This window comes from Eublepharis macularius, chromosome 12 (genome assembly GCF_028583425.1).
Source record: "Eublepharis macularius isolate TG4126 chromosome 12, MPM_Emac_v1.0, whole genome shotgun sequence".
Lineage (NCBI taxonomy): Eukaryota > Metazoa > Chordata > Lepidosauria > Squamata > Eublepharidae > Eublepharis > Eublepharis macularius.
In genome coordinates this window covers 46,260,279-46,321,226 of record NC_072801.1, presented here as the reverse complement: position 1 = coordinate 46,321,226, position 60,948 = coordinate 46,260,279, and the positions used below count along the sequence as shown (strand labels likewise).

At 45.0% G+C, this 60,948-nt stretch overlaps 2 protein-coding genes across 3 annotated transcripts; both read left to right on the top strand.

Moving 5' to 3' along the window:
- The first annotated feature begins 361 nt into the window (after window positions 1–361).
- DUSP3 (dual specificity phosphatase 3) lies at window positions 362–28,642 on the top strand. Of its 2 annotated transcripts, none has more exons than XM_054993048.1 (4): window positions 362–525; window positions 16,994–17,220; window positions 18,647–18,840; window positions 28,498–28,642. In XM_054993048.1, exons 1-4 carry the CDS (start codon window positions 404–406, stop codon window positions 28,561–28,563), a joined length of 609 nt encoding a protein of 202 aa, XP_054849023.1. In that variant the 5' UTR covers window positions 362–403; the 3' UTR covers window positions 28,564–28,642. The 2 variants fall into 2 exon arrangements, with proteins under 2 accessions (XP_054849023.1, XP_054849022.1); XM_054993047.1 differs by lacking the exon at window positions 28,498–28,642 and adding an exon at window positions 24,225–24,401.
- A 7,862-nt stretch (window positions 28,643–36,504) lies between these two features.
- Window positions 36,505–44,633, top strand: SOST (sclerostin). The gene is made up of 2 exons (XM_054993049.1): window positions 36,505–36,730; window positions 44,026–44,633. Exons 1-2 carry the CDS (start codon window positions 36,505–36,507, stop codon window positions 44,445–44,447), a joined length of 648 nt encoding a protein of 215 aa, XP_054849024.1. The 3' UTR covers window positions 44,448–44,633.
- The last annotated feature ends 16,315 nt before the right edge of the window (window positions 44,634–60,948 follow it).

The following is a 60,948-nucleotide window of genomic DNA, read 5'->3' as shown; positions in this document are numbered from 1 at the left end:
ACTCGCGCGCTCCTAGCGGTCGAGAGGAGGACTTCCCAGTCGAATCAAGTCCTCGCACCTGTAGCTGCCGCCGGACGCGCACAGGACACTGACCGAATCCGGCCCAAACATGTGGCCCGGGGAGGGGGGATCGAATGAGAGCGACGCCCTCCCGCTCTCCCGGCGCCCAATGAAAGGAAGGAGGGGGTGGCATGCCGTAGCTCAAGGGCGGCGGGGGGCGCAGGGCTCTCCCGGTTCCCCCTGTCTGCACGCCCCGGGCGCACCAGCCGCTCAGCTTCCTCCCGGCCTGGCTGGGAGTTGCCGGCCGCGCACCAGCTGATCGCAGCCCCTCCTATCAGGCAGGCAGGGCCCGGGGAAAGGAGCGGGGAGGCAGCCCTGCCCAGATCGGCGGGGCGAGCGAGCCATGTCCGAGTTCCAGATTTCCGTGGAGGCGCTCAACGACCTGCTGGCGAACGGGAGCGGCTGCTACAGCCTCCCCAGCGCGCACAGCAACGAGGTGGTGCCCCGCATCCACGTGGGCAACGCGTGAGTCTCCCGCGCCGGGGGCGGCGGGGAAGCCTCCCCGCCCTTAGGCTAGTGGTAGGCCCGGGAAGGAGCCGCGGAGCGACTGGGGAGGAGGCAGGGAGACGAGCTTGTTTACTGGGACGGGGTGGGGCTGGGGAGTGGAGAGGGCGCTTCTAGGAAGGGAGTGGGGAGCCGAGATGCGTCGCTGGCCCAGCCGAAGAGCGAGGGAGCCCCCCGCCGAGATCCCGCCCCTCCCTCCCTCCCCGGGGTGTTTGCTTGACTTCGGTGGACCATTCCCCTGAAAATCAGGTTTATTCCTAAGGCGTTCAGGGAAAGGCTCCTCTTCTTTTTCTTAGGAGACTCTGCTGTCTGTCCGTTGCTCCTATTTCACAGATTAGAAAATTGAGGCCGAGAAAGAGGAACTTGGCCAAAGGCCACCTGGTTAGTCTGGAGCGGCGGGGGAGCGGAACGCAGGGCCCTAAGAAGGGTGTTCGATCAGGTTTGGGTTACAAACTCTCCCTGAAGATAGCCGGGTTGGTCTGCAGTAGAAGAGCAGGTCCAGTAGCACCCTAGACCCCAACTCTTCCTGGAAAATCATCTTCTGTAGCCTCAGCAGGGAGACTTTGGTCACCGCATAGGGAGGGCCATGGTTTCTGTAGGCAACTCTCTACTCTGCATTGCTGGGCCTCAGCCAGATATTGGAAATAGGGTCTGATTCATACCTTGTGTTTTGCCCTGGCCTGTGGTGGGGTGGGCTTGCTCAGTGGGCTGAGAGGCTAGGCTCTCACTGTGGGAGAGAGAAAATCTTTTCAAACACAGGGAAGGGAGTGTTTGTAAGTTAACTAAGATTTGACAACACCTGCCACCGGCGAGTTGTTTGACACCTTGAACATGTTTGCTAGAAGTTTGGCCTGTTCCACAAGGTTGCATAAATGGAATTTTGCATTCCTTGTAACAGTAAACTTTTTTCTTCTGTTTTCTGTAATGCTACAGCTTGCGGCTTCCAATGGATGGGCAATAGATTCCATGTGGACAAAAGGAAATAATTCTTCACTGCATGAGTAATTAAATTGTAAGGGTCACTGCTGGTGGATGTAGTGATGGCTACGAGAGAGTAGATTACTTTAAAAGGTTAGGCAGATTCATAGAGGATTGATCTATCAATGGCTAGTAACCATAGTGACTAAAGAGAACCGCCTTATTGCATCTGACGAAGAGAACTGTGATTCTCGAAAGCTTATGCTACAATAAAGTTGGTTAGTCTTAAAGGTGCTACTGGACTCTTTTCTATTTTGCCTTATCCAAAGGCAGTAATATCAGGAGGCAACTCCAAGGGAATGCCTTAGGCTCTATGCCCCGTTTGTTGGCTCTCCAGGCATCTGGTTGCCTGGTCTTTGGAACAGGATGCTGGATTAGATGGGCTATTGTGTTGATCATGTGGGGCATTTCTTATGTTCAACTTCACATCAAGCTTTTGAGCCAAAATTAAATATTTTCTTTTGTTCTGGCTTTTCACCAGACATCAGAAGACTCTTTAAGAGTTCTGGGTACCACTTGCAAAAACATTTTAAAATATACCTAAAGGAAATGAGCTGGAAATAACTTGGGGGGGGGGGGATTTTTGGCACTGACTTTGGCTTGCCAAGCTGCCAATGCTGCTGCTCCTTTCTCCAACCAATGTGCTGTGGGATGCTTTTAGGGCCTCCTTGCCCTAAAATGAGACCTACCCCACCCACTCTCATCATCTCCTCTTTTCTTGTGGCTTGGTCTTTTTTGCTAGGAAAAAGTTTAGCATTGTCTTATCCCCTCCCCCGCTTTTTTGGAAGAGCAACCTGTAATGGCTGTTGTAGCTTTTTCCAGGCCAGCTGGCTTGCTGTGGCAGGAAGCTTTGTAGGCAACAGCCCAAAGAATGGTCTGAAAGCACCTGATGTGGTTCCAGGTCTGAAGCTAAGTATAGGGCTGAGTAGTATCCGTGGGAGGACTCCCATTTATGATGCTCTGAGCTTTGGAGAAGAGAGCTGCATAGGCCTATCCCATGGCTAAGCAGCTGGTTCCAAAAAGGGGTTGACATGGATTATGGAATACATAGTTTGAGTCCAGGGGCCTCACCCTATGGCCCGTGTAACATCATTTGCACTCTCTCCTCAATTGATGCTCAATTTAAGTCACAACTGGGGCAGTGTCTTCTGCCTTTCCTCCCCCATGATTTTCTGACCTGAGGGGATGGGTACTGTTTGATCTATTGGGAAAATTTTACAAATTAACAAAGACCATTGCACATTGGGGAAAATGGTGCAGCAGGGAAGGATGGAGCTCTTCTCCACCCTTGACATAGTTGCAATCCCAGTTGGGTGCTATGTGCACAGGTATTGAGGTGAACCTGCAGGTAATGTGTAACTGTTACACAAAACACAGTCTGGGGACTCTGGATCCAGCCTGTGTACTCTGTGACATGGACATTTTTCTTCCAAACTGGAGCACCTTTTTCCCATATAGGGTTGAGCTTAAATAGTTTCTTTCCCTGTCCTCGGTATGTTCTTTCCCAGACTTGTTGCTCCCAGCTTGTTTCCACTGGAGGATTTTTCAATGATTCAAAAAAAAATTGGTAACTGTTATAACTCTACGGCAATTACTGATTTTTTTCTTTAAAAAGAGGCCTAAAAACCTATCTGTTGGCTTGGTGGGGATAAAATGCTGGGGAAAAAGTAGCCTCAAGGGGTTGATGGAGGAAAGTGTGCAGAAAATCCCTGCATGGAAGCTGTGGTGCCAGTCTGCATGTGTCTGCATTTGCAGCAGAAGCAACATGGAAAATGTTGCTGGAAAACCAGCATGGTGAAGTGGTTAGAGTATCGGACTAGGATTTGGGAGACCCAGGTTTGACTCTCCTCTCTTGCATAGACGCTTTCTGGATGACCTCTCGAATCAGTCATAAACTATCAGCCTAACCTGCTTCACAGGGTTGTTGTGAGGAAAAAATGCAGGAGACAACAATGACGTAAGCCACTTTGGGTCCCTATTGAGTAGAAAGGAGGGGTATAATTGAAGTTAAATAAATTGAATCTCCACCCTATGGAAGCAGTCCAAGTAATGATTCTGAAGGAAATAAAGGAGAGTAAACAAAATTATCCAATCTCTGTGATGCTCTAGTGGAAACGAGTAGCAGCATGGATAAGGTCCAGTTTGATTCAGTGTCATCAGTGGCAGGAAGCAGGTTGAGTCATAATTTGATCTCTGCCTTTGCTGGACAGCCACCGACTTGCTAGATCGCCGAACATAAACGCTGAACCAGAAGTGACAAAAGCTATGGAGATGTTGCAGAAGATAGAAATAAATATAGAGGGAGGGGGCGAGAGATCCAGTCCACTGACCCCATCCCAGATGTGATTGGCACTTGAGCAAAGGGGTCTCTGCAGCTCATCAGCTCTGACTATGTATACTTTTGCAGGATAAAGATCGTTGTGTTTGGAGTCTGTGTGCATGTTGGAATCTGTGCACGCATTCTGATTACTTTGGGGATGTGTTCAGTAGGTATGATTCTGTCCCCCCCCCACCCGCTGCTCCAGGCATTGGGGTGGATCCTACCACCTATCACTCCACTGAATTAAGTTTATTTATTAATTAAAATATTTATACCAGCTTTTCCTTTGGGTACTAGCTTGAAGACTTCCTCCAAAGTAAGTAGCACTTCCTCTAAGAGCCACTGAAGTTGAAGAAGGCTGCTTGGAGGACAGTTGGATCCCCCACCACTGATTTCTACCCTGTTTGGACAGATGGGAATACAGCAACCACTGGACTCCTGGCTCAAGTCCCAGAGAAAGTCAGGAAAGCTCAACTCAAGTTTCTGAAGATAACGTCTTGACGCTTGTTAACCCCCAGGGGCTTACCACTTCTTTCTTTTGCTGCCTTGTGTCTCTTCTGGGATGGTTTGTGGGTTTCCATATTCAAGAATACCCAGTTCCACCAAATCTTGATTGTTCCAGCTTTGATTGTTGCAGGGTTTCCACCAGTTATGAGAATGAATGGATGCAAATCAAATCCATAAATGGGATTAAACTTGACACCATTAAGGAAGCATTTGCTCTCCTTGGCTAGTCCATTTCTGCCCTTGGCATTGCAGCACTTAAACAGAACTGTGACAAAGAACTGTCATAGTATAAGGCAGCAAAATTGCCACGCATTGACAAAATTTGATGGACTCTCTCCAGCTGGAAACAAGTATAAGCATTAGTTCTTACAAACAAATAAGATAATTATCATCCATTTTCTTGGGTATTATATCTGGGAGATATGTAGGATGCCACCAGTCCTGGTGAGTTTTAGTTCATGTTGCCAACTTGGATTCTTTTGTACCATATCTCCCTGGAGATGCATCTGTACCCACTGCCATTGCTATCTGATTCATGCATTTGCTGATAGCTCCAGTGGCAACAGCAGCTAAGCCATTTACAGTGCAGTCCTAAGCTGAGTTTAGGGTTGCCAAATGGGGTCTGAAGTAATACCGGACCCCGAGGGAGAGAGGTGTGTGAAGTAACCTTCCCCCCCTCAACAATTGTACCCACACATAGCACGCGTGCAATCCTGTCTGTCGCACTGACATCACTACCGGACATGATGTCATGACAACCCACCTCTAGGCGCCCAGGCTGGCTGGCCACTCCTTGGCAGTGTCGTGCAGTTGCAAGAGGCTGCCCAGGCTTTGTGGCTGGCTGGCCGCTTCCCCGGGCTGATGATGGCACTGCTCTGCAGCAAGAGGCTGGGTAGCTGGGACTGGGTGATGGGGGAGGGAGAAGGGGAAGAGGAAGAGTCAAGTGTCTAGTATTTGGGGAACATTTTCCCCATACAGTCTTCTAAAATACCAGACTGTCCGGGTGAAAACTGGACACCTGACAACCCTAGCTGAGTTACATCATTGTACACCCACTAACTTCAGTGGAGTTAGAAGGGAGTAACTCTGCTTAGGATTGCACTGTCTTTTAATACTGCAGTCTTCAGCAAAATTACTCATGTTAATTCATAACTCTTTATAGGATTATGCAGTAAGGTGCTTTTTTGCAGTGGCAATTGAAAACTCTCTTGGGAACTCAGAGCTGTGGTCTTCAGCCTATGGATCACAGAGTTTCACCTGCTTGGTGGGGAAGTATCCATTTTTGTCTGCCTTCTGGAAGGACCTGCTGTGTAGAGAGCAAAGGTGCCATTCTTCCTGTCTGTCTTTGCATGCATGCTAAGAAGAGCAGCAGGCAGCATGGTGAGGTTACTCAGTGGTGAAGATTCCTCTATGGCTCTCAACCTTTGCTTTTTTCTCACCATTGTCCATCTCCTGATCTTGCGTTCGTTGGTCCGCTGTTCATGATCCTTCCCTAGATGCCAGTGAGGTCATAAAGTTGAGTGCCCGCTCTTCCTGTCATGACCTCTCTGATGTAACTTCCTGTCATGTGCTTGCCACTTAGTGTGTCCCATGCTCATCAGACCTCAGTGTGTAATGACTGAAGAGGCATATCCTAAAAAGATATACAAAGTCAGGTATTATCTTCAAAATACAAATGCCCTCTTTGAAATTTGTAGATGGCAGATTCAATCACAAACCTCATTTTAACCCAGCGTTGTGTCTATAGAAACATTAAACGATGCACACAGGTTATCACATAAGGTATAGTGCATATTTCATTTATTAGCAGTTCTGAGCAGTGTTACACTTTTCCAAACACACAGACTTCAATCGACTTAGAAGGCTGTAACTGTGCTTAGGATAGCACTCTTAATTATAAAGTGTACAATATCCATGGCCTCACTATTCAGTTAGCCCATCTGAAGTTGAAACAGTATGAATGGTCAGTCAAGGGGTGTTTTCCTGAGTTCTTAAACACATGTCCACATTCTTAAGACACCTGCGAGAATGAGAATGATGAAAGCTATGAATATGCTGGGCTTCCTTCCTTTCTTCAACCCCCCCCCCTTTAACCGCCTGATGTTTGCAAATAAAGCAGGGAAGCTTTCCTTAGCATGGAAATGAGAGGTGGGAAAAGTTCTACTTTGCTGGGTGTTAAGCTGTTGTTAAGCAGAGAAGAAAGGCCAGTAAAAAAAAGCTGAAGATCCTCACATGATTTGAAAAGAAGGTAATGTAAATGTATTCATCTAGCTTGTTACAAAACCCATTTTTTTTCTTGATAATAGAGGCATCTATTTTGTGACAAACAAGGAAGTATATATAATAATTAACCTGAGCAATTCATGGCCACAGGATAGGGAACCCTATTATATTAGTGGCATTAGGTTTGATAGGCCAGAAGAAAGCCCTGGCCCTGTTTTCAGACACCCCATGCCTTTGGAATATCTCTGCCACCCAGTTCTAACCAGAGTTAGATATGCCTAAATCCAGTGAATCAATGGGCTTAGGCAAGCCTGACTTTACATAAGATCTGAATAGTTCCCTCTAGCATCTATGGGGTGCTTTGAGGGCATGCAGGCCAGGGGATCAGTTTATTCCACAGCCCCTGTAATTTCTCTGTTCTATTTGAATGGTAGTCAAAGAAGGAAACTTTTTCAGTGCACTGCGTTCATACATGTGAAATAGGAAATCTCGTGCACATCTCTGATCGTGACTATGTAAGTATGATTGGTAACTGATCTCTTGTGTTTGTGGTGTTGGAAGAGATGGGTAAGTTGTTGCTTGGTGAGGCCAAAAAAGTTTCTGTGCTCCTAAATTTGGGTCTATCAGGACACCATCACTATTACAAATAAAAAGCATGATGTAAATGGAAGTGCTTTACAATTTGGAGGAGGCACTAAAAGGAAGGGGCCAATGTGAGGAAGAGGAGTGGCTAGAAGAGAAAGTGGTGCCAAAGGGAAGGGGCTTTTAGTCTCTGTTTAGTCTCTGTTGCCCAAAGCCTGCAAAAACCTGGCCCTGTTCCTGTATCTTTGCATTTCCTCTCAGCTCCCCCGTCCAGTCTCTAGACAGAGGCTTTCTGAAGCAGAACAACACCCTTCACTATCCATTCAGGCAATGCAACTAACTGTGGTTCACAAACACACGGTTTCTGATTTTGGTTGAGATGATGGCAAACCATGGCTTGCTGATTCAGACATTGCACCAATTCTTGTTAAGATTCCTTTCACCATGGTTTGCCGTTATGTCTGAACTTGTGAAGCAGATCAATGTTTCCTCTTTATGGCATGGGCAGCTGGGCCTGCCATCGTGATTTGCCCATGGTCATGTGGCAGTGCCTTTGTGGAGGAGGGTCCAGTTTTTGAGCATTGCAGTGATATCACTTAGTTATTTCAAGTAACTAAGTGGACATTGGATTTTAAAAAACTAGGAGATGGGCTGTAGCTTGTTGCATGCTGAGGGTCCCAGGTTCAGTCCCTGGCATTTCCAAATAAAAAGCAGTAAGTGGTATGAAAGATCTCCCCCTGAGACCCAGGAGAGCTGCTGCCTGTCAGAACAGACAATACTGACCTTGATGGACCAAGGATCTGACTCCATATAAGGGAGCTGTTTATGTGTTCATGATGTGAAAACTAGTGAATGTTCGCATCCTCAGGCCCCCTGTCTTGCTTCTTTTAAAAAAACCTTCCAGATTTTTAAAAAAGTTGTTGAGGGTAATGTTTGAAGAAGACATTGATTGGTACAAATGCTGACAAGGTCACTGATATAGGACTGCTAGCTAAGCAGGGCATCAATGAACTCTATGCATTTTAATGCGCTTGCATTGAAAGGTCAAATGGGAAACCCAGGATAGAGAACTGCAACATCTGCAAAAGTGATATAGGGGACAAGTCTGAAGAGCATTCTAACAGTATTTTAAACAAGTTAAATTAAGGTATCATCTGAGAGGCAGAGGTGGTTTTACTTCTACAGGAGTACCAGCTGCCTGCCTTGTGTAAGTCACAGACACAACGAATCTTTCCAGACATATCTGTATGTAAAGTCAATGTATTGACAACTGTTACTGATGGGCTAGATTGTGATGCTCTTCTTTTCATGGTATGGCATTTTCCCTACATGTTAGAATTCTCTACTTGCCTGTAATTGCTGTCCAGAATTCAGTTGCGAGAGTGTTGTCATTCCTTTTAGAATTGAACTTGTGATTTCACTTGTGGTACACAGCAGCCCCCCACATTCCAGTCCTGTACGTAACATTTGATGAGCTTCTAGAAAAGTTATCTCGAGTTTAGGGAGCAATCTGTAAGCAAGTTTACCCCCAAGCTATGGCTCACTATTTGGTGGTGCTGGAAAGTGCCATCAAGTTGCAGCTGACTCATGGCAACCCTGTAGAGTTTTTAAAGCAAGTGACAATCAGAGGCGGTTTGCCATTGCCTTTCTCTGCATAGATGTCCTGGACTTCCTTGGTGGTCTCCCATCTAAGTACTAACCAGGGCTGACCTTGCTTAACTTCCAAGGCCTGATGCGATCGGGCTAGCCTGGGCTGTGCAAGTTAGAGGGCTGCTTTGTGTGTGTGTGTGTGTGTGTGTCTTTCTTTTGAATTAAAGTCCCATTCTTTAAAGGCCACGTGCACCATTTCTTTAACACTAGAGTGTACTACTTTTCAAATGGGGGCGGGGGAGGGATTGTCAGTTGTGACCAGAGGCACCCCAAACTCAGGGCTGCGCTCTTCTTTTATGTGAGGAAGGACATCATGCTGTTGATGCTAGATCTGCATTTACCTGTACATTGCACTAAGGAAAGTGTGCATTTGTTTAATAATTGGGAAGAAAGCAAATGGGCTCTTACACGTTGAGAAACTGATCCTCAACATGGGAGTCCCACATTGCCATAGATTTAAGAGGACTTTTCCAGTCATCCAAACACCAGTCTCTTCTTTGTTTGGTTTCTTTAACACAGTGTGCTCCATCATGTATAGAAATACATGTCCCAAGTATGCATTCCTAGCTGTTTCTGCCACACCACACCACACACTCTCTTGTGTTCAAATCAGGTTTGTGGTATTGTGAAGTGGCTAAAGTGATGGATTAGGATTTGGGCAACACACGTTTTTGCCGCATCACATGTTCTCTTGTGTTCCGATCAGGTTTGTGCTATGGTGTAGCGGCTAGAGTGATGGAGTAGGATCTGGGCAACCCAGGTTCTGTTCCCTGCTCGGCCGTGGAAGCTTGCAGGGTGATCTTGGGCCCATTCCACACTCTCAGCCTAATGTATCCCAAAAGATTGCAGTGAGGGAATAATGGAGGAGAGAAGACTGATAGAAGCCACTTTAGGCCCCCACTGGGGAGACTGGTTATAAGTGAAGTAAAATAAATAGTTTTGTAAATTTGGCCATCGTACCACTCTAGATAGCAAGAGTAGAAAAATGTCTGCATTATTAAACTATTACATTTATATCCTGCCTTCCAAATTCAGATTCTAAACATGTTTTCAAAGAAGCTATAGGGTTGAAGTCTCTGACAATTACCTACCGTTGGAGTGTGCATAGGGAAGGACAATGAGAAAGCCTGTGAATCAAAGCATGGTTTGCAAGGATTTGAACTTATGGCTCTAGCAGTTGCCCTTGTATTGTAGCTTTCCAGGCTTTTTTGTGATGTGCTCATAAGCTCACTTCTGCTCCTTGGGTAGTGACCTGTAGGTGGAATGCTTCTTTTTTCCCCTTACTGAATTGGAGGAGGTTTCTTGCTTGACAGTAAAGAAGCTGCAGAGGTTGCGGCCGGGTATTTTCTGGGTCTGTTGCTATGACAACCAGTTACGTTACGATCACAAGTGGCACTTCCTTCTTATAGGCAGTGGAAATCTACCTTGATTCCAAACAGTAGGAGATATGTTATGGTGCTTATTTATATAGGTGTATTTATTTAGGTGTAAGATTATCCATGCATTTGGTTTATCCCATTGAGGGAGCACAGCAGGGTAATACTTGGCAACTACTCTGTTTATGGGAGGTTTTCTTGCCTTCTAGCTCCCAAAGGTATATTCTCATGATGTAAGAACTCAGGGCCAAGCTACAAGTGACGAATGACACTTGAATGGCAAGTGGATTGAGTGAAGGGCAAGTGGACAGGGAGAAATACATTTGCTGTTCAAGTGTCATTCGTCACTTGTAGCTTGGCCCTCAGTCCACTCCTCTTCAGAGTCTAAATCTGGGAATGTGAACTAACTGATAACCAGCCTGTCTTTATTCTAAGACAAATGGGGAAAGCTCAAATTGGGTATTGCTCCAAACCATGGTTTGCACTAAACATGGCTTACTACCGAGAAACCATGGTTTTGATAATCTCGTGTTCTTTCAATTTTCAATTTGTTCTATGCTCCTTTTTTAAAAAAATTGGGCAGGTACCTCCTAAGGCAGAACAATAACTGCAACTATGGCTGTCAATTCAGATGTCACAACAAATCATAATTAGTACAAACCATGGTTTGCAAACCCTATTTGCCAGCTGATTGCAGGCTGTGACCTGTCACTTCAGATATTATTCCAAGCTAGAGTTACAATTCACAAGCAAAGGTAAGGTGCCATGTCTGAATTAAGTCTGAGTTATCTCTGACCATTCTGGAAGTCTGAGGTAAGCGTAAGCTGTGGGAAGAGCTTCACTGCCCACTGAGGCCCTCTGTCTGTCCAAACCTTGGCTCCCCTTGGCTGACTGAGCATAAACATCTTTCTGGGCAAGTGAAAAGCCAAGCAGTCTTTTACGAAGTGTAGCTACAGTCTTAATATTCACACAGACAGTCTCATATTTAATAAACTACAGTTCAATGATAAGCAATTCTTTGCTGTCTCCTCCCCTCGATGTTCTGACTTTATTTTCTTTTAAGCTTTCCCCCCACCGTTCTAACAAACTGCTAAACTAGGCTAGTGAGTGGAAGGCTTTCCTTTGCTCCTGCCAAGCTATTGGCACAGTAAATATGACACTAACTTTCCCTTTGACTTTGCTCTGGGTATGCTTAAGCAAACTATTGAAGGGAGCAGGGGTAGGGGGATGCTCATTTACTTATTTACTTCATTTATACCCCACCTTTCTTCTCAATGGGGACTCAACGCAGCTTACATAATTTTCCTCTTCATCACTTTATCCTTACAACAACCCTGTGAGATAGGTTATGAAAGTGTATGGCTGGCAAGCTTCCATGGCAGAGTGGGGATTCAAAACTGGGTCTTCCAGATCCTAATCCAGCACTTTACGACTATACCATATCGACATACTATATTTTGCAGCCTCAATGGCTGCAGGGTGGGTGGAAGAGAAGGTCAGGAACAAACTCCATGCCACTCGGTGTTGTGTGAAGCTTGCCCCTTTATAATAATAATAACAATAACAACAACAACATTCAATTTATATACTGCCCTTCAGGGCAACTTAACATCTACTCAGAGTGGTTTACAAAGTGTGTTGTTGTTATCCTCATGACAATCACCCTGTGAGGTGGGTTGGCCCAAGAGAGTTCCCAGAAACTGTGACTGATCCAAAGTCACTCAGCTGGCTTCAAGCAGAGGAGTGGAGAGTCAAACCTGGTTCTCCGGATTAGAGTCCTGCCGCTCTTAACCACTGCATCAGATTGGCTCACTTAATAAAGTGGTATGTGTGTTTTGTCTCTTTCCATCTCCTAAACTTGAGGTGGTTGATGCAGGAATTAATTCCACTTCTTCCAAAGGAATGAATTTGTTATTTCTGCCGCCTCCAGAGAGGTTGCTGAGATTCCTCTAACTGGTGGCTGTCAGTCAGTCTCTTGCTGATGTAATCAGTCTGTAGAGGGTAAAATTGATCCAGGGACTGGCATAGGGTTACAGGCCTCACTGGGGTGAGTGCCATATTTAGATCAGGCAAGATTCCAGGACCTTCTTCAGGGACGAAGGCAGAGAGAAAGTTTCTCTCATTTCCCTTCTCCAGAGCTTAGTTGTCTTTGGTTATGTATTGTGAGCCTCCGTTGCTTTTAAGGGTTTCTCTGGCGACCGTTTTAGGTCATGGTAAAGAAAAGGAGCTTTTGCAGATCCCATCAAAGCTGTCCCATTGCTTTAGATACTGTTATTGGATCATAAGCTTATGCTACAGTGGTTAGTCTTAAAAGTGCTACTGGACTCTTTACTATTTTGCTACTACAGACTAACATGGCTAACTCCTCTGGATCTATGACTGATTTAATAGTGAATAAGATACGAATGTAGCCAGTAACCTTTGAACTTTTCCAAGGGCATGCTTGTGGAAATTCAAGACCTGTACCTTTTGTTACTCATTGCTAGTTGCTACTGCCACCATTTTATAAAATACAAATGGAAGCTTTGGAGCAGGGAGAAAACACCAACTGTAAAATATGTCCAGGCAGTGGGGGTGGTAGCGATGGTGGGGGCTATGGGATCTAGCAGTAAATGTTCTTAGCTGCATCTTGCAGAGTTAAGAGTATATGAGCGCCTCTTGGGTGGCAAGTCTCCCATTATTACAGTAATTTTAGGGATGTTAACATGGTTGCCAAGCACATGCTTGCCACCCCTGGGAGACTTTGCGGGTGGGGTATAGGGAAGTCACAGCACTAGAACTCTAGAACTGTATGTGTCGAAGCCACCTCCTGGTTTCTACCAGAAGTGACATCAACAATCAACACGTATACAGCATCTTATTCCTCTTCAAGCCGAGAGTCAGCGAGGAGATTGCCTGCCATAGCAGGTGAGATAGCATGTCTGTGTTGTCATAAAGATACACAAGCTGGGAAAATCCTAAACTGAAGTGTTTGAAGTTGACCCAAATGGAGGTAGGATGTCCATAATGAGCTGCAGTTCAAGGTGCTTTTCTGCTGTCATAACAGCACTTATGCTAGGAGGAAGGCATTTCCATTGTCAAGACGGGGGAGATTTTTGCTAATTTTTCGTTCCACCCCCCCCCCCCAACACACACACAGTTGGTTTGGTTTGCCTGATCCCCTTCAGGAGCCAGAACTTCAGGACTCCTCAGCAAGACACAGGAAATTCCACAACCAGAGCAAAGCTAGTTGTGCCTTGGATCCAGATGATTGTCACTGGTGTGTGGATTTGCACTGTGCAGTAGCTGAGACCAGGGTCCCATATCTTGTCTCTGGGCACTTTGGTGGTTTTGAGATCAGGGAGTAGGGGTATTTGCAAAACTGTGAGAGGTTACAAGCCAAGTATCCTCCTATGATGGAAGTAACCATTTCCAAATGAGTGCTTCCTGCAGACGCAAAAGTGATGTCTTCTAGGTACTTCTGAAGCAGCTCCTGCTCTGTTGCAGTGGAGGAAAGCCAGGGCTGGTTGTTGAAAGACCCATACGGGCACCAGGAAAACCCATTTGTGGCCACCATAATGCCTACAAGTACCATGCTGGCAACCTCTGGCATAGATCATATCTCTGTTTTGCATTAAGACTTCATTTTTCTGGAGTGTGTGTGTGCATGCAAGAGATGTAAAACTGCAACACCTGTGTCCTGGGCTTCACCTTGTTTTGTTTCGCCTCCTCCCTGTCCTTGGATATGCAAGTTGTTCTTGGCCAGAAATCTGCCTCATCACTTTGACAGTAAGTGGCTCCTGTCAATACTGCCATCTCAGGTGGAAGAAGACATAGCATTTGATCATTAGAGGCAACTTTGTTTTTAATGGTGATCCACGCTTGCATTCCAGGTTTTGCTTGCTTAGCACTAACTGTTGTAGAAAGCTAGGAGAAAGGAGTTTGACAGCAGAATGGCAAAAATATGGCCAAAGCATGGGGAAGGAAAAGAGCAGAGATCCATGTGGGTATATGGGGTGGGTGGGTGGCACTTGGGGAACAGTTGTTGCCGTGTCACCCTTTGGTGTTGGTGTTCCGCAAGGGGTGATACTCTCTCCGATGTTGTTTAACATCTATATGTGCCCCCTTGCCCAGTTGATGTGGAGTTTTGGGCTGGGTTGCCATCAGTACGCTGATGACACCCAGCTTTACCTGTTGATGGATGACTGGCTGAGCTCTGCCCCGGCTGATTTGTCCAGGGCTCTGGAGGCCGTGACTGGGTGGTTAAAGCACAGTTGACTGAAGTTGAACCCTGGGAAGACGGAGATCCTGCATCTGGGTTGCAGGTTATCAGGTTTGGGGATTTGGCACCCAGTCCTTGGCGGGGCATCTCTTGAGCTGACACCAACGGTAAGGAGTCTGGGTGTAATTCTGGATGCCTCCTCGTCAATGGAGGCCCAGGTTACGACAGTTGCCAAGTCTGTGTTCTTTTATCTTCGTCAGGCCAGGCAACTTGCCCCCTACCTGTTGACCTGCGATCTAGCGACAGTGATCCGTGCAATGGTCACCTCCAGGCCGGATTACTGAAACTCGCTCTGCGCTGGGCTGCTCTTGCATCTGCTCTGGAAATTACAACTGTTCCAGAATGCAGCGGCGTGTATTTTGACCGGAACTCCATTCCAGTCACTTATTACAGCTGCACTGGCTCCCGGTGGAGTTCCGGGTCAGATTCAAGTTTCTAGTTTTAATTTTTAAGACCCTTAGTGGACAGGGACTGACATACCTATGGGACCTCCTCTCACCCTATATTCCCTGGAGGCTGCTTTGATCAGCAGACAAACAACTACTGGAGATTCCTGGCCCCAAGGAGGTTCACCTTGCCTCAACCAGGGCCAGGGCTATTTCGGTTCTGGCACCTACCTGGTAGAACTCTGTCTGTGGAGGCCCAGTCTCAACAAGATCTACTATCATTTCACCGAGCCTGCAAGATGGAGATGTTCCACCGGGTGTATGGAGGTTGAGACAGACGAGCCACCCAACCGGCCCCTCCCAGTCGGGGGGGGGGGATATGTGCCAATACCACACTGGCGGAGTTTTAACTGCCCTGCCCTATGGACCCAAGGTGCTATGTAGGGGCAAAATGAACTGCCTTGTTTATGTTTAAATGCTGTATCTTATGGTTGCTACCAATCTTTTAAATTGTTTTTAAATTTTTGATGTAAATCCACTCTGAGCCTGTTGTGGGGAGAGTGGACTATAGATTAAATAAATAGATAAATAAATATGTGTGTCGGTAGAGGAGTGTGGTGAGAGATCAGAGCTGGCTACATAGCAGGAAAAAACAGCTTTTCCTTCTGGGCCCTAAGTGTGGCAGTTGACACAGGAAAATTTTAAAAAAGAGAAAAGCTCACAGAAAGGTGTGCTTCCAAAGTATTGCATTGGGGCCTTTGATGGGTCTCTGGAATGATGTCGAGAATTTCTAAAAGTGGAGCAGCTGCCCAAAATGCTTCTCCCCTGTGCTCTTGGTGTTCAGCCTTGTAGGCTTGGTTATTCATGATTATAGTTTATAATGCTAAATATGAATTGCTTTTAAATTACCTAGCCTGAGGGCAGCCTAAAAATATAAGTGATGCATAATTACAAAGTGAACTCTGTTGAGCTGGGGAGGCAATAAACTGCCTTTATTGATACTATTCAAGTTCAGAACGCTAGAAAAGTATGAGCTTTGCTGTCACCCAGAGAACTTTTACTTGGTAACAGGCTGTTGTTTTTTTTGGCAGCTTGTTGGGTTTTCTCACTAGTGAAAGAGAACTTGCTTGTGACTTGCACTAATTGTCCAGTAACATCACATGAATTGAGTGTATATCTTAGCCTAGAATGTATGAAACTGCTTTATACTGAGTCAGATCACTGATCCATGTACATCAAGATGGCTTATTCTGGCTATTAAGTAGAGCACCTGCTCCTGGGATGTCATTGAGTGATTCCGCCCACGTTGGATAATGCACTTCCAATCCTCTTTATAGATCATTTGGAACAGATTTTTTTGTGTGCGGAACAAAAAAGTCCACCTCAGACGATTGATAAAGTGCATTATCCAATATGTGCGGAATCACCCACAGTTTGAACCTTCAACCATCTGTATGCAAAGCATAACCACTGAGTTATGTCTCCTCCCATTATGTGGAAAGGGGGGAACCACTAATATTCAGTCTCCAAACAAATGCACTTTTTAGAACATCACTAGCCTCCATTTTTCTCAGACCTGGCAAAATCAAAGCAAATGTGGCTTGTCTTACAGTATTGCTGTTTTAAAACATGCACAGGCAAAGCAGCTAAGTTTGAGTGCTCAGTGCCAGAAGTGTGAGCTTCTGAATTATATCTAGCATGGGTGTAGTGTGGTTAGAGCATTGTACTAGGATCTGGGAAAGAAAAGTTCAAATTCTCATGCATCCGCATGGAAGCTATCTGTGTCACAGGTTGTTGTGAGGGAGAAATGATGGAGGGGAGGCTGATGTTGGTTCCCTTTTGACTCTTCTTTGGGTCTAAGTGTTGTCCTTTATCAAGATGAAATTTCAGCACCTGTGCCTGGAGAAGAGATCTGTGTAACTAAAAAGCTTGTGCTGTCAGTGTTTGAAGTCATAGTTTGTCGAATAAAAGGGTATTGTATTGTATCACTGGAATCCCCAGAAGAAAAACCAGATAATCTGATGAAATGAAATATCATTGTTGCCATTTTCAAGTCTGTAGATGCAGAAGTTAAATCAAGGTTTCTTACGATTTTTCTGAAAATAGACTTGTTCTTTCCCCCTTTAATTTGACTTTATTTTCATAGCTTCATCGCAAAGAATATTATGCGGCTGCAGCGTTTGGGGATCACGCACGTCCTGAATGCCGCTGAAGGCAGGTCTTTTATGCATGTTAACACCAATGCAGAGTTCTACGAAGGCACCGGCATCACGTACCACGGCATCAAGGCCAATGACACTCAAGAGTTCAACCTCAGCCGTTACTTTGAGGAGGCAGCTGATTTCATTGATAAGGCGCTTGCTCAGAAGGATGGTGAGAGGCCCAGCCTGCCAGCTATTCGGTTGCGTCTGGTTTAGCAGCTTGTGTGTGTCTGTGTGCGCTCTCTTTTGTTTTTTGGGGTGGCTTTTCGTTTAGTGGTATTTACAACTAGATAGCCATGGGCTCTCTGCTGTGGCTTTTGCTTCTTGATAGGATTCTGTTGCAGACGTGCAACTTGCAAAGCATATTACTTTGCTAAAGTAGGGTTTTAGAAGTATACAAGCAGGGACTCATAAGACTTGGAGGGATCCCATTCCCCCCCCCCCGCCATCTTATCCCACTTGTTCAGAGGATTTAAATGAGAGTTTTCTTGTTGGCATGTTAAAGATGGTCCCTCTGCCTGGTTATCTGTACATGTCAAAGATTATGGCTTGAGAATACCCTGTATGATCCCATCCCACCCAGCTTCCTTGCCCCTCTGCTTTTGGTCTGGTCTGCTCCCTGCAGGAACATAAGAGAAAATAATGGGAGAGGGGGAGTCTTCTGCCACTCTGTTTTCCTGCCAGTCTCCCTCCACTGACTGGGCGTCCATCATGGTGCCCACCATCCTGCCTGCTCTCCCTACCCAACCCTTCCGTTCCCACTCCGGCATCCCATTGATGCCCCTTCCGTGCTGCCCTCCTCACTGCTGCTCTGCCTGCCCACCCACTTCCTGTCTCTTCCAAGTCTCTTGGTGGACTAGTGGAGCTGTGTTGTCTGCACTCGCACAAACAACGTTCATCGATTTGGAAGGGGGGGGGAAGTTTACCCTTTCTTCCATTTTTTAACCTTTTTTAGATTTTTCTCCAAATTTTTCTCCAAGTTTACTGAAACATCTCCCCCCTGTCTACGTGGCTTTGGTCTGTGGATTTAAGTATCCACAGATGGGGCCATGTTGACTTTTAGGATATATCTAGGGTGTGTGTGTGATGTATTTATTTATGTATTTTTAAAAATCTTCAGTGCAATCCTGTGCAAAGTTACTTCAAAGGACACAATGAACTTAGACTGGAGTAACTCTGCTTAGGCTTGCACTGTAAATCATCATCTTTGGGTCATCTTTACACTTTTGAGTATAGGATGCATATATCTTTGGGTCTGCAGTGAGTGAGAGATTGCCAAATCCTACATTAAAACAGGAGTCCAGTGAAGACTAACAAAATTTATTCTAGCACAAACCTTTGTGAGTCAGAAGTCACCCTATCAGATGAATTTATTTAGAAAATTTCTGTGCTGCCTCTCCATACTTGAGGTGGAAATGAAATAACATAAGAAAGTTAAAATCAGTCGATTGAATAAAGAAAGCCAAGCATCAAAAACTAGTCAAGGCCATAGAAATAATTTATTAGGAACTTGCTGAAGCCATTAAAACCTGATGCAGATTGCAGCTTACAGCACCACTCTCCCTTCCTGCCTTGTCTGTTTCTTCTTTTTCACTCAGGCCGGGTGTTTGTCCACTGCCGTGAAGGCTACAGCCGCTCACCGACGCTGGTCATCGCTTACCTCATGCTTCGGCAGAACATGGATGTCAAGAGTGCCGTGAGCATGGTCCGGCAGAAGAGGGAGATTGGCCCTAACGACGGCTTCCTGAGGCAGCTATGTCAGCTCAATGAGCGATTGGTAAAGGAGGGCAAGGTGAAGAAACCGTAGCTGCCTCTCCCTCTGTCTCTCTGTGGCTCGCCGGAATGTCAGTTGCATTCGGTTGCCAGCTCCAACTGCCATGCCATGCCAGAGGGCCAAGGGATCCCCTTGTTTCTTTTAGGGGGGTTGGCTTGTTTGTTTTTTTAAAACAAGCACGAGAGAGCTGCTGCACTATCAAAATACCCTTATAGAAAGACTCCAATCACAAGGTATCGGCTTGTCTGCTGGGTCTTTAGTTGTGGAATCTGCCCATTGTAGAGTGAGTGAGAGTGAGTGAGAGTGAGTGAGTGAGTGGAGTGTGTGTGTGTGTCTGGAGGCATTGGGCACTTCCCATCAACTGTGAACAGCTGTGCAATTAAAGCTTCATGTCACCATGCCCCTGCCAGCACAGCCAGCCATCACTGTCCCTCTCTTTCTGATATATTTTGGGGCATCCACCCTGTGGCCTGGCCTCCCTTCCTGCCTTTTTAGAGGATTTAAATGAGAGTTTTCTAGTTGGCTTGTTGAAGATGGTCCTTCTTCCTGGGTATGTGTACATGTCGAAAGTTATGGCTTGAGAGTACTCTGTATGCTCCGCAAACAAAGTCCAGCCGGGCTACTATTAATATGTCAGAGCGATTGTTGAACTCACAATCTAAGTAGACTTCAGGCAAGTAAGTCAATTGGCTCCTGGCCCAGAGCAGATGGATTTCAGGACTGCTGAGAAGGGGCCCTGCCTGGTCACCTTGAGGGCCAGTGAAGCTGGGCAACTCATGCAATTGATTTGTTGTATGATTGTTGTGTTGGGTCTGGGTGGTGCAAGCAGGGAAGTCCCTGCAGGAATCTTGATCTGGAGTCCTGTGATGAGGATCTCTTTGCCCATTAACTCCAGTCCTCTGATCCTAGGAAGCGTTCAGAGAAGGATAGCCCTACTCTGCGGAGCTGAACCCATCTGAGTGGTCGACTTCCCCTTTCAGTCCATCCACTGCTTAACAGTCTTGTTCTTGGGGCAGCATCACCCCAATTGTGTGTCTGTTGTGGGAACAAGGTAGCCTGCAGGGCATTTTGGGGGGACGATGCCCCAGGAACAAGAGAAAGGAGCAGGATGTGGCATGTAGAGAGGCTGCAGGCCACACACATTCTTAAAAATCCCATTTTCCTCTCTTATGTGCATGCTTGAAGTTTGCTGCCTAGGCTCCTCGTCAAATGGACTGTAAATACACAGAAGCACTTTCTTGTAATCTTTTTTTTTTGTATAGCTCTGTGTTTCATATGAACCTGTGGATATATACATAATACAATAATATATATATAGTACAATAATATATATGCATTTAAGCAATGAAGAAGAAAAAAGCCATTGAAGAATATGTTGTTAATGCAAGTAACCTTTTGTATATTATTTATATAGCCGTGCTCACATTTTTGGTGTCAAACAGACTTTTTAAAAAAAATCAGCCAATGTGGCAGAAGCCTAGTATCTTGTGGTTGGAGACATCTTGGATAAATTCAGTGGATTGGATCCTGAGGAAAAGATCCACACATGGCAAGTGGGGAGGCAATTCCCTCCTTCTGTGGCAGCCTTCCAACCTCCTCCCCCTTCCAGGGGGCAGTTTGGGCAGTCTGAGGGGAGCAAGGTACAGAAGTTACACAGAACTCAGACAGATCCAACCCGATGGGTGCGCCACGTGTGTGGGGCCATTGCCACTTTGGCAACTGTTGGCTAAAGGATCACTGGGATGACTCCAGCTACATGTAGTGATGGCAACACTGCTTAGCTCCATTCAAGATGGCAGCCACTGGCTTGTTGGCACAACCTGTGAAGGGTATTGACAATCTGTTTCCTCCCCTCTCTGCCAGTCTTTGTTGCAAGAATTTTTTTGATAAATTCTTTGAACTTTAGCCAATTAAACTGGCATGTACACATCCATTAAACTGTCATTTTAGTGGCTTTCAATCTGGGGTTTGCTAGGCCAAGTATCTGTGGAGAATTGGCCCTCTCAAGAGATTGTTCCCCTGTGAGGGAGAGAAAGCTGCTTACCTAACTGGATCTGTATCCAGCCCAGCCACCCTTTCTCTCGTCCCTTAAATTTGTCCCCACTACCAATAAAAGGAAATCTCCACTTAAGTGATCTTCCACTGCCTATAGAGGCTTCACTGGGGCATTTTCCCGCTCTCCTTGGTTTGTTGATTTTGGGGATTTGTGGTGCGGGACAGTGCGAACCAGCCTGTTGTGTCCATTGGCGTCCTGCATTTAGTAGTCCTCATCTGTCTTGCCTTTAAGAAGGCTGGTGATTATTATGCCCATTTTACAGGTTGAGACAGTGTATTTAGGCCATCTGGTTGTAGGAGAATCCTGCTAGGCTTTTGTTTCCCCAGAGCTGGATCTTGTTTTGACATCAGGGGCCTGACCTCTTTCAGAAAGGGGAATTGAACACTTTTTACACTGCATTTGTTAGCCTACTCCCAGCTGCTTCCTGATCTTCATTGGGAATCTGGTAGAGACTCATTCTGTTCCCTCTTCTCCATCCTCTGCCACCTCTCTTCTCTTGTGCCGGCTTTTAAAGCTACGCTTCCAGTACCTATTTAACACACAGACTCCTCTGATGTTCACTCCATGGAGCGTGTCCCCTCTGTTCTCCCATGTGGCTTCCTTGAGGGCCAGCTCTGCACTTGTGTACCTTTGTGCTTAACATCAGGATGCATTTATGATTGAGCTTAGTTAGATACTCATTTCCCTCTTTTTTGGAACCCAGAGTGGTTTATGACATCCTCACAACAACAACCCTGTGAGGTTGGTTAGGCTGAGACTATGACTGACCCAAGGTCTCTCAGCAAGCTTCCATGGCAGACCGAGGATTTGAACCTGGATCTCTCAGAGCCTAGTCTGTCACTCTAACAACTATACCATGCTTGAACCTAGCTGTCTTGGGTGGAGCTAAAAATGTTTTAAAAGTAGCCAACTCCAAAATACATAGGCTTTTTAAAAAACCCAGATCTGCAAGACTTAATCAGAAGTCTGCAACATGCACAGTCCCCATGAGGATTTCCAGAATGTATTTTTGTGTTCACACCTGCTTTAGCCCTCATGTGTAGAGGTTAGAGTGCTCTGGTTTGGGAGGCTGATTTCCAAGCAGCCTCAAGCTGTCTTCCCTTGTGAGAACTTAAACCACTGCCAGAAAACCCCTTCCAGCCCCTCCCCATGCCATGTTTCTTGCCACCTTCTTTCCCGTCCCACAGTGGGAGGGGCCTTAGCTAGCTTCCCGGAGCCCATGCCTTGCAAGTGGAGAAGAGTGTATTCTGGGCATCTGTAGGGGAGCCAGTGCCTGGCATCTCTGGACCAATGGACCCAGCTCTTTGATGGGCAGCTTCATGTGTTCATAAGGGAGTGGTCTCTTGGCATTGCTTTAAAATCTGCCTATATACCATCTCTCTCAATAAAGGAATTCAGGCTGAAATCTTATCTTAGAAGTGAATGCCATTGAAATCGGGGGCAAAAGTAACTTAAATTTCTTACTGGTACTAACTGTACGGGGAGTGGGGAGTACGTGGGCTTGAAGCAGAAGGTACCACTTCAGCTCCTATCTTACTGGTACTCCCTACCATCCCAAACAGGCTTACTTTTGCCCCTACTTGAACTCTGGTAGAATATTGTGTGGCCTCTTAGTTTCAGGTGTGATGTGGATCATCTTTGTGTGGTCTCATCTGTGGAGCCCCCATAGTCAGTTGCAGCCCCTGTGAATGAATCAAAGGACATTGGCTGAGCACACAAAGACTTTAGCTCCAGTTTCATGTGTTTGGGAGGAGTTAGTCCAGGGTAAAGAAGGGGAAACCGCGAACAGAAAAAATACTCACAATTTACAGGGGCAAGGCTGCAGTTGAGCAGTAGACCATCAGATTTGCATGCTGAAGATCCTTCTGCATCTCCACAAAAACAAATCAGGTCACAGGTGGTGGACCTCCTAAGATCCTGGAGAGCAGCTGCTAGGCAGAGGGGACAAGACTGACCTTGATAGACCAAGGGTCTGACAGGCAGCCTCGTGAGACATTTAGGGGAAGGACTGTGGCTCAGTGCATGTAGCAGGTCCCAAGTTTAATTCCTGGAATCTGCACTGAGAAGATCTGGTAGTGGGTGCTGGGAAAGACCCTGGAGAGTGGCTGTTAGGCAGAAAAGACCAGACTGACCTTGATAGACCAAGGGTCTGACTCAAGCTAAGACAGCTTCATGTGTTGGCTGTGCGCTCTCATGATTGTAAAAGACTAGCATGAAGAATGATCTGTGTTCTCTCCAGTTTGATGTGGTTTCTGCCAGTGGTGGCAGGAAATGACTAAACATGTTTAATAAAATCTGTATGTGTAAGACATTGCATTGCCTCTGATACATGGTCTTAGCCGCCTCCAGGGGGGAAACTGGGTTGGGAGATGGGCAGGCTGGTTTTACAGTAAGCATCATGTGCTTTGTGCAGGGCTGTCCGTCATGGCTGTATGGGCCCTTCAGCTAACTTGGGACGTGGTGGCTGCCTTTCTTGGGTAGAGGGCTTGGGATGGTTCCGTAAGCATCAGGCCAGTGTTCTGTTGTCTACCTGTCCTAAGGCATGCTAGGCTGTTTCGGGGCCCAGATGTTCTGTAAACACAGGCCTGAAGCTCTTCTCCTTGGAACTGATATTTCGTTAAGTTCTTATAAGTCTACCATAAGGATGAGGCATAAGAGACTCCCTTACGCATCCCCTTGTGCTCAGTATTTTGTGGCTAGTTTTGTTCATCTGAATTTTAAAAAGTATTGCATGCTACTGTTTTGTTTGATTTCCCTCTCCCCGTGGATCAATGCAGTTCCCTTCCAATGTTCTGTTATGGTACCTTCCAGAGCAATCCTAAGCAAAGTTAAACCCTTTCTAGGTCTCTTGACCTCAGTGGGCTTAGAAGGGTGTAACTCTGCTAATAGGATGGCACTGGTAGTGTCCAGTTACAACATCACTAGTACCTTGGGAAGCAAAATCCAGGTTGTGCCTTGTAGTGCCTTTCATTAGGACCACCTGGAATAGTGCAAAACACTGTGCAAGCTTTTGAGCTCAGCAGAACACTTCTTCAGGATGGGTGTTAGAAAACTGAAAAAGATGGTGGGCTGGGGAGGAAGGAGGTTTTTCACATCGTGATCATGTTATGGCCATGTTGTGTTGGAGTCCTCAAGAAAATGCATCCAGCCAACTTTAGAGCTGGAGTTATCTTACAGCACATTCTCTGGGAAGTTGTCACTGAAGACTATCCTGATCCTGGGCATCTTCTGGAAGATATTTGAGACTTTCTGTTCTCTCCAGGATTAGACTTTGGAGGACAAGGTTCAGCTTGTTGGCTTCCCTGATTTCTTTTTAAACAGCATCTTCTGTTGTGTATTTTAACAGGGTAATCTAGGCATGCTTTGTAATTCCATCTCTTCGTCTTCAGCAGCTGTGATGAGTTGTGAATTAAAACACAGAAATGATTTGTGGCTCTATAAGGCCAAGCTTGTGTCATTTCTCTCTCATGGAGGTGGGGTTATCAACTCCGGGTGAGGAAATTTCTAGAGATTTGGGCTCTGCCTTGGGGGAGCTGAGTTTGGGAATGGGAGGAAACTCGGCAGGGATATGATGTCCAAACCATTCACCCTCCAAGGCTTCCATTTTCTCCAGGAGAACTGATCTCTCTAGCCTGGAGATCAGCTGTAATTCCAGGAGAACTCCAGGCCCCATCTTGAGGTTGGTAGCCCTATGTGGAGCTGCTGAGGTGAAAGGGGAAGGGAAGCAGAGGAAAAGGTGGGACTTCTCTATCATCTCCACATAAGTCAGTCCCTGACACTTGAAGCCAGTAACAGTTCAAAGCTTACAGTGAACTCATGTACAATCCATGTACAGTGTAACATGGATCTTTATACATGTGTTGACTAATTCTCATGTTACATGCAATGCATATACATCCGACCATGTGATGTTAACCTCACATTTATCCAAGGAGTAGTCCCTGGCTTCAAGTGCAAAGTGAATGTGTGTTGGCTCTTTCTTACAAACAGTTGTCCACATGCATGTGGTATGTGTATTCCCCGTAATGTGAACAAGGCTAGTTTCCAAACTGTCCACATGGTGACAGCATTTCTCAAGCGTACAAGGATTCCACACAGCATACGGATGCACCAACTGGTAGGGGGGACTGGCAATTGCTTTTTTAAAAAAACTTTTGGGCATTTTACCCCACTTTGCACTCTCAGCCTCAAAGAGTGATGGTGAGTAAAGTAAAGAGAGTTGCTCCATGACAGGCCAGGCAGCAACCCCGTGCATAGCTGTGTCACGCCGCACAATTTAAAGTGCTACTGGCATGTGTTTAAATCGAATAGAAGTATGTAGTACTGTAAACTCATCTTCTTTTTTCCCAAAGGGCCTGTTGACATTTTGCCCCTATTCAGAATCTGTCCTTTCAAGGATTTTTGCACAATTGTCAAGTTTTTGGCTTTGAAATGTTCTTTTTAATTTTTTAAAAATGTATTAGCGCAAAAACATTTTTAAAAATAAAGCAAACAGATGAAAAGGAAAAAAAGGAAAGAAAATAGTGCTGGCTACAAAAATACTATTGGCAAATCTATACATAGGTATCTATCTATAAAAGATTTCTCAATATAAGTCCATGCGTAGTTGCCTTCTATATGTGATATGTTCAAATGTTGATAAGTTTATGAGGTGTTCAATCCAGTAATTTACAGGAGGTGGGCTTTTGTCTTTCCAATGTTGAAGTATAAGTCTTTTAGCAAATGTCAGGGCATGGAAGGTCCATTTCTGTTGACCATCGGTTAGATTCCAAGGGACAGGCAACTAGTTTTAACAGTGCATTAATAGCCTAAACAAAAAAAAATTCTATCGTTTTGGTTCTGAAATGTTAACTTAGAGGGATGCTTGAATATATTTGTCTTAACAGATTATTTTACAATTTAGCCAAATCTAATAATTACTGTTTTTGTTTCTAAAATCCCTAAATTAGACAGGTCCCCCCCACTTCCAATTGCCAATTACTACATGCAAATTTAATTAGTGAATCTTCCTATAAGTTCCCCCTTGACTCAAGTTACTTTAACTCTTAAGGATTGGAGTAGGGCTGTGGCACCTGATTTGTATGCAGAAGACTCCCATTTTAATTCCCGGTATCTCCAGTTAAAAGGATTGGGAAACAGATGATGGTGTGAGATACCTCTCCCTGAGACACTCCTCAGAGCTGCTGCCGGTCAGATCCCTGTTAGACCAGTCGGTTTGCCAACCTAATGTAAATTCTATCAAATAATTTATTACAGAAAACTCAAGAGGATGGGAAATCACACCATGCTCCATTTATATTTCCCAGATAACAGTAGATTATGCTTTTAATCGGCTCTCCCCGCCCTGTGGTAATATTGAGAGTACTATATTTACACCTACCACTTTTGAACACCAGATGGCGCCATGCCTCTATTTTTGTTGATCAGATTTTTCCCTCTTGCTGCCTGGTGATCTTGGTCCATCCTGTTGTGGAGCAAGCAGCTGTGACCACGAAATCTGTGCTTCTTGACTGAAGAGCATCTAGGGCGTCTGCATATGCATGGGCTTCCACGTTATATGGATGCGCATTGCTGATTATACCCTTCTCATGCACACATGCAGACAAGTTTTGTTTTAGGGTCCAGTTGTGCACATTATGGAAGAAATGGAAGTTTAATTCTATGTATGTATTCAGTAAACTTATATAACACCTCTCCACAGACCTAGTAGTGGGGAAGAGATTGATATGAGTCTATTTCAACAGTTAAACAGGAAAGATTAAGAAGTTAATTTCCTTGAATACAAGTGTTCAGAAATTGTTTAACATTTCCTCCCCAATGGCATATACTTCAAATAAGACTGGCACAGATTTCAGGAGAGCCCAATCCCTGTTCGGTATGTGGCAAAAGTGAAAGGACACTTTCATATGTAGTAGGAGTGTGTTTCGAGTACGGAAATTCAGGGGTATGATACACAGAGATACTAATGAAATGATAACTGTCATTTAAATCTTCTCTGACAGTTTTTCTGTTAGGAGACAAAAAGGGAGGGGCGAACCTAACCGTTACTCCATGCAACTTTGTGCCTGAGAAACCCTCATAAGGAAAGTTGGGTGCTACCTCTATAGACCATCCTTTCCACAGCAGACAGCATCAGAAAGCCAACTGCCTGCTTGCTAGTAACTTTTTCTATGTGTTCAGCCAGTTTGGTGTAGCGGTTAAGAGCATGGGACTCTAATCTGGAGAGCTGGGTTTGATTCCCCGCTCCTCCACAAAGCCAGCTGGGTGACCATGGGCGAGTCACAGTTCTCTGGAGCTCTCTCAGCCCCACCCACCTCACAGGGTGATTGTTGTGGGGTAATAATAACACTTTGTATACCGCTCTGAGTGGGCATTAAGTTGTCCTGAAGGGCGGTATATAAATCGAATGTTATTATTATTATTATTCATGTATGACCTAGGTTGTACATGGATCTAGTCGTACAAATTGATTGATGGAGATCCATGAATTTCCCCAAGTGGAAATTAGTTTCAGAAGAATCAAAAAGTCAAGATATGCAACAGGAGTGCCAGATTGTGTCTTCCCTCCAAACATCAATCCCAGGTAGAACGAGATCTTCAAGCACAGATCAGGTGCATCTAGTAAACAGAAGCTTGTGTGCCTGTTTACTTCACATAGAAGTTGCCTTTCTCCCCAGCTGGGACCCAAAGCAACTTACTTCATTCGCCTCTCCTCTGTTTTATCCTCATAACGACCCTACGATGTAGGTTAGGGTGAAAATGCATGCCTGATCTAAGATCATCGAGAAAGCCTTGATGGCAGAAGGAGATTCGATCCTAACCTAACCACTACACCCCTTTGATGTGCCAATGTTTTATTAACTGAACTGGCAACTTTTCATAGATTCCTATAGAACTGGCCTGGTTAACTGCATGTTGCTGTAAGTCATCGTAACTATACTTACCAGTGAGGGGGAAATAACACATTCCTTATATGGTCTGCTATATTAAGAATGCAAAGTATTCATGGACCAGAAGGAATTCTGAGTTAGCTGTTTCCAGGTATGAACTCTTGAGTCTAACAATTCAAGAGGGCTGATTGATGTGACGAGGTTTTTAGGGGCACCAGTGATTCAGAACATATTCACATGGGCCTTGCTAAGGCTCTCTGCCAATGTCAGAGAAGAAACTCAGTGGAACTCTGAAATCATGCTTTCCTAGGTGTATGACTCTCTGATGCTCTGCAGCAGCTAGCGTTGACAATGCAACAGGCTCGTTCTGTTGGCAACATCCACATGCCATAAGTGCAACTCCCCCAAAGGATGTATTTCTGTAAAACGTCACAATAACCAAGAAAACACATTTTCTACTCGACATCATTAGGGGTGCTGCAAACTTCACGGTAACCGAAAAACATATTTTCAACTCAAAGATGTCATTAAAAATGCTATGAATTTCATGGTGAACGTTCTGTAGGTGATCGTAGCAAGTTTGACTGCAGTGATCACCCGTCGGAACTGTTCACCTGCCCACTGTCTTCCTCAAAGAGGTGTTGAACAGCAGTGTGGCTGCACCGTAGCTTGGGTGGTTTGAGTGTCATTTCTTTCCCAGTGTTGGAGTTTCATTTCCTTGCCTTGCAGGGCTTTTGCAGCCCTGCAGTAGATGAACTGATTCCCTACAGGGTCACGGACGGCCAGATCTCGTAATTAAATGGAAGTGTTGCAGGGGACAATTCTTCCTGCTCCCTTTGAGCTGAATGAAAGAATGCTGGTTACATGGACTTAAATGGACACCAAGTGGTAATACTTTTTAAAAATAATAAAAGTGTTCCTGTATAATCACTGACTGGCTGATTTGCTCACGGTTTATGTGATGTGGAGGATGCGAAGTGGTATGCAGCAACAACAGACCTGTGTGTGGTGGGGAGGCAGGTCTTTCCTTGGGCTCTTGGCAAATGCACACGAGTGAAATCCTACTGATTATACTGTTTCAATGCCTGAACAATACCCCAAACAACACGTCTCCCAGCTCAATCCAGGAACATCCCCAGGGAAGCCTTAACATGTAGTTAGGCCTTCAAGGACACCCCAGGGACATCTTATATCCTGGTCTTCGGAGGACCATTCATGTGTCCCATGTGATGACATGAATTGGGGCATTTCAAACAGCCCTAATTGTGAGATGACAATGACAATTTAAAATTATGCAAAAGAAAAATTGACAACAAGCAGCCATGCCATAAATTCACAATGAATAAGAATCGCAGCAGAAATTAATTTTCTGGGAGCGGGGGAGTGTATAGTAAATACAATGGTAAATCTGGAGCGTGTTGTCCTAATTGGAGTCTGCTTGCAAAAATGGTGTAATTTGTTGTCACCCACTTCAAATGTGGAGGTTAAGAAATGCTGGGGAAGTTCAGGGTTGAATTTTTGTGTTGCAGCACTGCAGCAAGATGGTACACGGTACAGCCCTGTAAATAGTGACTTTCCCATGGCCGATTCCAGATGGACGACGCGCAAAACTCGCGCGAGGAAACGCGATATTTCGCATTTTCCCCGCAACGAGGCGCGACGTTCCACGTGAACGTTAGCCATCTGGAATTGGCCCATAACAGCTTTTAGCACAAGTTCAAAGATAAAGGACAAGCTTAGGGTTGCCAGCTTTGAGTTGAGACATTCCTGGAGATTTGCAGGTGGAGCATAGAGGGGATGGGGTTGGGGAGATCCTCATCAGGGTTTAATGCCACAGAGTCCACACTTCAAAGCAGCGATTTTCTCCACGGGGTCTTGATCTCTATAGTTTGGAGATCGTAATTTTGGGAAATCTCCACGCCCTACCAGGAGGCTTGCAGACTCTACCCATGAACTAGAGTAGCAGAGTTGCTAAGGGGGTGGGGGTGGGGGAGGAACCAGGGTGCTGGAGCTGGAGCTGGGCAGATCATGTGATCTATTGTGATATGCTTGCATAGGGTCTGGGTGATGTGAAGCCAAGGGGGCCCTAGAGGGAATTCTTGGCTGGTGGGTCTGTGGTGGTTCCCGGCAATCCTGTGTACATGCGAGGGTTGCCAGGTCCCTATACCCTCCCAGTGAGAGAGGGGAGACCCGGCACTTACCTTGTACCTCCTGGTAGTCCTGTTACTTGCATTATGCTGTCCATAGGCATAATGTCATTATGCCGGCCATAGGCATGCTCCTATGCTTTGTGCGGGGCAAATTCAGCCCATTTGGGGCCAAAATTGGCCCCAGCAAACCAGGGGAGCATGCCCACAACCAGAGTGACATCATTTTGGGAAGTGACGTCGCACCCCACTGGGAGTGTGCCTGGTGCATGCTTTCCTGGGTTGCCTGCCAGTGCTGGGCATGGGCAATCGCTGGGGGATTGCCACCTCCCGCCGATGGCCAGTGATTGACGGGCAACAAGGCAAACTCCTGAGGGAAGCCGAGTACATGCCCACATGCCAGCTCAGCTCTGCTCTCAGAGAAACTTCCATAAACCTTGCAGAATTGGTTAAGATTTTATCCATTGGACCTCCTGCTTTAAACAAGGGGATAGTGGGGAAAGAATTTATCACACTTACGTTGATCTCCTTTCTCAGAATTCCTGTTTTGCAGAGTATGTCATGAGAGCATAAGAAGAGCCCTGCTGGATCAGACCATCATGTCCAGCGTTCTGTTTCTCCCACTGGCCAACCAGTTGCCCTGGAGGACCCACAAGCAGGGCACAGGGGCCAAGGCCACCCCCAGCGTTTCCTCTTAGCACTGGCAGTCTGAGGTTTACTCCCTCTGAATACGGAAGTTTCCCCTTATTCACCATGGCCAATAGCCACCGAAAGACCTCTCCTCCAAGAATTTCTTGCATCCCCTTTTAAAGCCATCTGTGCTCATCGCTATTTCCACTAATTTTGCAATTTAATTATCCATCACCAATGGACTTTGGGTGGTAAATCCGCCTGCTTTTATCTGTTGCTTGTATTAGACCAGCAATGGACTGTCAGGCCTGTATTTTTATAATGCTTATTGGCTAGTTGCCGTGAGCTTCAAAAAAGCAGGGTGTTCATTTTAAAAGTTAAAAATATTAAAGTCCCTTAATCCCAGACTAGAACATAGAATTCACTTTTAATTTTGTGCTAAGGGTTCCATATTTTTTCTTGTTTTTGAAAAGCCCATATGACCAGATGTTCAGAAACTCAAATGTTCCTAGACCCGAAAGAGAGGATTTTGGTACAGCTTGCCGGGCAGGAGAGAGAAGTTGGATCTTTTGGTCTCCTCTTTGTCTTCACATCCTTTAACAATGAGGAAGAAGAGCCCCAAAAGAGGCTTCCAGTGCTGTGAATGTGCTTAAAGCTAAATTTTTGTATGTAATTGATTTTGCATTTTTGTAGTGCCTTCATAGTTCTGACCTGGATAGCTCAGGTGAGCCTGATCTCCTCAGATCTCAGCAGCTAAGCAGGGTCAGCCTTGGCTAGTAATTGGAAGGGAGACCTCCAATGAAGACCAGGGTCACTATGCAGGCCAGGTAATGACAAACCACCCCATTAGTCTCTTGCCTTGAGAACCCTATGGGGTCACCATAAGTCAGCTGGGAGCTGATGGTACTTCACACACACAGCTTTTAAAGGAACAAGAGCATGCTGGAAAAGGATTTGGCAACTGTAATGAGGCTTCCAAGAAAATGAGTTTGATTCACAGAAATGCTCCCCAAAGACTGTTTAAAGAAGCTTAGTCAAATTAAATGGCTGTGATTCGGTGGCACTTTCCACCACCAGTGCTTTCAGGGCTCAGAATACACATGCCCAAATGACCATAGAAGGTAGGCCAGGAACACTATCCCCCCCATATGACAAGGGGGCTGAGATGAAGAGTTTGTGGCTTGCTGGAGGCCACTTGATAGGTTCATGGCAAAGCTGAGATTTAAACTAATGACGTCATAAGGACCACTTCGGTCCATCAGCTGCGAGGTACAGATGGCTGTAGCAATTCAGTGCACCAAAAGGATGTGCTCCAGCTGTGCACACTTCAAAATTCAGCTTATGTCTCTGCCATCTCTTCTTCAAGTGCAAATATACATTCACCATAGGATGTTTCACAGAGGAAACCGGGGAGGCAGGGTGGCTCAGTGGTAGAACATTAGCTTTGCATGCATGCAGAAGGTCCCTGGCATCTAGGTTTACCAGCCTGGTTCCCATAAATAACTTTTGGGATGGTGGTGGAAGTCTTGAAAAACAACGTGGTGCACAACATCACTTCCAGTACCCTCTTGCTCTCACAACTCCTCAGCAACAATCTAGGAATCCCCAGATTTCTACTGCAAAGACCATAGAGATTTTGGGAATTCCTACAGCGACATGGCGTGGCTGTGACATCATTTCCTCTTTTTTTTTTTTTGCTAGAAGTGACATTGCAACACACATTATTTTTGCTTCTGCCCCATTTTTCTCCTGCTGCCTGGAAGAAACAGCAAGAGGGCTGCAACCTAAAGTAGAATGCCCACTTCTACCTAGTAACCCTATGTGTCATGTCTGATTAAAAGGATCAGGTGGTAGGTGATGGAAAAGACCTCCACCTGAGACCCTGGAGAGCTGCAGCCAGTCAGAGTAGACAATACAGAACTTGATAGACGAAGGGTCCGACTCAGTATATGGCAACCTTATATGTATTAATGCCTACCTGCCAGGCTTTTTCTTATGAGTTACTAAACCTGATTTGGATAACATCTTACGGCACGTATGATGGTTGTAGAAAGCAACATCTCTCCTGCTACTTTTTTCCCTGCAGATCATGTCCTTCTGGCATTGCTTCTCCCCAGAAGCGGCTGCCAAAGGGATTATAATGTGTAGATACATGTAATGTGCCCTTAGTAACTGCTGTTTATTCCTCTCTTTTCCCAAAACAGCCCCCTCTTTATTTTGCATTGTCTATCAAGGGAACCTGTTCTGATGTTCTGAATTATATCCCCACTTATGTTCCCAATTGAGAAGGGAAAAAACAGATGTTTAATTCGCTCAGTCTTCCGCCTCTCCCCTCCACCTTGCAGCAGACAGCTTCCCTTGTGTTGATGCGTCCGGAGGTGTTCCCTTTTCCCATCCTGTTTCTCAGTGAATGAAACCCCTTGTTTGTGCAGTGTTTCTCAGGAAATCATCTATCGATAGCAAGCATCACCAGCCCGATTTCCTCAGACATTATACCAACATTCCATTCCCGTTGTTTTCTTTCCTCCTGGAAACAGACTTTGTTTTCTCCCAATGTGCTTGCAAGAAGGACCAAGGAAGCAGAAGGTGTCTCATTGTATGACTCTTTCAAAGAAATGTTCCATTTATTTATATTTTATTTTACTTCATTCGTACCTCGCCTTTCTCCCCAATGGGGACCCAAAACAGCATTTGTCATTCTTTTCTGTTTTATCCTCACAACAACCCTGTGAGGTAGGTTAGGCTGAGAGTGTGTGACTGCCCCAAGGTGACCCAGCAAGCTTCCATGGCAGAGTAGGCATTCAAACATGGGTCTCCCAGATCCTAGTCTGACACTCTAACCACTATATAATCGCAGGGATATGTGTGTGTGTATAAGCAGTGACTCCTTTCAGGATAGGCAGATCATCACATGATCAGAGACACTCTGATCATACAACATGCCCAGGCAATTTTGCTCAGGCATGTGTTTCTCTGAACAATTTATGGGGACAATGCTATAATCAATCTTTGCTTATTCAGAATATTCCTTAGAAGAACATTAAATAAACTCATGCAACCACCTGCTGAGAACTTTAAGAAAAAAGTGCAAAATTCAGTTCAATATACTAATCAGCATTTCTCAAAGCCTAGAGCACAGAAAGACTGTTATTTATATAGCTGCAAAAAGGGGTTTAAGGTGCAGCCGCAGTGAAGATTTATGCAAGAGATTATTAGGAAAGAGCTTGAAAGTAAAACAGAGACTGTTGTAATGTGTTTGTATAGATTGATGAATGATGCTTTGTTTAGAATATGATGTACAGTTGTGGTTGTCTCACCTCCCAAGATGTCAAAGTTAAGTAGTTACCCTGTGCTCATGGCTTGGCAATTGATCAATCAACATTATAAGAAGGTCTTCCTGGAATGTTTTCCCAGAATGTTCAACACACTTTGAAGGACTCAATGAGAAATATGGACGTCAAATTAGGCAAATAAATAAATCCCAGGAATCCTTACCACATCCCTGTAAGGTAGACCAATGCTATTACCCGCATATTACAGATGCAGTGCCCAGGCAAATTCAGTCTGATCAGATCTTGGAAGCTAAGCAGGGTCAGCCTCAGTTAGTAATTGGATGAGAGACCTCCAAAGAAGACCAGGGTTGCAGAGGCAGGCAGTGGCAAACCACCTTAGTCTCTTGCCTTGAAAACACCAGCAGTGAGGAATTGACAGCACTTTCCAAACTCACCACAGATGGAGTGTTGAGAATGATAGAACAGTAGCTCAGTTTGGATCCTGATTGGTGGAAAATGGGGATAGAAATAAAAATAAGCACAAATATGTAAATACTTATCATGGTTTTGTTTAAAAGCCTATGAGTTATATAGACAGACACACTTATTTAGGTTCAAACTGGCACTTACTACCTAGTGTTGGTATTGTAAGAGAGATTTGAACTAGGGGCTCACAGATTGTCCAGGTGGGAAAAGCTAGCTGAACCTGCCCCCTCCTCCATAGCCAGAACCCAATTTCCTTTTCCTTTCAGAGAGGTAGATACTATACCTTGGGTTCTTTTTGACAAATCGTTCTGTTTGACTAGAAAATGTTCCTATTCCTTTGTTTGATCTTCATTATTCAAATGAAATGTGGACTGAAAAACACCAGTCATGGTTCTGATAGCTGAACAACTTCTTAAAAATTGCAGAGATCTGAACATAAAAAGAAGTGTCAGAAAGTTAAAGCCATTTTTGATGTAAAGTACCGATTGTCAATTTGTTGTAATTTTCCAAAATGTTTTAAGGGGTACTCTCCAGTCCAGCAGTGGTTTTTTTTGTTTATTTTACTTGCTGCATCCATATGTCACCTTTCTCCCCAAGCAGCTCCTGTCATTCTCTTCTCCTCCATTTTATGCTCACAATAACCCTGTGAGGTAGGCTAAACTGAGACTGGCTCAAGGTCACCCAGAGAGCTTCCATGGTAAGGGGGTGGGGGATTTGAACCTAGGTGCCTCAGATCCATCACTCTGACCATTACACCACATTGGCTACCACATGAAAGCAAGTGAGGAGGTGATTGAATCTGGGATTCTGCAATCTGTCATTTTGTGCTCCACTTTCTGATCTTCCCCATCCCTTCCCCTTCAAGTAAGAGATAAAGGTTTTGCAAGACTGATCTGCAATCTTGGGCAGAGGTCTTGATCTAGTTATCCTCCTTCCTCCTTCCACTTTTCCTTTTCATAGGGATTTTTTACCAGCTATCATGCTAAATTCTTTAAGATTAAGATTGCTACTCTGATAGGCAGCCCCTCTCCAGAGTCACTGGTTGATGTCTTTCACATCACCGACTACCTGATCCTTTTAACTAGAGATGCTTGGAATGAAAGATTCTGCATCTAGAGCAGAGCCATGGCCTTCTACCACTAAGCTCACAGTTTTAAGGACCTGGAAACTTGTAGGCAATGTGTGAAGATTAATACTGGGGCAGCGAAGAATGAAGTGAAATATAACGAAATGTGTCGGGGGGGGGGAAAAAGTTGGACTAGATCTACCCTCACATATTCCAAAGCCACTTGGAATTTTGACCACCAAATGGAGTTTCTACTGGAAACAACCATTTTCAAACATGTCACAATGGAAACTATGTAATTGACAATAACAAGACCCATTAATGTGTCTGTTGGGCACGTGGTAGCTACTTGGAAACGGTACATGTGTCTGCCTCCTTGCTTGTGGTTGTGTGTAGTTGTGCCAAGGAGGAATCTGGATCCTGTCTACATGGCCCTTGAAACTGTAGAGTCCCATGATCCCAATTAATACTGTACAGCATTGGAGGGTGGGGAAACCTGGTGTGGGTTCCAGTCTGGTATTCTGCTGGTGAAAATGGAAGGAAGGGTCATCTCTCTGACCACCCGAAAAGGCTGTGCTGGGGCTCATGAGACCTGCATGGGCAAAAGCCTTATGAGACAGGAGCTACAATAAGAACTGGTAAAAAGACTGAATGAAAAAGCTGGTCAGATCCAGACCCCGGTTTTAAAGACTTGGAAGAGTATTGAAGAGAAGGGGACAAAAAGACTTACAGTTTTTTAACTGGGAAAAAAAAAGTTCTGGCATATCTGTCCAGAAAATCCTCACTGATCTGCTGCACTCTCCTTTCCCTCACCAGTTTTTTTTTAAAAAATGTTATTGTTGACGTGGTCCAGGAACAAAATAAGTGAGAAAAGTTTGTGTGAAGATAAACACTGTTTTGCATGTTCAGCCCACAGTTATCCTCTCAGCCACCCACAGGATTCCTAGCCTTCTGCGGACAAAGTGGTATGAATCAGTCCCCCCCCCCTCTCTTACACCCCCCAGGCCCTTCCCACTCCCCATCATTGGCTAGCTGTTTTCTAAGAAGGAATTTAAAAAGGAGAATAATTTTGCATTGCTGAAGATTCCAGAGGACACGAGCACTGGAAACCTTCCTACAGCCGCCTGCTGCTGCCATGCAGACCTCTCAGGCTGTTTGCTCCATCTGCATCTTGTTCCAAATCATCTTTCCCTCTGGGGAAGGATGGCAAGTGCTTAAAAATGACGCCACAGAGATAATTCCCGAGTATACTGAGATGCCTGTGGAGGAGCAGCAGCTATATACCCAGAGTGATAATGACACCATGAACAACCGGGCACAGCAAGGAGAGAGGCGCCACCAGGTTACTCTGAGCCGGATGGGTAAGAAAAGTAGAGACATCTTTTTTTGCTTTGGAGTGTGTGGGAACATCTTGACAACAGCCTTCGCTGGGGTGCTGTAGGGGTGAGATAGGTAACTTTTGCAGCAGGATGTGTTACAGGTTTGGCAACTAAGGTCCCTTCTAACTGGAACACTGTTCTCACTATGACAAAGAATTCTGTGTAACATGGAAGCTTTCACATTCAGTGGGTGCAATAAAATAATTTTGTCATTTTTAGCCACTCTCTAGCCAGCGTCACATGTGAAGCTGCTCTGGCAAATTTTAACATCTTCTGTAAACCTGATAGCAGAAAGCTCAGTTGCATAACAAATGCCTCTCCTTCATTTTCTGTTCTATGCGAACAATGGCTAGATAGGAATGTTAACACTGCAGGACTGGCTTGAGTCCTCGAATTTCCTGTGCCACAATGCCTTTCCTGAGACTGGCTCAGCACTAGCTGCTTTCCCTGGTGAACAGTCTGGGATCTGCTCGTACTTTCTGTACCTTCTCTTGAGCTGATGTCTTCAGTTAAGACTCTGCTGCTAGAATTCATGATAGGTCAGCATGAAATAGTTATTTCCCCATCATTTTACTTTGGATATCTACATATACTTGCCAAGGAACTATGCTGCTTCTCAAGTTTGCAGCCCCAAATGGCTGACGTGGTGGTGGATGGACTTACAGACAGAAGTACTAGAGACAGTGCGGTATAGTGCTTAGAGTGTCGGACTAGGATCTGTGGAGAGCCAGGTTCGAATCCCCACCCTGCCATGGAAGCTTGTTGAATGACCTTTGGCCAGTTGCATGAGTTCAAACTAACCCACCTTACAGGGTTAACAGGGTTGTTGTGAGGATAGGATGAAGGAGAGGAGAGCAATGGAAACCACTGGGGAGAAAGGTGGGGTAAACTCACATAAATAAATAAATAAATAAATGCTAGTTAAGGGATTAAGCTGGGGCACTCTTCCTTGACAAGAGATTCATTTGCAAGAAGGAATCCTTCTCTGGCAGCAGATGTACTCCCTCCCCCCCTTAGCATGTCATAGAAACATAGAGTTGGTAGGAACCCCAAGGGTCATCTAGTGCAACCCCCCTACACAATGCAGGAAGTTCTCAGCTACCCTCCCTCACTCCCCCAGTGACCGCTGCTCTATGCTTAGACAGTTTGGTTTGCTTACTCACAGGTAATTCATATGCTCCCTTTTGAAAGAGCAGGCTGCAAACGTGCAAATCACAGGAAATGTTTGCATGGTTTCCTGTTCCCTTTTGTCCCAGAAAGAAAAGTGAGTGAAAGAGCTGGATTTTAGGAAATGTCCCAGTAGCAATTTTCTACACACTTAGCTTGTTGCTCTGCAAAGGGTTCCAAGGAAAGATCATGGCTGGACACAGTAGGGACTGCAAGCATTAAAGCAGTTTGGATTCCCTAAAGAAGAGCTACATGCCAGGAGGTTCCATTGGAGACTGGGCAGACAAACAGTGCAATCCTAAGCAGAGTCACACCAGTCTAAGCCCATTGATTTCAATGGCTTTAGACTAGAGTAACTTAGACTGGAGTAACAGGATTGCACTGTTAGTGCAGAAGACTGTTGCTTATGAAAGTAACCTATTGCAGAGAGAATTTCAGTTGACAGGAAATAGGGCTGCTTGTTATTTTCGTCCTGCTTGTTATTTCATCCACTTTCCCCCCTGCAGTATTTATTTTTGGAGGTACATAAATGGGCTAGTTCTCCTAATTTGGATATACTCACAACATTTCAGATCAGAATCCCAGTTGTGAATGATGGTGTTTTTTTTTTTTACTTAAAACAAAAAAGTACTGAACGTCTTTCAAAGTCCAACTGGGGTTCTAAAACTGAGCATATTAGATTGTGCAATAGGCCAGGTTTCAAAGCTGGTTGTAGCTTTTGTCTTTGGATACTCCAGGCAGGAGAGAGCTGTAACTGTCTTCCCTGTTTATTTTGTAGAACATTTCCTTTCCTTGTTCTTTTTGTTGGTTTATACAAAAAGTAGAAATCACTACGAGATGCAGACCTTACTTTCTGTAGACCATTCCCCCTGCCTAGATCTTGAAGAGTCCACATCTTGGCAACATAACATAAGCCAAGAAGGGTCTGTGCAGAATCTGACACAGGGTAAACAATTATGAGATTGTATCATCGTCACACACACACACCTCACATCCAATTGCTCTGCCTTTGCTTCACACACTGCAAAATCCATTTTGCGTATGTCAGCCCTCTCCACTCCCCAAAGCCTTTTCTCCTTATTATAAAGCATCTCCCACCACCTTCAAATTCCAATTACCTTTTTGAACTATTGCAAACTCACCTTTCCCATACCTATGCTTTTCCCTGAGTTGCCCATAAGTTGTTGCAATGACTCATTGAAATGGAGAAAGGTTGTGGCTCAGTGGCAGAGCATCTGCTCAGCACTCAAAAGGTACCTCTTCCAAACAAGTACTCACATAAGTGAAACTTACCAGTTCTCCTTTTCCATGGCAGCTTGCTGAGATTTCCCCCAATTCCTGCTCTAAAATCCTGCATGATCCATGGGATCAGTGGATCCTTGGATACAGTGTTTAGGTGTGCATGCATGCACACACTTTCAGGAGTTAAAGGGAAATGAACAAAAACATTGCACATTGCTCATGTAAGTGAAATAAAGTATGGGATCTAACCCACTGTCACAGTGATGCTACCAGTAGAATTTTAGAGTCCTTACACAGACGTTTTTAACCATGTCTATATTATTTTATATTATTCTGTCTAAAAGCCTATGCACTATATAGACTTTTTTGAATAAACAGAAGAGTCCTTTGGTTGTTGTGGGTTTTCCGGGCTGTATAGCCGTGGTCTTGGCATTGTAGTTCCTGACGTTTCGCCAGCAGGAAGGTGAGTAGATACAAATGACCTGCCAACATCTTCTCCACACTGTGACACTGAGAGATCTCTGTCTTTTGGTGCCACACCTCTGAAGATGCCAGTCACAGCTGCTAGCAAAACATCAGGAACTACAATGCCAAGACCACGGCTATACAGCCCGGAAAATCCACAACAACCATCGTTCTCTGGCCATGATGAAAGCCTTTGACAATAGAAGAGTCCTTTAATTAAAAAAAATCACAGCACTATAGACCAGTTTTGACCGCTGTCCTTTTAAGAATCTCTTGATGTATATGTTTCTGAAGGGTCTGGCTTGCTGTTCTAATGAGTTATACACTCACACACCAGTTTTCATTGCATCAGTTACATTTTGGATTACCTTCATTGATCAGGTTTCAATTGGCTTTCCTGCAGGTGGAAAAAAAATGGAGGAGAAAATCCCCATTAGGGCCACCAAAAAGACTATGCTGGGAGTCTGTGGACCTGCCTGAACCAAAGCCATGGGAGATGGGGGCTGCAATAAAGAGAGGAATTGGGCAAGGTTTAGTGAAAAAGTTGTTGAGATCCAATCCTTCTTTTGACCCATATAATGACTATGTTCTCATTCTTATAGTGTAGATATATCCTCTTCCCTTCCAGTACTGAAACATCATTAATCCTTGATGCTACTAGTGAAGCTAATAATACTCCTTATCTATTATTTGTACCTTTTGTACATCCTTAGAAATATGAATAGTTTTAGTGCCTGTTTCAATTATTTTTCTGACTGCTCTAGCAGTATTAACACATTATTTCTTCGTAACTAGGAGTGTCCACCATAAATGGTTGAATGCTTTCATATTTCCAACACAAGGGACCGGTGCAATATATCCCCTGGTTATTACTTCATAGCAGTTCTCCTATGAATTACAAAGGGAAAAATGGCCCCTTTCTCAAATCTGACTCAGTAGGTTACCAGTGGTTACCTGCTTTGATATTAGGATGGTGCTAGAAAGACTTCTTCTGAGTCCAGAGTTGTTCTTGTTAGATCATTCAAACCAGTTCCCATCGAGAAACAGGCTGGGCTATACCTAAAACAATCCTGACCCCAACAGGCCAACCCCTTAATAAGGATTCCCTTCCTCTCTCAGCAGCTTGTTCTATTCTGGCACTCAGGGCCTGATTTCTAAAACAAGAAATGCTCCGGTCCTCCAAATGCCCCGCTTAACCCCATTGAACCTCCACGATCCCTTCCATCAGCAAGTGCTGCAATAGGCTCTGCTTTTTTGAGAAGAGAAATGCCATCCCTATAAACTCAGAGTGTACAAATTCTCACCCTGACTCTAAGCTACATCCTGTCTGTTACCCGGGGGTGATTTTTATTCAGAACAGACCCACATGGTTTATCTTCATTACAGAAAGACACATGTTCCTGGCTTTGTGGGTCCAGCAGGGGTCACAAGGAGCATGTCATGGGTGGATCAGAGCTGTAGTGCTGAGGAAAGGGCAGCTAACAAACCCTTTACGTTATTTCCCTGGTAAAATGCCCCCTGGGCACTTTTTAATCCCTGTAGGGGAATAAAAGACCTACAGGATAGGTAGCCTTGGGTTCAGCTGGGACTGGCTCGAATGATCTAACAAAAACAACTCTGGACTTACAAATGATGCAACTGAATTCCCCAGCAACCCAACATCACACAGTATTGCTCCCACCTTTGGGTATACTTTTTAGAGTCAAACTGCACACCTAGAGTAGTCACATGTAGTCTGCCCCAAAACTTTGAGGAGTCACGTCATACTCTCCATATGATCACCTTAAGCAAGACCTCACAAGTGGCTACTGTCTCTTAATTGTTATCCTAGTCTTCAGCATGAGCAAAACAATCCTGGACTAGATTGCAGAGTTGCTATAAAACTTAATATGTCACCCCCACTCCACTGTCCCTCTGTCAGCAATATGCTGATAATAATCCTGGCTTACTCTACAGGTGTATTGTAAGGAATACTAAAATAATGAGTGTGAAATGTTTTGAACACTCCAAAGTGCATTAGAAATGCTAAGTAGTGTGAACAGGATGCGCTGAAGCACTAAAAACATGACCCATTAGCAATTATTTGAGGTGCAAGGAGTCCAAGATTTTTCCAAAGTGGATGCTCTGTTACTTGAAGACAGACATGAAAGCCCTTTATGGACATAACTTAGTCGAAAGCTGGAACTTGGAGATGTCAGCAATTCTACCCAACTGTTTAAGAGCTCTGTTCATTGCTAGAGCAACATCTGTTTTCTTTGGGAGCTCTCCTAGGTCCTGTAAAGACTGACTTGGGAACTAGTGCTGACAAACAACAGGCAAGGAAATCCATCTATTTCTTAGCTGTATCATTTCAGACTACAGGAGGCTTCTATCTTAGTCTTTCTCATGACATCTAGTGCAGGGCACTATTTTACTACAGAAGGGTATTTGGCTGTCTGAGTTCTAAAATGGTACAACTCAGAAACTGGGGTTTCTCCAGTTCTGTTAAAAGAAAGCCTCTGACATGCTACTTGGAACTGAATATCTAGCACTTACTCCTCACTGCCAATCAATTTCCACTTCAGCTCAGTCCCTTTCAGGGCTTGTTTGGGGCTCAGCCTGACCAAAGAAGGAAAACCATATCCAAAAAATTCAAGGAAAGAAGTAGTTAAAAAAAATTGATAGGAGATAATTGATTCAATACTTGCAGCTCTATGCAGACTTTCTAACAATAATAACTGCTTCTAGACCAATTAGTGCCCCACTCAGAATGGTGAACAGTCAGTGTTGTTATTATCCCCACCATACAGCTGGGGCTGAGAGGGGTCACTTATCCAAGGCCACCTACTGAGCTCATGGCAATAGTGGGATTCAAACCAGCAGAGTACTGATTCACAACCCAACCACATAACCATTATGGTATAGCAGCCTACACCTATTTCAATCAATGGATGGACCAGTTAGCAATATAATTATAACTTGAAACAAACTATCTAATTCAGCTGTCATTTTTTTTTCTATTTGTGGGTCTGTGGGTGGCTAACTAGAGACCTTTTCACTGAATATTCAGAGTGTTATGGAATCCCTGCCTTGTGAAGAGTGCCTATTATTAAGTAAAGGGGCTAGGAAGGATCATGGCACAGCATGCAAAAATCTTTTAAAGAGGTCAGCCAAACATTTTAGGGTGATTAAACATTTTCTGTGATTGGTCACATCTGTATAATTTTAATCTCCAATGGCTGTACCAGTTGTGAATCTTTACTGGCTTCTCTGGTTTTGTCTCCTGCCTCGTCCCTTCAAGTGAGGTTGTGGCAGCTGCAGGATTGCGTTCTGATTTCCACGCAGCTACGGCAGCCACAAGAGAGGATAGTTATCCTGGGGCTGTGTCATGCCACGCAGTTCCTCATTTTGGGATGTGTGTGTCTCTCTCTCACTTCGGTTTTTGTACTTTGAACACTGGAGAAATGAGCAAGTGAGACAAATAGTCTCTCAATAGTGGATTGGCTCCAACCAGCTTTTCTGCTGATGAAAAAGGCCATCTGGGACAGGGACTGTAGCATGAAGGAGATCTGAATAGGATCGACTGGGAACACTGTCTGGATCCAACCTAATGTTGCCTCTGGGAAAGGACAGCCAGTGGGATTTGGTTCTGCAAAACATCTGACTGGTAGCCATAGCTGAGAATGGGCAGGCATTTGCTCAATTTGTTTCCCACAGTATATCTGCTCTCTCAGGGCTGGGACTTGTGGTACACTCTAGTTGGGATTGCATGAGCTACTGTTAGAGTGTCACCATTTTCAAGAAATCTTAGACAATGAATCATGAGAAGTTTAGTTGAGTAATTAATAACATCTGCTTGTATTTGCCTACAAACACAACAATAGCTTGAAGGAATATGTTGTTTTCTTTGTTTTTAGAAGGCATTTCACAGTAGAGTTCATCTTAAAAGAGGCATTCCTTGTGTGTGAGAGGAGAATGCCTCTTTCAGTATAGTTCTGGTCACCTGTAGGTTTTTTCAAATTATTAAAAATGAGGACTTTTAATTACAAAATTGCTGTCATGTTATTCTAAGACTCCTTAACTGATCTGATCAAAGTTTTAAAACAATTATTCTAACAATAAGCCTGAAGTTTTGGTTAACACCTCGTATGAATAAAAATATAGTACCATCAGTAGCACTTTAGAGAGTTTCAGAAGTGAGATAGGACCAGTCCTACATCCAAAGAGCTTATCATAAATTCATTTATAGTGGCCTGGGCTTCGGTGATCTAGGTTTGTAGCAGACAGCTTAATAAGATGCACTTTTGGTCTTATCCAGCTTATATTTTTTGCAGTTGATGGTGTGTTCTGATTCTGTTTTGTACAAGATGGCTCAGGCGCCAATGTACCTCTTCTCTGTAAATAATTTGTGTCCTTCCTTCCAGAACCACAGGAATTCAGCTGTCGGGAACTGTATTCGACCCACTATGTCACCAACGGTCCATGTCGCAGCATTAAGCCAATCAGGGAGTTGGTCTGTTCTGGGCAGTGCCTCCCATCCCACCTCCTGCCTAACTCCATCGGCAAGGGCAAATGGTGGCGGCAAAATGCTTTGGATTACCGCTGTATCCCAGCACACAGTCGTCCCCAGCGAATCCAGCTCACCTGCCCTGATGAGGACACCCGGACTATCAAGATCAGAACCATCACCTCTTGCAAATGCAAACGGTATACTCGCTACCATAACCGTTCCCAGCTCAAAGATTTCAGCAAAGAGACTGCTCGACCTCAGAAGAACAAAAAGCCACGTCTCTCGAGGCTTAGGGGAAGTAAAGTCCACCAGCCCGAGCTCGAGAACTCCTACTAGTACGGGCATTTGACAAGACCCAGCCTGGAAGAACAGAGGTTGCATGACACCCCTGCCTTTTGGATGGCATCGAATGGGACAGAAAAAGGGGATGGCCATAGGCACAATGGTTGCCCCCATCCAAGACTGAGGGCTGATGCCATCAAAAGCTGTAGGACATTTCTTGAATAGCTGGATGAGAGAGGGAGGGGGGACCATGAATTTGAGCTGGAGGAGGCAGCCACTGGCCTAAGAGGTTAGCAGTGGGGGTCATGTAACTTATCAGACTGAAAGAGGGGTGGTTCCCATACACCACTACATTCTTCAAGACTTCCTTGCCCTAGGATCAACACTTCTCTGTTAAAAGAAGTATGTGCATCAGTTTAGACCTGGCCGACATCTCTAAGGGTGTTGGGCTCACCTGCAAATTTCCATCGCACCCATAATACATTGTCATCCTTTGCTTCTTAACCGGGCTGTATATTAATGCATTGATGTATTGCGCCATGGCATTGTCAGAGCTGTGTGCTTTGTATTCTGTTGATGGTATATGTTCACTTTCTCTTTCAGTGGCCATTGGGTTGGCACTTTGCAAAAGTGTAAGAGCCAAGGGAGGTGGATTTTGAAGTCATGCTATATTGTACAGAGCCAGATAAACACATCTTTGTAGATTCTCTTTGCCAAAGGAGTGTGTAGGACTGGAAAGCAAGAGAAATGGGCCATTTTTTAAAAAAACGATTTCTCAGTTAGGAATAGCAGCATGCAACACAGGAAAAGAACAAAGCAACATTAACAAGATGGGTGAAAAGGTGGATGTAAACATAACCATATTTTTAAAAAGATCAGATCATTTCATGAAGGTGGATGAAGAGGGTAGGATGTGGCCCAGGCTGGCAAGGGGCATAATAAGGTCTTTTGAAGAACTGTTGTTGGCTAATACTGAGGAATCTTTCAGTAAAGCACATGCAAGGTTGCCAACTTTCATTTGGGAGAGGCGAGGGAGTGCAGCAGGGGTGTGATGCCATAGAGTCCACCCACCAAAGCAGTCATTTCCTCCAGGGGAAACTGATCTCCGTAGTCTGGAGATCAGCTGTAATTTCAGGAGCTCTCCAGCTTTCACTTGGTGGTTGGCAACCCTAAGCACATGCCTCTTTTCTAGGGAATAAAGTCACTTTTGTTCCTGTATCTTTGAATAAGCTATTGGCTGTTATGGGGAAGTCACTATTTGTCGGGCTGCATGGTGTATGTTTTCCTGCTGCAAGGTGTTGCAACACAAAAATTCAACCTCTGATGTGTTTCCCCATCTCTAGTTATCGATGCTTCTTTGTTTGATCACTTTCAAATGCTTTTTCTTTGACCTCAGTTTTTGCTTCTAAGTGGGACTGGCAGTGGACTTGGCAATGAAAAAGTTCCGTTTTCCAAGACTGAACGGCATATTTATTTCCCTGTAAAAAGTATTTATGCTATTTGTTCCTTTGGTGTTTTTCCTCCTTATAGCAACTGAGCAATACTTCTCAAGAGATATTTAGCCTGTTTCAGAGTTATACAGATATATTCCTAAAAATATTAATTTAATAAAGTTTTGTCCATGAAAAAAGAGTTTGATTTTAAAAAGCAGAATGCCATTATAAGAATCAGAAGGTTGGAAAGAACTATTTGGTCTGTTGGTCTAACTGCCTGATTTGGTGGAGGATCCATTCAGCCTTACATAAACCATACTACCAGGGCGGGTGGGGGGCAGGAGCAAGGAGAACTAATTGCACTGCATGTTACCCAAGCAGGTTTCTCCAGGTAGCTCGAGCCAGTGAGCCAAATCGCACACTACAGGGAAAGTTCAAAACAATCACATTGCCACTAGCTGTCAAAGGTCTGCATTTTGGCAAACATCAATTGCATGGGTACAGGATGGTGAATACCTGGCTTCACAGTATAATGGATCTGGGGTTTACTGTTGAAAGTGAGCCATTGGTGTGATGGAGCCACAGAAAAAGGCTTTGATTTCAGGCTGTATCAATGGAAGTACGGTATTCAAGCCACCAGGAGTCTTCATTTTATTTTACTTTATGGTAGGTGGACTTTGGGTTTATTTTATTTTGTTAGTTATGTCATTTATGGTCCGCCTTTCTCCCTGAGACTCAAGGTGTGAGTATACACAGTGTGAGCGTGTAGTACACAAGCAGCTTTTCAGCTGCTGGGAAAGGAATGGAAGGTCCAGATTTGACCACCCAAAAATACTAGGGGTCATCCCTGGTGAGTGGACAAAAGTCACATGGGATGGGGCTGTGGATGTGGCAAGGAGGGGAATTGGGCAGGATTGGATGAAAAAACATCACATGGGATGGGGCTGTGGCAAGGAGGGGAATTGGGCAGGATTGGATGAAAAAACTGGCTGGATCCAAGTCATCATCTAGAGTACCGTTCCCAGCCCAGTTCTGTGTGCTGCACTTCAGGAAAAAGGTAGACAAATTGGAATGGGTTCAGAGGAAAGCAATGAAGATGGGTTGGAGTCTGGAAAACAAGTCCTGTGAAGGAAGATTGAAGGAACTATGAGAAGAGAAGATTGAGGGGAGGGAGAATTGCGCTCTCCACATACCAGCGGAAAACTGCAAAGACTTGTTTGCTGCTACACCAGATTCCATATAATGGGTTCAAACTACAAGAGGGTAGATTTCAGTTGAACATTAGAAGAATGTTCTGTGCTCTCACTGAACGTTCATGTTCTCACCCAATAGTGAGAGCAGTTCAACAACTGAAGCCATCTTTTGGCAAGCTCTGTCTCACTTGCCGGAGGTTTTCAAGCAGATTTTTTCTGCTTGAAAAATCTGGAGTTTGGATTTCCACTTGAAGCTGCCTTACATTGAATCAGACCATTGATCCATCAAGGTCAATACTGACTGCTCAGACTGACAGCAGCTCTTCAGGGTTACAGGTAGATGGTCTCACATCACTCACTGCCTGGAGATGCCAGAGGGATTGAACCTGGGACCTTTTGCATGCCAAGCAGTTGCTCTGCCACTGAGCCACAGGCTCACCCCAGTGCCTTACAAGAAGCCTTCTTTCAGTACAAGGATCCTTCCAAAGACATTCCATGAGCAGAAAGGAATATTTGGATACTTTTTCATTATCCTAAAGGGGAAAAAACCATTAGTTGTATTTGTATACCACATCCAGTATATGCCACTCCCACTCCCCTGCCTGTCAAATTTGCTCAAAGCAGCTTACAACTAATTCAAAGAATGTAAACATTCATTCATATTACTTTCATTAATTGGCTATCCATCAATCATGCTGCTCAGTCAAGATTTTGGCTATCATAGCCACAGCCCTTCCTGGCCTTGGTCCCTAATATCTATGGGAGTGCCTCTCTCCCTATGCTCTGACACAGCAAGTTTGCTCATCTGAACAGGGCCTTCTGCAGGTGTCACTCTGCACATGGGCAAAATGAACGGCTGCCCATACTCATGGAATAGCCCACCTGAAGAGTTCAGAAGGCTGCCCCTCTCCTGGCTTTCTGCAAACTGTGCAAAACTGAATTATTCAGGAGGGCTTTCTTATACAGGTAATAGGTCTTTGAAGGGACAGGGACTGTAGACAGGGACTGTATTGGGCACTGTCCATTACTGTCATTTATTATGGCATGTCAAATTGCTTCTGTTTTGTTTCCAATTTCTGCCTTTTTTCAAATTTCTGAAACCCATAACCTATTATACTGTTTATTAAATGTGCCAGCTGTTGATCATATTGAATCTGCTTGAAGTCTCAGTAAGAAAGGCTGACTATAAATAACTAAAATAAAATAATACAAACAAAATAAATAAATAACAGCAAAGTCACAATTTTAAATGAATAGAAACTATAAAAAAGAGCAAAGCATGCATGGGAACCCAGATAAGGAATACTTTTGAAGATTGGGTATACAGGATTGGTTCATCTGGGAAACAGGTGGTCCTTCAAATAGCCTAGACTCAGTGTATCAGCGTAAGAAAGAAGATATCAATACTATCATTATTAATATTATTACTATCTAGAAATGGTTACTGCTAGAGATGGCTGTAGGAACCATAGTTGCTGAGAAGAAGAACTGAGAATCCATCTTGAACAGGTCTCTAAAGAGGCAGCATATAAATTCTCTAAATAAATTAAATATATAACGAGGAAGTCCTTGATTTGAATCTCTTCTTGTCCATAGTCTAATCATAATCCTGGGTATTCCCTGTGTCCTTGTGATCAATAAGCTTGCCAACTTTGACTTGGGGGAATTTGTGGAGAGTAGAGTTTGGGGAGAAGGAAATCGATAGGAATGTGATGTCACTCTAGGACTCCTGTTTTTCCCATACTCTGTGGTATACCATAAAATCTGCTCTTCAAAACAGCAGTTTCCTCCAGAGCAATCTCAGTAGTCTGGAGATTAATTGCAATTCCAGGGGAACTCCAGGCCCTTACCTACAGGCTGGTAACCTTAGTGATCAAACACTTCAGCATCCAGTACTGGTAGTCAAGATTATTTCCTGTGAACACTGAGATACATTGTAGCCACTGAGGGACATATCCTCCTTGACAAAATTATTGGTTCAAAGTAGGGATCCCAGGTCTTCCAGTGAGAGCAGGGGATCTCCCACACCCACCCTCCACCCCTCACCACTACTCACCTGGTCAGCGGGGGTGGGGAAACAGGCCTCCCAGGTGCACTCCCAGGGAGGTGTGAGGACGTCACTTCCAGGAGTGAAGTCATTGTGCTGCTCTGGGAGCAGTCCCACGCTTCGCAGTGGGTCAACTTGTGCCCCAAACGGTCTGCTGCAAGGCACGAGAGCACTCTGGGCCATACGTGATGTCACTGTGCTGCCCTGGAAGATGACAAGAAAGGTGAGTGCCAGGTCCCCACTCCCACCTGGAGGGTAAGGGGACCTGGCAACCCTATCAGAGAGAGACCAGCCAGTAAGAACAGTGGTTTTTCTTGACTGGGCAGCCAGAGAGAATTACCTGAGCCACTTAAGGTGGTCAGGCTGTGGGACAAAGCAGACATCAACTCATCAGTAACATATGAAGCTGAATCAGGCCTATCAAGGTCAGTATCATCTACTCTGATTGGCAGCAGCTTTCAATGGTCTCAGCTGGGGGTCTTTCACTTCACCTGCTACTTGATCTTTTAAACTGGAGATGCCAAGAATTGAACCTGGAACCTTTCACATGCAAAGCAGATGGTCTACCACTAAGCCTTGGCTCATCCCTAGCACAACTCTTTACAGTGCACAATCATGGATAATAGGGAGGCAGGGGGCTGGGGAATAAGTGCCCTTCGTGAAAGATCCTCTTAAGAGGCACATTGGCAGCAGCATCCACACCATTTAGGTTTGCCGTTTTCTCTCTGGCAGTGAGCAATTCCCTGTCCTCAATCTCCCATCCTCTAGAATTTGAGAAGTGAGAGAAAAAATGGGAAAATGACACAGATGGTGATGCTCTAGGAATTTTTCCTGGTCTCTCTGGTATTTACCATAGAGAGCAGGAGAAATTCCTAGAGTATCACTCAGAAGTGATGTCACTTCCTCGAGAAATGCCATTCCCAGGCACCACCCCAAAATTTTCTGACATTTGCTGGCACGGGGCTGGGAACCCTAATCCTGTTACCCTAGGTCTATTTATTTGATTGAGTTTCTTGCTTGTGGGGTCTCAAAGCACCTTACAATACAAAACAGAAAACACAATACAAATACACAAGAAAAGTGTGTGTGTAGGGGGGAAGAACAGAGGAGATCTCCCTCTCTCTCCTGAATGATGATCTCACCAACACAAGGCTGCAATCCTCAGGCTGAGAGTCGAAGGACAAGATCCCTTTGGATCTTGCCCAAGGGCTCATGGCTCTGACTCCAGACTTTGAATACCTGCAGAGCAGGGAGGGAATAATTTCAGTTGCTGCTAGCCAGCTAGCCGACTCTTCCTCATTTCCTCTTCTGTCATCTACACAACATTACATGGTTGGATATTGCCCTATATTCATCCATCTCCTGAATTACCTTGTCCATCCTGGTGCATAGTTCAAAAACAGTTTGTATTACTGGCCTCATGGTCAGCCATTTTATTTCCCCCACAGCTAAGAAGTGCCTGAAGATCCTGTCACAAATCCCTGGAATCTGAGAATTGGGACAGGAGCTCCCTCGAAAAGAACACTATCTTTTTTAAAAAAATGAAAACAAGTGGAAGCATGTAGAGTATCCGTTTCAATTTCTTTAGAAAGGAGGCAGGCCAAGCTTCAAGCCTGCTTGAATTTCATACCCTCTGGCCTTAATCCTAGAGAGATGTATGGGGATGGTTGTGCTGACTAAGGGTGGGATAACGTCTGCTTCAATGTGTATCCTTTGGAAGGGTAGTCATTTATAATCTCTCTGCAAACATCTGAGGGAGAGAGTACGGCTGCCTCAGTACCTAGATGGAGGCGACTGATTATTGTTCGCAGACATGTTGCTAGTGCTGCCATACTGGACATTGGCCTAAAAAACAAACTCTGACTAGAAGTCCTGCTGTGAGGCTGGAGTGAGAGAGATGGAATATTTCCCCCTCCACCCCTCAGTTCTAGAGCACCTGCTTGGCATGCAGAAGGTCCCAGGTCCAGTCTCTGGTATCTCCAAAAGGTTCAAGTAGTAGGTGATATGAAAGACCTTTGAGACTTTAGAGAGATGGTCTGATTCAATATAAGGCAGCTTCATGTATTTTCCCCTTCTCTCTTGAAAGCTGTGGGCTTAGCCGGTTTGCACTCGAGGCATTTTCACCTAAATTAGTCCACCTATGTCCTCTGTGACCTTCTCCCCCCCTCCCCCCACAAGCATGCCTGGCCAGTTTTGTTTACATGGTGGGTTATCAAGCCCCCACGTTAAAACAATGTGACTCTTTATCACTTTGCCAATTCTTGTAGTGCTTGTGGTGTGAGGTTATTTCCATGACTTAAGAAAACAGCTCCTGCCTGGCCAGACAAACACCCGATGAGGTCATCCTTCGTTCAGATTCTTCGGTGCAGAACACCCCTGAGGGAACGGCCTTGGGACAGCATGGCTCCTCAGAGACTATTTGTATCTAATCTTTGCTTCCTTCTTCCCTTCCTTCCACATGTCCGTTTCCTTCCTCCCCTCGGCTGTAAAACAACCCATTTTTGCTCTCGTGCAAATCCAGCATGCAGAAAAAGCTCAGGCTTTCGTGGTTTATTACTTCTAACCTCCTTAAGCCTGAAATAAGTCTCCAATTGGACATAATTACACCTTCATTTTGAGGGGGGAAATCTATTTGCGGGGACTCAACGCTTGCTTCCACCTCGGGCAAGGAGGGGAGGAAAGGGTGTCAGGGAGGCAGGAAAGTAAAACCAAGGGCTTCAACATTCAAGATACCTAGAGAGGAAGCTGACCCAAGTTGTGTCAATGGGAGAGTATCGGTATACACTTTGGCTGCACATGAATGCGCATCGGAGTTTGTGTGTATATGAGAGCCCCTACTCACAGTTTGGTGATGCATGGATGTACATTGGAGCTTGCGTCTATGGGACAGTTTGGTTATGTATGGATGTTCATTGCAGATATCTATGCACCTGCACACCCCAGACCCAATCTATGTACTCTGTAAAATGTGAAGAGATGTCAATCTGCGTGGTGCAATCCAACAAATCTTATTCCCACTTGTCTTTTGGGCTTAGCTCCTCATGTCTGCTTTCGATAAATACAGCAACTGGCTACTGCCTGAAAACAGTGTGTATCTTGCTGAATCACAGTACAATAAAACAGCTGCCATGATGCACACTGCTAAAAAAAACACCGTAAAGGTCCAATTAGATGATATGTTAAATGCGAGTTGGGTTGGGGGAAACCCCAAATCAATTTGCATTTAATGTGTAATCTGGCACGCACCTTAAAAATAGTCTTTCTCTGTGTGTGCGTGCATGTATGCAAATCAGCTACCAACTATGCACAGAGGTGGGAGGGGCATCATCACTCTCTCCCACCCTGTGCACTTTCACTAGCAGAAAGGGGCCATGAGGGGAAGGGCTGTTTGTCTTACTGTTGGTTCCATGTGTCTGCCCATGTGTCTGCTGTAAGGCACAACAGCTCCCTGCTGTTTATAGCTTTCTATTCGCTTTCTGTTCAAAAGTAAATGTGCGCACAATCCATGTTCAGTGAACACTTGATTTTTTTTGTATGTGAATTAAGTAATTCTCATGTTATATTCAACACATGTACAGGTAAACATATAATTTACACCCCCATATTAATCCAGGTACTGGTCCTCAGTGACATTTGTAAAGTGAACCCTCATTGGCTCTTTCTTATAAACAGATGTATGCACATAAATGCAGTTCACTGTAACGTCTGAATGGTACCAGAAGACCATTTGTTAAGGTGTATACATATTTAACGATGATTTTTGGCAACCAATTTTAAATAGTCTGTTTTCAATAATATTCCTCAATGGTTTAAAATTTATTTACACGTTGTTATCCCACCCTAATCTGCTATGGATACAGAAAAATATAAAATAGAACAACCGATCACTTGGATCCAGTGAGGTGCAAGCAGAAACAGAAAGTGACAGCACCATTTTCCTTGTGCAAGGTCTTGTGCAACACCCTGCACTTTCCCTGTGTATCATAGTGCCCCCGAATTGGTTGATCTTACACAACTGGCAAGGCAAGCAGAGACAGAATAAATTTGACTTAGTGCAAGCAGCCATCACAGTCTTTTTCTGGTGATTCTGCTTGCACAAGGGCTCTAGTGCAAGCAGAAAGTTTGCAACCTAGAATCCAACTCATTTACTCCCTTCTGAACGAGGGCGAATCGCATGGAGCTTTGTAGAGGCCCAATGATCGCTTTGCGGAATGGAAGCCTGTTTTATTTGGACATTTGTCCAGACTTTGTGTGTGCATCTCAGTTCCTAGAAGGCAATTTAGCACATCCCATTCTTTCTTGGGACCAGCATTTGGCCTGCTGATTTCCTTCCTGAAACAGACCAAGCAGAAGTGTCCACTTTTCTTTCTCTCATCCCTTCCAACTAGTATTTCAGCTTATGTCCTATCCAGTCAGGAAACATTTTCTCAGTTAATCTTGGCAGCTGTGCAGTTTCTGCTTCTTGGTAAACATATGGGGGCTGTGAGGTAAGCCAGACCTCTGTCTGTGTGGTTAGAAGGAGGTAGCAGCAAGACCTGACTTTTGGGACAGCTGCCAAGAAGTCTGGGGTGTGGGGAGTTCATTTGAACCAAGGCTCAACCCTGACTTCTTCTTTGCAATGCAGTAGGAACTGGTCTGGAACACTGGAAGCATCAATGGTGTATCTCGGAGCATCTGCAGAATGCCATTACATTATCATTGAACAACCACACTCAACTTCTGTCTCTATGCTTTTTAAAAATCCCACTCTTCTTCCCAGGAGCTCAGGGCAGATAATACACTTCCCCCCTTCTTCTACTTTGTCTTGTGAAGATACGGGGAGGAGCTGCGGCTCAGTGATAGAGCATGTACACAGCATGTGGAAGGACTCAGGTTCAATACTGGGATCTTTGGTTCAAAAGGATCAGGCAGCAGGTGACTGAAAAAATCTCTGCCTGAGACCCTGTAGAGCCACTTCCAGTCAATACTGACTGATCCCACTACCTGTCCCCTTAGCATCAGTATGATTTGCTGCGATGATCAGTTGATATTATTTAGCTCCATGCCATGGAGACCTTCAATAGTCCATTCCTACACGTGAAACTTCTGTTAAAGGGATGGGCACCCCCACACTTACCAATGGCAGGGAGAGTATTGTCTGGGGTCTGGGTCCCAGCCCCCAGACTTGGTAGGAGGGAACAGCAGGTCAACCGGTCTGACGGGCATACAGAGGGGGCAGCCAGCAGCCAGCAGGCCAACTGGTCAGCCAGCAGACAGCAGGTCAACTGGTCGGCCAGCTGACAGCAGGTCAACCGGTCTGACTGGCAGGCAGAGGGGGCAGCCGGGGGACAGCAGGCCAACCCCTCCCATGGGCAAATGGGGCCAGAACCTGTCAATGCCAGGGACAAGGGGCAAAGGCCCAGGGCCTCAGGAGGCAGGGGGAGACAGAGAGAGGCCAGCGAGTCCCACTCCCCTAGGGAAGGAAAGGGGACTAAGCAAGGCGGAAGGGGGTAAGGGCAGAGGGATTGGGGGCCCAGCAGTCACCCACCCAAAGGCCTTACCTGAGGAGGAGAAGCAGCAGCAGCCCCAACAACCCAAAGCCACGCCCCAGCTAGAAAATAGTAGCCTGGCCCAGGAGTTGCCAAAAGCCAAGCCACTCCAGGTGGGGCTAGTGGAGGCACTCTGCATGAAGCCCTGGGCAACCAGCCAAGGAGCCGCAGCTGGTCCCACCTTCAACCATCAGCTCAGCCAGGGAGGCTGGGCTGCTAGCCAGGGAACTGCAGCTGGACAGGCCTTCAGCAATCAGCCAAGGCAGGGAGGCTGGGCAGCCAGGGAACAAGGCACAGCTGGTGCTGGTCAGTGGGGCCAGATCAGCTACCCCAGCTGCAACTGCTTGGTGCAGCCCAAGACCAGGCTGGAAGAGGGGTGGGACAGTAGAAGTAAGCCCTATAAAAGCTGGCTGGGAAGAGCCCTGGGGTGGTGGATGTGAGTAAGGAGTGATGATGGGGAGTGAGAGCGGTGCAATGCAAGAGTGGAGGTTTGGAGGAGAGTTCTGGAAGGAGGGGATGAAGAAGGACACGGGCAAGCAGGCCAGGTTGAGCAGGCCAGTGAGTGGACTGAGAGGGAGTCTGGGTGAGGTATACCGCCCCTCCTTCCACAGAGCCGGGTCCTGCAGCATCCCTGGCCCCCCTACGATGTCAGGAGCAGACCGCCCAGTGCCACGCCCAGCGGCAGCGGCGGCAAGCCCTGACAAGTATGCAGGACTCCTTCTCTAAGAACTAAGGGTGGAAAAAATTGATGCAAGTAGCCATGCTCAATAGTAGAGTCTTGGCAGTGGATGCAGAAGGCTCTAGGTTCCATCTCTCATATTACCAGTTAAAAATCATTTCATGTAGCAAGGCCTTGGGAAAGATCCTTCTCTTCTGGAGAGCTGCTGCTGCATATGAGGGGACAACATTGACCAAGATGGAACCAAAATCTGATTCAGCTTCATACTGCCCTGGCAATCGTGAATAGTCCCTGAATATTTTCCACCTTTGTTCTGACTGTCATCCGGGCAGCCTCTGCAGGAAGTCGGTTTGCTTTTCTCCTGCCGACCAGGAAGAGTTTGCTGCTCAAGCGTGCTCCGTTCTGCCTCTGCAACGGGCTTTTAGTTTTTTAGTTTGGTGTTGAATCTGTTTGTATGCCACTTTGAGGCTCATTTGATCCAAAGACAGGGTATTAATCTTCAAAAAATGACTACTTTACTACATGGGTCGAATCCACATTCACCCATTACCCGCAAGCTTATCGAATATCTTCCGTTTGCCTCCAATCCGTGATTTTTTTCCTCTTCGTTCACATTCCTGCTTCCAATCCATCTTTCTCGCGCATCCCTCTGGTCACACGGTTGCTCAAAAACCGCTTTTTTGGGCGGGACCTTTTTTCCCACCCTTTTTTAAAAAATTTTTTGAGCGCACTTTTCCATTATTTCGATCTTGCCTTATAAAGAAACATCATTGAAGATAATGATGCCTCTCTTTCCCCCCACTGACAGCACTGATGGCTCTCTCCCGTTTCTTTTTGGGAAATTTGGAAGCATGTGGGAAGCTTTCGTGGGCATTTCCTACGCAGGACAGTTCAGTGCCTGAATTTTACTGAAGTTTCACTTCCTTGGAGTGTCATTATTTCAATATTTCATAATTTTGATATTACAGTAATATAAAATAAAAAAAAATAAAAAACAGTTAAAAAGGAAGTTTCGTGAGTCCGTTCTGAGGATGGATTCACCCCAAAATGATTTTTCAAACTACCAGATTTGATTCAGAAACAGCATAATCAATAAATCCAATGCTATGAAGTCAAAAACAGTCTTTTGCAGACTACGGAGCACTTGCAAGTTGAATCAGCCAATAGGAACTCTCGGAACGGCCGGAGAGACAGGAAGGGGGGTGGTTTTTTAAAAAACCGTGTAAATTGCGCATTGGCCTGTTCACGGCCACCATGAAACTCCCGTTGAAAACCTGTGACCACATATTTGGGAGAAATGCGAATGAAATGCGTCTGTTTAATGAGGTAATGTGACCGGCACTCGGGATTGCATGGGGAATGCGGGGAACATGCGACTTAGAATGAGTAATGTTCTTGTGGGGTTTTCATGGCAAGAGACTAACAGAGGTAGCTTGCCATTGCCTTCCTCTATTTAGTGACTCTGTTCTTCATTGGAGATCTCCCATCCAATTACAAACCAAGGCTGATCCTGCTTAGCTTCCGAGAGCTGATGAGATCAGGCTTTTCAGGGCTATCCAGGTCGAGTAATGTGGATTTGACCATGGTTGTAATTATCATATCGAAACCAAAGAATTAATTTCTCGTCAGTTCTGCAGTAAATTTTAGCATGCAGTGACTGTGCAGTTGCAGGTGGGCTTTGATTGCCTCTGACAGATGACACGCAGTAGGGTTTAGGAAATGTTGCAATCATTGCATCCATTCCATCTGCCTGTCATATTTTGATTCCACCCTTTACCCCAAATTTCTTTATTTCATTTATGCCTCAGCCTTCTCCTCAATGGGAACTCAAGGCTGCTTATATAATTCTCACCTCCATTTTATCCTCACAACAATCCTGTGAGGTAGGTTAGGCTGAGAGTGCATGAGTGGTCCCAGTCAATAAGAACATATAAACACACACACACAGCAGCACCACAACCAAGGAGGAGAGCCAGTAATAGTTATTGTGGTATGCCAAACAAAACAAAAAGTCTTCTCCTTCTGGCAGAAGACAAAGACTAAATAAGACAGATGGATCTCCTTAGAGGGGAGTTCCAAAGTTTTAGCAGCACAATCGAGAAGGTTCTTTCTTGGATTACCATCCCTCTAGCCTCAGATGGTGGGACTGGTATTGAACCAGCACCTTGAATTTGGCCTGGAAGCAAACTGGAAGCCAGTGTAGATGGAACAAGACTGGAGTATGTTCCTTATGACCCACTTTGGTCAATACTTTCTTTTAAACCAATTAGAAAATATCCCCCCGTTGCATACAGGACAATTACTATGCATGGATGTGAAAACTGGACAGCGAAGGAAACTAACAGGAAGAAAATTGATTCATTTGAAACGTGGTGCTGGAGGAGAGTTTTGAGGATACCATAGATAGCCAAAAAGACCAATAAATCAATAAATCAAATCAAGCCTGAAGTTTCCCTAGAAGCTAAAATGACAAAATTGTGGCTGTTATATTTTCGTCACATCATGAGAAGACAAGACTCTCTGGAAAAGTCAGTATTGCTAGGAAAAGTTGAAAGCAGTAGGAAAAGAGGAAGACCCAGAATGAGATGGCTTGACTCAGTAGAGGAAGCCACATTCTCCAGTTTGCAAGATCTGAGCAAGTCTGTTAATGCTAGGACGTTTTGGAGGTCTTTCATTCATAGGGTCGCCATAAGTCAGAAGTGACTTGATGGCACATAACACGCAGACACACACATGACAAAATACCTGAACAATTCAATTTGGATTTCAGACGTTTTAGCTAATTGTTGAATGGTATGGTTACATTTCATGCTGAGAAAAATTCAAATTAGGAAATGTTTGCTATCTGATCCTTTAACTCAAAATGCCAGGGTTCTGCGTACAAACCGGATGCACCACTGCTGAGCCACAGGCCCTCCCCAAAGATCCATGCTCTGCTTTTTGATCCAGTGATCCTCAAAGTGGTTTGTAAACAATGGATTAAAAACAATACCAAAAAACCCCCACCCTTTATACCCCTTGAAGCTTTGATTGATGGCAGAGGCCGGGGTGTCCTTTCTGTGACATCTGCAGTCCCTGGGCACAGAATGTTCCAGAGAGTGAAGAAAAGAAAACTCCCTACGATTGCTCCTTCTCTAGCTGGGACTGAGGCAGGACTGGGATTGTGGGTTGAACATCTTTGGCCTGACCTGGGCAGCTCCAGGCCTCTCTAAATGGAGGGCTACTCAGACCCTGTTGTACTTTCTCTTAGGCACACTAAATCTGGGTGCATCATTCTAAACAACCAGATGCTCCGCTTACTGGGCAGAAAGCCAGCCTGGATCTGCTCAGCTCACATTTGCCAAGCCAGTTTGCTTGTGTGACTCATAAGCACTCGAAGACAGAGAGGAAAGAAGGTAGCACCATTCTAGATATAAACTATTGCTCTGCTTGGGTGCCAGCACTTGTGTGGTAGAGCTTGCAACATTTCTCCCCCTCTCCATTTATCCTCACAACAACCCTATGAGGTAGGTTAGGCTAAGTGTGTGAGACTGGCCTGAGATCACTCAGCAAACTGCCATAGCAGAGTGGAGGTCTGAGCTGGAGTCTCCCAGATTCTAATCTGACACTAAGTGCTACACCACACTTGTGTTAGACTTCTCTGCTCCAACAGCAAGAACAAGCAGGATGGGTCCATTGGCAGCCCCAGAGCTTATGGAAACAACCCTAAGTTTCTAGCCCTTATGGCTGCAAGGAAGTTATATTTTTTAATCTGAATATAACCTTAACAAGAAGGGGACCCATAGGGACTGACTTGGGAGGGAAAACCCCACTTTCCTTTCCCATTGGCCCCTGATGCTCTCCTCTTCTTTCGATTCTTCTTGGCTTCCCTTCCTTCTGGCTCAATGTCCCACCTCACACTCCCAGCCATTCACTCTCCCAAACTTTTTCTTCTTCTCATGTTCTTGTCTAAATGCCCACCTGGTCTTTCCTCCTTCAGCTGCTTGTCCCACCTGTTGTTTCTCTCCTCTAAGTCTCTCCTCCTCCCAACTCCAGCAGTTCTCCTTCCCCTCTACACTCCTGCTCCTTCCATTGTTAGGCATCATTATAGGGTTGCTTCAGCAATCCAAAATGCCACCCAACTTTATTATTAAAAATACTCCTGTTTGAGCAATTGCACAGATATTACTTTTACTGCAGATTATTTTAGTGACCCCCCCATTTTTCATGTTTTTTCTGCAAACCTGGGATTCCCCCCAAGCTTTGCAGAAACATCTCCCTTAGGCTTGTGTGCCCCTGCTCTTGTCAGCTGCTTGAGGGAGGGGGGCATGCTTGGCTATTAGATATCTGATATTTCCAAACATTAAATGCCTATAAGCCTTCAGGGATTTGACTGTTATAGCCACAGATTTTTATTGCTTCCTACACACAAGTCTGTCCTTATGGATTAAGGAAACCGTGTGCCTCTAGCCGGAAACACTGCAATGACTTCTGTATAACAACTGGCACATGGGAAATCACAGAAGTACACCACTTTGAATGTATGTTTGCTCCAAGTATGCTCTTGCCTTTTCATTTCATGCAGGTGTCCGTGCTCTCAGGGGGAAAAAATGCTCACGGCCCTGTGAGCCAAACTCCTTCAGGTACTCCCTAGAAAGTTGTGAGTGGAATTCGCAGCCCCTCAAGCCTGAAATGCTTCCAAACCTCGTGGCCAAAGCACTGGAAAATAACTGCGCGTGAAATAAGGCAGGGAGTTCAAACAGATTTCTGCAAGTAGGCAACAGTGCCAGAACTATTTTCCAGTTGTTGATACACGGCCTAACCTGCCCACATCCTCCACGATTCTAGCCGCAGGCACGAGAAGGCACTATAAATTCTTTCCTGTGGGTTCACAAGAAGAGAAGATGCCTGACTGCGGCTGACAAATTATTTTCTAGTTTGCAAATCGCAAGTGGTGTAGAGGACAGGGGATGTTGTCTCGGATAATAATGCCTAATCAGGAATGATACAAAGTCCATGTGTTTTGCTTTAGCATATATGAAACAGAATAAAGGTTATGCCTGGAGTGCTGGACTTCAGCGAAACTGACTGTGAGGTGCTCAGTAACAGAAAAGAAATGGTTGGATCCCAGAACTTTCCATTCAATCCCCAATGAGACAATGGGTGATAATCTACCACTTCATTCAGTTAAGTGGGGAGGCTTCCTCCACTGCAAGGAACTCTCCCCCAACATAAGAAGGAAGACCCTCTAGATTAAGGCCCCTTGAGACGGAGAAGTTGCTGCATTCAGCTGAGCAGAGCAGAAGGGTACAACCCAATAGAAGGATGTAAGTAACATCCCATTAAGCCTCTATTAATGGAACAGGATATTTTTTCTCCAGGCAGCTGGAATCCCTGATTGCCAGGCAATACGGGCCAGCACCAGGGACAAACAAAGGGATGGCTCCCTTGTACTATTCTGAAGGGGGTGACAAATACAGTGGAAGAAGCAAAATCTGAGAGCAATAATAGTATGGCTTAACTGAAACTGGGAGGGGGCAGAGGGGTATTCCCAAGAGATAATTACAATGCTTGAACTTGTGATTTTGGTCCGAATGGTGACAGAAGCAGAAGGAGAGCTCTGTGTGCTAGGTTTTTGCATCTGGCTTTGGTTAAACAGGAAGGAGTAACGCCAGAAAAATAAGTGGCTACCTGCC

Coding starts and splice junctions, on each gene's coding strand:
- DUSP3 (XM_054993047.1), top strand. CDS start 404: ATGTCCGAGTTCCAGATTTCCGTGGAGGCGCTCAACGACCTGCTGGCG. Junction 526..16,993: donor CGCATCCACGTGGGCAACGC/GTGAGTCTCCCG, acceptor TTATTTTCATAG/CTTCATCGCAAAGAATATTA. Junction 18,841..24,224: donor GATTGGTAAAGGAGGGCAAG/GTGAAGAAACCG, acceptor GTATTTTAACAG/GGTAATCTAGGCATGCTTTG.
- SOST (XM_054993049.1), top strand. CDS start 36,505: ATGCAGACCTCTCAGGCTGTTTGCTCCATCTGCATCTTGTTCCAAATC. Junction 36,731..44,025: donor GGTTACTCTGAGCCGGATGG/GTAAGAAAAGTA, acceptor CCTTCCTTCCAG/AACCACAGGAATTCAGCTGT.